The 53,264-nt window shown below is 45.1% G+C and overlaps 1 protein-coding gene across 1 annotated transcript; it reads right to left on the bottom strand.

The window, feature by feature from the left end:
* Window positions 1–10,820: 10,820 nt before the first annotated feature.
* Window positions 10,821–40,300, bottom strand: Cd101 (CD101 molecule). The gene is made up of 9 exons (XM_036191369.1): window positions 40,242–40,300; window positions 39,734–40,191; window positions 38,132–38,548; window positions 35,527–35,913; window positions 31,515–31,892; window positions 30,400–30,804; window positions 25,653–26,063; window positions 21,032–21,427; window positions 10,821–11,695 (listed from the first exon to the last, which is right to left on the bottom strand). The coding sequence occupies exons 1-9, from the start codon at window positions 40,298–40,300 to the stop codon at window positions 11,478–11,480; spliced, it is 3,129 nt and encodes a 1,042-aa protein (XP_036047262.1). The 3' UTR covers window positions 10,821–11,477.
* Window positions 40,301–53,264: the final 12,964 nt, after the last annotated feature.

Below are 53,264 nucleotides of genomic sequence, written 5' to 3' on the forward strand. Positions count from 1 at the left end.
ATAATTCACTAGAAGCATTCTCTCCTCAGTACAGTAGCAGCAATAGTAGAAATCAGGTAAATGTATATGTGTCAATTTATTTCTGGTCTCCAGTTCTGCTCTATTGTGTTCTTTCTTTACATGGACATATTTCAGATGGTCTTAATTACTGTATTCTACAGAATTTTGCTGGAATCTGATAATGTAGTTGCTTCAACTTTTTATTTTTAATACGGTCTTCTTGACCCCAAATAATTTGTACTTTTATTTAGTATGAGAATGTTCGTGTTGCTACCTAAAAATAGCCTGGAATTTGAGTCAGGGTTCCATTAAGTGTGACATTAAGGAAGTTTGGGGCTTGACAAGCATCTGTTATGGAAGGGGGCTTCTCTGTGCGTTGCAGGGTGTTCAGAGAATGCCTGTTCTCTTATTCACCAGCACTTTCCCAAGCTGTGACTCCAAAAATGTCCCCATGTACTGCCAGGCAAATTTGCCCCCTTTCTGCATTGCTAACAGCTCCTTTACATCAGGAGATCAACTCAAAGATAACTGACATGTTAATGATGCTGAGCCTTTTGAGCTATGAAAATAGACTCTCTATAATAGGTCTTTTTCAGACCAGTAATGTCTTACTTATAGTTTCAAATCTAGACTTCGTCTACATATTTTCTTAAATTTATTCCAAGGCATTCGATATTTTATTCTATTATAAATATAATTTCTAAATCATTTGGCATCAAACTACAGTTCATTTTTTTTTATATTGCTCTAGTACCTGCTTTGAGTGTTCTGAAATGTAATCAAGTCACCTTGAAAATAAAGACAGTTTACTTTCTCTTTCAGTTGTTTTGTTTTTATTTCTTTGTCCTGTTGTCTTGTTGTGAAGTAAGCCCACCGGAGACCGCCGTATGGACACTCTTAGAGAGGAAAGGAAAGTCTATACTGCCAGCCGGCAGCTGCATGGGGAGCTTGCCCAAATCATGCAGCCCCAAGCTTTATAGCTCTTTGTCTTTTATGCTCAAAAACTGCATCCTGGTGAGCACACTTCCGGTAGCACAAAGCAGAACTTCAGAACCAAAAAACAAGGTCAGTTATTACACTGAGGGACTTTCCTGGGACGATGGTCTAGGTCTTCGATCTGATTTTGCCAGGTGTTGGGGCCTATGTGATGGGTTTAAGGTCAGAATGGTGCCTCTAATGTGGCATCAGTAGTTAGTGCTAAGACCTGGGGACCTGTTACAGTATTGCATCTTGAGAACTTTCAGTCTGGTATTCAAGAGGCATACATAGTGCTAGCTGGAATCCCATCACATTCCTAACAGGCAAGAAACACTCAGTGTTCCCTAACTGATTTTGACACCCTTTGTTAATTTGAGAAAGCTCCCCTCTATTGTCTGTTTCCTGAGAAATGTGTGGGACATGAGCCCTAGAAACCACTAAATCTTTCCTTGCACCTACTGGGATGATGAAGAATTTTCTCTATATTCTGTTAACACAGTGATTTACATAAATTGGATTTTGCATGGTAAAGCCAGTTTTGCATTTCTTAATAAAAGAGGCACAGTGGTAAATTGTGATTAGATCATGGTTGACTGTAATTTGATGTATCATTGACATCTATAGAGCATAGTCAAAGTTGTTTTTAATGCTTTGTTTTGTTTTATTTATGAGACAAGGTCTTATCATGATCTCCTTATAGTCCAAGCTGGCCTCGAACCTGCAATCTTCCTGCCTCCACCTCCTGAGCCTGGAACTAGAGGCATGTACTGCCATGCTTGCCTTTTTTTCTTTCTTTCTTTGAAACAGGGTCTCCCTATGTATCTGAGACTGACCTCGAACTCATGGTCCTCCTGCCTCTGTTTCCTAAGAGCTGAAATTACAAGCATGTACCTTGACACCTGGCCTAAGCAATGATTTCCTAAGTAGCATATAAAATACAGCATTTGTGTCAGTTTTTTGTTTTCAAAGCTACTGCACAAGAAAAGAGATGCTCTTTAGGAATATGACACCAGATTAACAGGACAACAGGAAAAGAGTCAACTTTAGTGTTTTTTCTTATACTTTCCAGCATGTGTGATTGTGTGTGTGTGTTCCTGTGCATGTGTGTGGTCATTTACAGGTGGAGGTCGGAGGTCACGTTCAGATGTCTTTCATCAGGAGCTGTCCACCTTGAATTTTGACACAGGATCTCTCACTGATTCAGCTAGTCTGGATAGCCAGTGAGTGCCAGGGATCTACCTGTTTCTGCATCCTCAGTTCTGGGATTACAGGCACATGCTACCAAACCAAGTCTTTTTTCTCTTTTTTATGTGGGTTCTGAGGCTGCTGCTCATGTCCTCAAGCTTATCCAGAGAAACCTTTACCATCTCAGCTATCTCTCAGCCTCCCCACCACACTTTCTAATGTGCTAAAATTGGTATACACTTTACTGTTCTTCCCATGTCAGTGCAGGCTTCAGGGGTATTAAGTCCAAGCACATGGTTCAGTCACCACCATCCAGCTCCACTAAGTCTTTCATCTTCCCAAATCAAGGCCCTCTAAGCAATTAAACAAGTATCCTGTACTGTCCCATCACCTAGTCCTGGGAAACACTATTCTGCTAATGAATCCTATATATTTATCCATTTATGATCAGGATGCTTCGCTTACAAGGTCTCCAAGGTTCATCCACATTATAGCATATGTCATAATGTTCCTCTCTTTAAAAGAATGACTAATATTCTATGATATGTAATATGTAATATTAATATGTAATTAATATGTAATTATATGTAATATCCTGCTAATTTATTCATATATCCATGGACATTAGATTGCCTCAGACTTTTGGCTATCGTGAATGCTGCTGCTATGAACATGGGTGTACAAAATCTCATGTCCTTGCTTTCAAAGATTTGGGTATACACTCAGAAGCAAAGTTACTGGATTGTAGGGTAATTGCATTTCTACTTTTGCAGTAAGATAATGTAAATAAGGTAGGGAAAAGAAATGAAAGGAATTGCCTATTCCTTGTTCATAGCAGCTACACTGTTTCACATTCTCAACAATGGCACTCAAGCTTTCTATCCTGTGTGTTATACAAAAATTCATTTGTGATCTGTGATAGACCTACTTTTGAATGATAAAATAGCAAAATAGCTGGGCAGGTAGCCTTGTGATCAGTGAATGTAGTCATGATCTTGAGATGCTGTTTTGATGGTGGAATTTTGGTATCTGTTGATAGCCTCAGGATGTGATGCAAGATTGCAAAGGATTGAATCCATCCTCTAAAACCTTTTAATTCTTTGCACAATTATCTCATATATTACCTTGGTTCTGAGTGCCTTTAAATAGAAATGCATATTCTGAATACCTCTGTCTGCATTACTCCCTAAGGACTCTCCTCAGACAAATTGTTTTTCTTTTAATTTACCTGCTTAAATCTAAGTTGATGATCCTTGGTCTATAGTATTATTGTACCAAGAGCTATTAGTGGTATGTGTTTCAATTAGGGACTCATTGCATACACACATACGTGTGTTATCAAAAGACATGCCTTGCTAGTTTCATAGTGCATATCTGTTCTATGTGCCCAGGACTTTCAATGATTAGTTTCTGTTTGTTTGTGAAATTTCATGAGGTATGAACTGTTCTTGACCTCATCCTGCAGCTGAGGAACTCCTGATCCTCCTGCCTCCATCTCCTATGTGCTGGGACTACAGTGTGAGCCCCAATGTCCTGTGTTCACAGTGATCAGTGTTGTAACTAATAACCAAAGTGTTGAAAGTCCCTCACATTGAAGAATGGCTTATTCTGTTTAGGGTAAAAGGGAAGGTCATCAGCTGCAGACTCACACCAGTGATAAGGGGCAGGTTCTGTGTTATTGGGTCTCTCCATGTAGTGCTATGCATGATATCAGGCCACATAGAAATGCTTCAGGGCAGCAGTCCCATGTGGGAAGATGACCCAAGAGAAGAGCAGGGGCACTTGCAATCTCAGTTTCCAAAGAGTTTGCAGGGGAAGTAGGGAGCTCTCTGAGATTCTGTCTTGTATCACACACAACTCTATCTGAATATCATCCAGTTTAGAACATGCAAACTATGGTAGTCTGAAAGAAAATGGTTCCCCAAAGGGAGTGGTATTATTAGGAGGTGTGTCTTTCTTAGAGTAGGTGTGGTCTTGTTGGAGGAAGTGTGTCACTGTGGAGGCAGGCTTTGAGGTGTCATACTTGCTCAAGATACTGCCTAGTGTCCCAGACCACTTCCTGTTACCTGCAAGATGTAGGATTCTTGGCTACTTCTCCAGCAACATGTCTGCCTGTGTGCTACCATGTTGCACCATGATGATAATGGATTAAACCTCTGAAAATGTAAGCCACCCCAATTAAGTATTTTCCTTTATAAGAGTTGCCATGGCCATGGTGTCTCTTCACAGCAATAGAACCCTAGCTAAGACACAAACAAAAGAATAAAGAGTACAGCTTTCCCCTAAGACTTTGTGTGGGCCTCAGAAATATTGAGGTCAGTTCAAGGAATGAGTCAGGATCACAGAAAAGGAAAAGGTTTTCACAGTAAAAGACACACAACTAGAAACACAGTTGGGACTTGGTGAGTAATTTGTTATAGATGGAACACAGAGTACCAAGGAGGGACCAGAGTGTGATGAGTTATCCAAGGATCCTATTATTATATGTGCAGAGCAGAGTGGGAACCCTCCACCCTCTGCCTCCCAGAAAGGACAGCCTCGGACTTACACACACTAGTGACAGCAGCATGTGAACTTCAGAATCACAGGCTTTATCTAATGTGGTCTTTTGTCTGAGCAAATAGTTTCAACAAAACATCTTCATTTGGTAGGTGGTCCAGAAGAGACCTTGGTTTCATAGGTGATGTGGTAGAAACTTTGCATTTCTAACAGGCAAATTAAATGTAAAAGTGAGTATAAAAAAGATAAATGAAGACAGGCATAACGGCACATACCTGTAATCCCAGCATTCAGAAGGCCAAGGCAAGAGGATTATAATGATGGGCTAACCTGACCTACATAGAAAGATCCTATCTCAAATAAAAAGATGAACAAAAAGCCAGTTGAGATAGCAAATGTAACTATCTGCTATTAGGAGAAAATTAACTTAACATATACATATTAAACTAAGAAAAATCCCAAGATATGCCATTGTATTTAATAAATAATTATTAGCTACTTTGTGACCTTTACTTAAAATTTATTTTCTTTTCCTCCTCTTCTTTTTTTCATATTTCTTTATTTATAGCCTCTGAGTCAGTCTTGCTCTATGGCCTGAATTTGCCTGAAACTTGAAATTTTCTGATAACTTTGTTCTACACTCAAAGCATTCACAAAATTGGTGCCATCTCTATGATTCATGGTAGGAAAACAAAGGTTGCTCTCCAGCCAGCTGCCCTGTTTCATTTTGGTACCACTGCCTTCCCAGTCCAACTTGAGCCGAAGTCTTCACTTGTCCTTTTCACATCCGGAACATTCACCCTCTCCTTCCCTGCTGGGCAGTGCTCACTGGCTGGCCAATGGCCACCATTAAACCCAAGCATCTACGCACATTCAAGACCCCCTTTTCCCAGCCGTCTCAGTGGTTGTGGCACTTAAGGCAACCCAGAGCTACTCTATGCATTGCGTTTCTCTTGGGAGTCTTCTCTGCCTAGACTGTTGACCTCAACTCAACTTTTCTTCTAAAGATATGCTATTACTTTTAATGTTCCGTCAAATAGCAGCTCCCTTATGGCATTTCTCTCCTTTCTAAGTGGTCATAGCACTTTAGTTCATAATAGGACTGCCATGGAAGGGAATACAGACACCTTGGAGCCTCTCTGATGATGGTATGCGTCCCCTCAAGCAGGCTTGCACGACCTCCCTGTGGGAAGCAAAGGGAAGGAGGTGGTGAATAGGTCAAGTATGCAGTACCCAAGGCCGTAGGACAAGAAGTGAAGGGATGAACAGGATAGTCCCAAACTGGCCAGTGTTTAGATGTTACAAAGGAAATATTGGGAAAAAGGTAACAGAGCTGTTTTCACAAGAGAGTAACTAGAGAGCATAAAGTCACAGAAACTTTGAATCTGTCCCCTTAGAGCTGAATGTGATGCAGACAGGTAGATGGTCACCGCTGAGTGCAGCGCTCTCTGCCCATCTCTCACGCTTCATCCAGCATCCCAAGCTCCAGTGCCCATGGTACCCAACAAAACAGGGAATTAGAGGGGAGAGACTTCGCTTGTGAGCGCCTGGGAATCCTCAACATCCTGCAGAATCCTCAGATATATTTGAAGGACATTATTGATAGCTACGACCCCATTGCAAGCAAGCTGTGACAAAAGCCTGTAAAATCTGAATTACTGCTATTGATTTTATTTCATATGAGCACAGGTATGGCCTGAAAAAAAATCGAGATATGGTGACATTCGTTTATGATTTGAAGGGGTTTAAAACGTATTTATAAGTTGGCTGCTGAGAGGTGAGCAAGCTGCTTCCTTAACTCAACTATTACGGACAGGAGCTGCTCCTACCGCTGTGAACCTAGCCGTGGAGGAGAAAATAAACAGCAAGCCCTTGTGTCTATATAAGGCTTCGAACCAGTGATGTGGGTATTATCATCATCAAAATTTCCCTCGTAGCAATAAATTAGTACACGGTGTTTGTGGTAAGAGAGTCTAGTTCTCAATCTGTGGGTCACAGCCCCTTGGGGGTGTGGAACAATCCTTTCACAGGGGTCTCACATATCAGATATCCTGAACGTCAGATATTTACATTACAATTCTTAACGGTAGCAAAATTACAGTTATGAAATAGCAATGAAAATAACTTTATGGTTGAGGGGTCACCACAACATGAGGAACTGCATTAAAAGGTTGCAGCATTACAAAGGTTGAGAACCACTGGTGTAGGATATCTCAGTAAACCTAAATTTTGGTCTCGCTCTTCTGTACAGTGCTAGTTGATCCTGGATCAATCTTAACCTCTCTGAGCATCAGTTCCTTGCCCGTAGAAAGGAGACAATCTCACCGTAGGATGCCAAGAAACTGTGATGCTGCAGAGATTCTGAACAGTCATGAGGATTTAGCATGGCTTGCATCTTTCCCCACTGCATTCATCTTCAGCAATAAATCAGTTAGTGTTACACATGTCTCAAAAGACCAAGGCTAACGAGAGGAGCAGCCAGACCTGATTCATCTCGGTGTCAGCCTGTCTCACTTAGAGAAGGTTCGAGGAACAGTGGCGACGCGTTCTGCAGGGTGGCGAGCTTCCCCCCCCCACACCCCCCCCCACACCCCCACACCCCCGTCACTGCCAGCCTGCTCGGGAGGACCCTGGGTGCAGAACGGCTTGGAGCTGACTCCAGTCCTGACAGCCTAAGACTGTTTATTAAGTCAACCAAATACACAACAAAGGAAGATAAAATAGGTCAAATCCAGTGTTTCCGGCGCATAATACAAGGCTACAAGGGGCAGAACACTAACCCGAAGAGACAGAGACTGGAAAGGGTCAGAGAGAAATCATCTGAGGCTTTGTAGGTCACATGGTGTTCTAACTTCCTTTCTGTTGCTTCGATAAAGCATTCTGACCAAAAGTAACCTGGGGAGGAAGGGTTTGTTTGCCTTCTACACCCAGGTCTCAATCCATCATTGAGGGAAGCCAGGGCAGGAGCTTGAAGCAGAAACCATGGAGGAACACTGCTTACCAGCTCAGTGTCTAATTCACTTAGGGAGCTTCCTTATATAGCCCAGGCCCACCTGCCTAGGGATGGCACTCCCCACAGTGGACTGGGCCCTCCTACATCACCTAATAATCAAGAAAATCCCCCCTAAACGTGCTTACAGGCCAATCTGATCCAGGCAGTTCCTCGATTGAGGTTGATTCTTCCCAGGTGACTCTTAAGTTGGGTAAAGTTGATGATAAAAATTACCCAGCACACATGGTGTCCTTAACTACCTCCCCTTGTGGTCATTTCCTCACAGAGGCAGCCATGCCGAGAATGTAAGGGAATGAGCATGACTGTGTTCCAGTAAATCGTATTTACAGCTCAGGCGTAAGGCTGCATCAGGCCCCTGGGCTGTGGTCTGCCAGTCCCTGAGACAAAGGCTTGTCTCGCTGCCGAAGAGGATTCATAACAAAGCTGAAAATACGGCCAGGTCGGGACACAGAACAGGAAAGTCGCAATCACTGAGCACAAGAGAAGTCCTCCACCAGGTTCAAGCACTAAAGCAAACAAGAGCACACTTGGCGGGAAGTGTCCTGAGAAACATGTATTAGGCTCCATCAAAGCTAATTATATTCGAGACGCTCCTGAGTCGGGTTGGGGGAATGGCTTGGTGGGTAAAGCGTTGGCTGCACAGGCATGAGGACCCGAGTTCAGATCCCAGCCCGCACGTAAAAGCCCAGTATGGGAGCTTGCGTCTGTAAACCCAGCTCTGGGTTGGCATGAGTGGTGAGATGGGGCACAAAACCAGAGAGCATCCTGGTGGTTCACTGGCCAGCCAGTCTCGCCCAAAAGAGCTGTGAGAGATCCTTCCTCAGAAAAATAAGGCAGAGTAGAGATTGAGGAAAACACCCCAGTGTGTCTTCCTCTGGCCTCTACACATACTCATAGGTGCATATATATATGCACACACACACACACACAAAGGTTTGGGGTTTTAATTGCCTGAAAACTGATTGTTGGGCCAATAGTGTGATGTAGCTCCTAAGGTAATCTGATGTGCTGTTCATTCCACTGGGTCAGGCAATGCTGCTATGGGGGTGGACATATTTGAGTTACCACCCTTTCCACAGTGACTGACAAGCAGGAAGTGTTTCAGGGACATGCTGCACCCTGGCTGGAAAAGTTTTGTAGCCCTGTCTCTAAGAAGGTCTGTTCTGACTGTGGAACCTGCATGGGACCAGACTAGGCCTTCTGCATAGGAGAGACAGTTGTGTAGCTTGGTCTGTTTGAGGGGCCCCTGGCAGTGGGATCAGGATCTATCCTTGGTGCACAAGCTGGCTTTTTGGAGCCCATTACCTGTGGTGGGACACCTTGCTCAGCCTTGATGCATCAGGGGAAGGGCTTGGTCCTTCCTCAACTGAATGTACCAGTCTTTGCTCACTTCCCATGGGAGGCCTTACCCTTTTGGAGGAGGGGTGGGGCTGGGGGGGAGCAGGAGGGGGGATGAAAGGGAGATCTGTGGTTGGTATGTAAAATGAGTTTAAAAATGTTTAATTAAAAAAGAAGAAGAAAAAGGTCTGGCCTGTGTTCAGCAGAAAGGAAGTAATATCTGGGCTTGGAGTTGAAAGGTTAGGGTTGGGGGGCAAAGTTGGGAGAGTACTACAGATGGGAAGTACCACAGAGCATCCCATGATTCTCTGCCAGGGTTTAATTCAAATACAGGTTTCTTTCAGACTTGATGGTACATGCCTTTACAAAGGGACAGATTTCTGTAAGTACTAGACTAGCCTGGTTTACATTGTGAATTCCAGGTCAGTCAAGGCTTCATAGTAAAATCCTGTCTTTAAAAAAAAAAAAAAAAAAAAAAAAAGCCTTGGGGGCTGGGGAGATGGCTCAGCAGTTAAGAGCACTAGCAGTTCTTCTAGAGGATCCAGGTTCGATTCCCAGCACCCACATAGATGGAAGCTCACAACCATCTCTTAACTCCAGTTCCAAGGGAGTACCCTTTTCTGCCTTTAGTGGGCCGGCATGAATATGGCACACAGACCTACATGTAGGTAAATTACTCATACACATAATAAAATAATTTTTAAAGGCCTCTAAAAATGGGGGAGCCAGCATATTTCTGAAGAACTCTTCAATTTCAGTTTTCTTTTCATCCTTACCTGGGAGAGAAGACGTTAATATGTTAGCTGTTTAAGAAAACATTTGGAATACTTCAAATGAGGCTTTAGAGGAAGTTGGACTAAAGAACCAGCAGGTCTATGGTGGGAATTTTCTCCCAGCCACAGATAATCTGCTTGCAAAGGAGCAAAGGAACTAATTATCTTTGGAGAGGACTGTGTGCCTGATAAAATAATTAAAAATAAATGGCTCTCCTTAGAAATGCAAATTACCAAGTACTGAGGAAACTCTGGTGGTCACATAGACAATAAATAGATGTGTTATCTGAGGTCCTTTACTTGATTGATTTTCAATTCTGGCTACAACCAGGCTGAACAGGGGACACAGTTCTTGAAAGCTTTAAACCATGACACCTCACCCTTGGGATTTTCTAAGGTGACATTAGGGACCTGCTGCTTCCCTTGAGCCCCTACTCCACTAACATGAGATAGGGGCATTACTTCAGACCCCTCTCCAAAGCTCTACTGAGATCCTTTCCTTCTACTCTGTGTTATCAAAGAAAGTAGGCATTAGCCAAACACCGTGCTGGTGGCTGGGTGAGGTGAGGGGGAGATAGGAGACCTCTGGGGCCGAATAGAACACTGTTGCATGGTGTATGGGGGAGTTGTTCTTTAATGATAACTTACTAACTCTTAAAACAAATATGCCAATATGTGCTTCACCCCCCCCCACCACCACCACCCCGAGACAGGGTTTCTCTGTGTAGCTCTGGCTGTCCTGGAACTCACTATGTAGACCAGGCTGGCCTCAAACTCAGAGATCCACCTATTTCTACCTCCTGAGTGCTGGGATTAAAGGCGTGCGCCACCACCACCACCTCCACCACCACCACCGCCTCCACCACCACCACCACCTGGTGCCAATTCCTCTTTCTAATCCCAGTATTCGGAGGCCGGCCTTGGTAGGAAGAAGACCGGTGCAAGTTGGAGGGCAGCCCAGACTATACAGTGCACAGCTATACAGTGAGTTCAAGTTCAAGGCTAGCCTAGGTTGTATCCCAGGACCCTTTCTCAACAAAATAAAAATAGAAAAAAAAAAACCACCTCCAAATCATAACGCACAAAGCCAAAGAAACATGTCAAAAAGGCCACAGCATGCTACCCTTTTGTCAAAGAATCAATATTGATCAGATATCTACTCTTACACTTTTGGCAGACATTTGTAAAGGGATTGGGGGAAATGGGGCCCTGCCTAGAAAGGAGTAGTTTACTAACTGGGGAGTCAGATTCTGGGCACCTGAGTCCATGCTCTCAATTCCTCTTGCTTTGCTGATGTCAGATTTCTCCTGTGTCTCTTATCTAGAGGAAATGATTTCTCTTGTGACTGGGCCAAGTTGATGTTTCCCAGGGAATAGGTGATGTTGGAGAGGGATGAGAGAGGAACAAAGGCTCATCGGCTGATGCTCCTTGCTTTCCAGACGAGGGCTGGACCTGGAGGAGGTGAGGTCTATGTAAGCTGGGGCAATATCGCTATCTACTTCTGGAGGACTCAAAGAGTAAGAGGGATGATCCACAAAGAAACACTCAACAGGACCTGGTGAACAACATATGCCCACGGCACGTCCCTTCTGGTCTCTACTTGGCCAAGGTCTGAAGCAGAGTTCATTCACCCCATCAGTCCAGTCCAATCCCATCACACTCCCTCCATCAGCATAGGCATGCCTTAGGATTCAGTAGCCTTCATCTTCGTGCCTAACTGGTCCAGTCTTCATGTCTACCCAGAGAGCCTTTTCTTTCTGGGCACTGAGACTCAGCTGTGACAACTTCCTGGCCTTCCAGTATAAGCAGAAGAGGGAAATGAGCAGCAGCAGCAGCATGATGAGGGGACAAGCGATGAGCAAGTGGAGTAAGGGTTCGGAGGAGCAGATCCTGGACGAGAACGTGGATTCTGCAACAAAAGAGAAACACAGAAGAGACTCAGTGTCCAAATTATCTGGGCTGATTAGTCACTCACCCTTGCTTATACGTTATCAGAGGCAAGTCCATGTAGATAAGATGTAGATAGCAGGGTAGATTAGCACAGGATCTTCACCCAGTGAGAGTGCAAGGCAGAGCACCGGGAGAAGAGGCCTAGGACATTCTCAACACACATCTCTCCCTGCCCATCCGTTGCAGCTATAGAACTGCCAATGACCTACTTAGAACCACCAGCCAAAAAGAAAAGCAAAACAAAAAAGAAAACCTTTCCTTTAATCTCCTTCCCTCAGAAAAGACATGTATAATTCAGCCCTCGTTCTCAGCTGTGGAGCTGGCCCTGAATTTTTAACTGAGCTATTCCCACTGCTGCATCTGAGACTCACAATACACTGCACCACCCTCAGCATCAGCTGAACCTATGGAGGAACGTGCTTCTCCCCCTGACCCATGTCACTCACACGGGTCACCCAGCCCCTGGCTCCTCACCCCCCCCCCAAAAAAAAAGCTCAACGGTCACTCCTATGCCTCTGGTATAGCCCCTGTCTGGATCTCACTTCTTCCAGACTTTCCACATGGTCCAGTTCTCACTCCCTGGTCATGAAGTCCTTTGTTTAGGCCCTTTTCCTTACCTTGATCGAGAATATCTGATAGTGTCCTGGGATCCATGCATTACCCACAGTGCCTAGTCATATGCTCAAGAGCTTCTGCTGATCTGAGCTATGCCAAACTGACTGCTGCCGAAGGCACACTACAGAGGCATGCCAAAGCATGTGATCCTCAGGCATCTGCAGTCTGCTGCAAGGTACCATCATCAGACAAACATGTCGGGCAATGGGGCTCCTGGCCACTTCCCAAGGAAGCAGAGCAGAGTGGACTCACAATGCCTGGGAAATGGCACCCTGAGCTAATGACCAAAGGCCCAGGTTACAGGCATTCAGCAGCAAGCCACATGTGTAAAGTGCTACTGATCACTTGCTGTGGTCTTCCAACTACATTTATGATATATTTGAAAACGGGCCTGTTCTGAACTATCCGATGCTGACAAGCAGGCATGCTTTGCTTGGGAAATCATGATGACATGAGCCCTCTCTTCTTCAAAGGTTAAGCTATAGAATTTATGAGATTATAGATCCTCGGAGATAAAAACAGGTTTAATAGGTCATTCTGATCAACCTCTTGCTGCAGAAAAAGAAGTCCCTTTGGGACCTCACTGATGCACTTTACACACCAAAGACTGCCTGTTTGACGGAAATCACAAGAGAACCCAGACATCTGCTCCAGGCTGGCACTGTGAGCTCCTTGAGAGTCCGGCCTGTGTCTTTGTATCTTGTGAAGTACTTCTCCTAGGTGGCCTCACGGGATCCTGATAAAGGAATCAATTGCTGAGTGTATTCCCCACGCAAGAACCAGGGTGGCCACCACTGTGCAATGCAGAGTGACGGTCCATGGTGAACATTAGGCTCTCCGTTCTAAATGGGGTTGGCACGAAGCTGCAGAAGTTGATGGCCTGGATTTTTCCCTGTTCTCATTTGTAGTCTTCATCTTTGCATCTGATTTTTCTTCTTGAAATGGAAGAGAGATTTCAATTTTTTTCTTTGCTTTCATTTTATTTGTTTGTTTGTCTTGTTCTGAGACAGAGTCTCACTATATCTCGAGAACTCCTGATCCTCTTGCTCCAGCTTCCCAAAGGCTGGGATTATGGGAGTGTGTCACCATGCCTGGTTTAACTTCTAACTTTCTATCCTCTGTGTGCATTCTTTCCCCAAATGACCCAGCCAAACCATAGTTAGTCTCCCAGGGCTCATCGGATGACACTTGCAAGCATGGTCAAAGGAGGCAGAGACAGCAATGCTGTGTTAGCACAGACCAGATTGCTGAGCCATACCTACCTACAGAAACTTCTTTTTTATAGCAACAGCCACGGTAAGAAAATGGCAAGCCCCCTACAGAGAGCCCATCTATGAGACTGTAAACAGTCTCTTCAGGTGTCCAGACTCCTGGAGAATGACAGACAGCCATGATTTTCACTTCCCCAAGGAAGCTTATAAACCCCAGGGTTGGACTCCCTGGGGTATCAAGAGGGTGCCAATGTTGACACATCCCTCCACCCATATAATGGGTACACTTCAACTAGATGGGCCCTTCCTTCTCACTTTCCCCACATCCTCAGAGCTCCACATCTCTTCTCTGGAGTTCCTCTCCTCCCACCCTACCCACTCTGCAGCAGGTGAATCAGAGAGAGCCTGGCTGCAAGCTCAGGATGGGAAACCTTCCCTTTCCTGAGAGCACTAGGACGAGACCTCCTACACTGCCTGTGAACTTGAACTCTCATCAGGGCCCCTACCATGCTGCTGTCTGTCCATGGCATTAATAACCCAAAAGGACAATCTGCCTTAGTGTCTCTCTTGACCCCAGACCCAAGAACTTTCGCTGACAGAGGGTGGAGCCAGGCAGGCCAGGTTAAAACACTGGCCTTGAGCATCTGTGCAGAGGAGTGAATGAGTACCAGCTGTATCTCAGAGAGAGCTTGATTCCAATCTTTAACCCACTCTTATGAAGAATGGGTAAGTTTTTCATCTCCTCCAATCCTTTGTTTCCTTATCGGCTAAACAGGGAAAGTAATAATAATTTGCTGCCTTTCAATGAGATAACATGTAATAGAACATCTACCATGAAACCAAGACCATTTGTTGAGTGGGCAAGCAACAGACATTAGCTAGAATATTCCTGGGGACGCTGAGAAATGCCTAGACAACCTTCTGCCAAGCCTGCTGACTCCTCATAGAGACCTCAGCTCTGTGGTTTGTGTCTGGAATGTCCTCTAACGGGCTGGGTAGTGAAGGTTTGGCCTCGGCTTGGTGCTCCTCGAAAGTGATGGGATCTGTAAGAGGTGGGGCCTAGTGGGAAGCCATGGGTCACTGGGAGCACAGCCTTAAAGGGAACAGTGGAATTCTGATTTCTTCTTCTCCTACCATTGTTTTCCTCCTTGTTTCCAGGATGCTGAGAGGGGAGAAGCGTCTTGAAGGGTCACACCCTCTTACCCACCTTGCTGCTGGCCCAAAGCCATGAGCCAACCAACTGTGGCCTGAAAACTCCAAAACTATGAGACAAAATAGGACTCTCCTCCCTAGAGGTTATCTCAGGTCTTCTGTCCCAGAGATGGGAAGCTGAACATAATACAACAGGCTTCTCGCCTTCTTTCATGGGCTCAATCTTACCCTTCACTGGAAGGTTGAATGATTCCTTCAGGGACGCCGGGTGAGTGAGCTATCCCATCCATCTCAGGCATCTGAAGACTTGGTTCCCAGTTATGGGTGCTGTTTGGGGATGTTGAGGAAGTGTGGGCCTTGCTGGAGGAAGTATGTCACTGTGGCGGACTTCAGGAGTCTGAAGATCCACACTGCTTCTGGTTCGCTCTCCCTGCTTTGTGCTTGCAGATCAAGAGGAGCCAGCCCCGTGTCTGCTCTTGCGGCCATACCTGCTCCCTGCTGCCATCATGGCCACTGCTCCTCTGGAATCGTAAGCCCAAACAAACTCTTTCTTCTGTAAGTTACCTTGGTCATCGTGTTTCCTCACCGTGATAGAAAAGTAAGTGATACATTGGCTTTCTTTCTAGTCAGGGGTGGTAGGGAATCGGGAGGTGAGTCCATGGCAGTTCTGACAGCTACTGGAAAGACTGTATGGTGATGGTGAGATGGGGTGGGCACGCAGGGAGTAGGAAGAAATCTGGCACTGGGCTCTTCTGCCTCTGAGACTCTAGCCTTTAGTATGAAGGAAGTCTTCATGGGGAGGAGGTTTCTCCATTTAGAGCAATCTGGCACCACAGGGCAGCACAGTGCCCTCTGCACCGCTCTGAGTTGGCCAACAGCAAGCACCTGTCAGCTCCCGTGCCTCTACGTTGCCTCTCAGGGGAAGGCACTGTTTGCTCTGGAACCGGCAGTCACCATTTCCCACCATCTGCCTCTCACCCATATCTGATTGAGAATGGGTGACACTCAAAACCATTACAGTTTGGCACTTTGAGTCAATCCAAGTAAGTGCCCCATACTCAAAGTACAAGGCCTGCAGAAGAGAGCCAAAAACAGAATGAGCACACTTCATCTTGAGCAGCCATTTATAACTTGCTTCCTTCTGCCCACAGCCATGCACACCATGAATAGCTTTTCTTCTGGACACTATCTCGTAAGTGCTGACTTATGAGAGAGAGGATAAAGGTTCTTTGAACCTTCCCGCCTCTATCCAGAATGTGGGCCATGGGAGTCATTTAAGAGAGCTGGCCCCCAAGTGGGGGTTGGATCTCTGCAGCAAGTAGCTCCCACAACAAGTGGCCCCTGACAGCTTCCTGTTTTAACCTCATGGGAGGGGTGCTTGCTCACTCTTTCATCAAGTGTGAGCCGAGTGCCTTGTTGAGTGTACACTAGAAAGTAAACAAACAGCCTCTCTGGAAACTTCAGTGTGGTAGGAATGCATGTCTCCTTTAAGAATCCACTCTCTAAAACAAAAATACTCATCTAAATAAAAGCTAGTGAATAGTAATGAATATTATGCTGCCACAAATAATCCATCCACTCCCTGCCCCAACGCCTTATGGACTGTCTGGCCCATCACTGCATCACAGACAATTTTTCAGATTATGACATTTAGGGACTAGGTATGTGGCTCTGCTGGCAGTGTGCTTGCCTGGCATGCACAAAGCCCTGGGTCCATTCCCCAGTGCCATATAAATCTGGTGTAATGGACAGATATGAAACCCTAGCACTGAGGAGGTAGAGGCAGGGGGGTCAGAACTATAAGGTTATCCTTAGCTATATAGCATGTGTGAGGACAGCCTTGGCTCTATGAAACCTTATCTCAAAAAGCAAACAAACAAAAGAATAATGCATTTGTATTTAGGAACTGAAGGGGAGGTAAAAAAGACTTATTCCTGTATATAGCCCCTACCCTGCTAAGTCACTGTAAAGAGGCAATGGGGGGTGGTGGTGCAAGGTCCAGGATATGCCTGAAAGGCCTCCACTCAAGCCATGTGATCCATGGCTCCTTTCTGTAGTCCTAAAACTAACCCAATCTGGTGTGGTCAAATAAAGGAAGTAGAGAAGTGAAGAGCAGCAGTGAATTGTATTTGATTTGGTTTCCACCAACATGCAGAGTTGGCAGTCAGCAGGACTACAGTTATGGGCTGATAAATATCTGAGCCTCTCTTGGGTCAGTCCAGAGCTGAGAGGAGATATATGATGTCGGTGTATTCTCAGAGTCCATGGCCACTAGTGGCATTGTGTGTGGTACAGGTAGCTGCAGCGTGATGACTGAGGGGAAGTCAGAGAAACATGAAGGTTCAGTGGATGTGGACCAGGGAAGGATGACATGAGGTATACTGTCTTAAGGGTTGCCTCCAGAGCCAGATGCTGGGCTGCCAAACCAACTCCATCTTCCTTCTCAATGCTCCTTCCCCTCTGTACTGTAAACATGCTCCGGATCCTACTAACTTGAACTCCAAACAGAGCACATAACTAAAATTCATTGTTTGACGCTTCCTGCCATATCTTACGGTCTTTTCTCTTGTCCTTTACAGCTCTGAGGAAGAAACCTGTGTCTGGCATGTCTGCTTCCTCACTCTTCAGCTACCTCAGCCTGAGGTTCTTACTGCTTTTCTGTCTCTACCATGTTAAGTGTAGTGGAGATGTTCCCATTTGGGGTTTGTGTGTGTGTGTGTGTGTGTGTGTGTGTGTGTGTGTGTGTGTGTGTGTGTCCTCCTCTCTCATTCTCTGCTTTGTCCCTTCGAGGCAGGGTCTCTCTTGTACCCATAGCTCATGTTTCTTTCTTGCCTAGACTGGCAGCCAGCAAATGCCAGAGAGCCTCCTGTCTGCCTCCAACAGTTTCAGGGTCACAAGTGCATATGAGATCATGCCTGGCTTGTTGTGTAGGTACTAGGACCTGAATTCAAGTTCTCATAGCACTGAGGCATCTCTTCAGCCCTCCAGTCTTATCTTAAACAGCCTTTTTGTATTGTTCAGTCTCTTGGGTTTCCCTTGCCTCCTGATGTGCTATTCTGATTTTCCACCACAGATGTATGGACACCTCAAGTGTCTTCCTTGAGCATCCTTACTGGCCACACATTGATAGCATCTAGTATGCAAGTCGGGTGCAGTTCACATTTAGAATTCCCACTGTCTCCCAAATAGACACCTCTTGCAAACTCTCTTTGGGTTGAGTTCCAGCTCAGCTTGTCCAGATTGGACCCATCTCCCTGCTCAGCCTTGGTTTGGTTGCTTGGTAAATGGCCTCATGATCCACTTAAGCCCCAATACAAATTTGCCTTTGCTGCTCACTCACTGGCCACAGATGTCCAGCTACTCGACCTCCTGTTACCTATCGCTTGTTCTTCCCCTTTCTCATGAGCGCTGCCTGAGCTCGGACCTCCATCTTGCCTCACCTTGGCTACAATTTACTGTAGCTCTTCCTGCTCTGTCTGCTTCCCACCACTCCGGCTTCACCGCTGCCCCCATGGGAACTTTCCAAGGGTGTCCCTGCTGCACTTGAACTTATTCAGTAGCACTTTGTGACTGTCACGATGAAGTGCCCCCCTCACTTCATACACTAAGCACATCTGAGCTCTGTGCCCTCATGGGCCCTGAGTTTCAGCCCTTCCTAACCACCAAGGTTCCCTGGCTCTGACGTGAAGTTTTATGTCTTTTTGCTATATTGTATACCTTTCCATTTTCCTAAAATGGTTTTCTCTCTTCTCATGCATCCATGTTCTAGAGAACCTTCCCATCTCTACTTGACCCCTCACTCTGGCTCAGTTGCTCCCTCAGCATTCTGGGACTATCCTCCTCTGATGACACTTATCACAGTGGATTCAACTTTCCCCATTCTGTGGTAATGGTCACTGCCGTTAACGGTTTTGTGTGCTCAGATCTCATATGATTTTTTTGTCTTTTGAGACAGGGCTTCTTTGTGTAACAGCCCTAACTATCATAGAACTTGCTCTGTAGACCAGGCTGGCCTTGAACTCACAGAGATCTGCCTGCTTCTGCCTGGGATTAAAGGCATGTGCCAAAACCGCCTGGCTCAGTGTCTAGGTTTTTAAGAACATATTTGTATTGTGATTTTCATTTTATGAGCAAGCCAAACATCACCCACATCGATAGTCTGGCAGTATGACTAGTAAGTGGTTAGGACTGCGGTCTGAGTTAAGGGCTATCTGACTCCAACCTCTAAGGACTTCTTATTACCCCAGATTGTCTCCTTGCGCCCTAGCCAGGAGCAGAAAGGCAGAGCAGGCCAGTTTCTCTGTCACAGGATTTCCTTGGGAACACGATGTCTGCCAAAATGAAAACACTGTTGGTCATGGCACAGGCCTGTGAGCTTTTTCAGAGGAGACAAAAATGACTCTGTTTTTTAGTATCTCCTTCCAGAGTTCATCTTTTACATGATCAATGAGATGTTCTACATGATCTCACATAAATATGCTGTGCAGCCTCTCACCTGTCTCAGAGGAGATATGCTTGCTAGTCATGGAATCAGTCCTTTTTATGGTTGTTATCTATTTATTCTACTGTAAAAACTGCTGATTCTATGGGACCTGTGAATTCCAGGGGAAATCATTTTTGGGGTATGCCCAGATATGTGGGATATCCTATAATTGTTGGAATGAAAAACTGCTAAAAAACTGTTCTGCCTGGACATTTTGAAGAAAAAAAGAACTGCTAAAGAATGGACATGGGGGGAGATGATGAAGCCCAGAATAATAGATGGAGGAGAGAATGGTGGAGCCCTCAAGAATGGACAGGGGGGAGGATGGTGGAACCTAGGTAACAAGTTAGATGGAGCCTCACTGCAATGCAGTGAGGCTCTCTTTGCCTGTGAGAATTGCCATATGTACCTCTTCTCTTCTAGGGATTGTTGCTAAAGCTAGCTGGTCTCCTAGGAATGTCCACTTTATAATAGATCCCATTTATCTTTTCTGTTGTGGAGTACCAAGACTCTGCTTTAATTTCTCTAGTGATCCTTTTCCAATAAGAGTTCAGCCTGTAGTTCACCTTTCACCTGTTTTGAGTCTCCTGGAAAGAGGTAGCTAAGATAATGAACTGGCAGATACTGTAGGCAGCTGGAAGACAGCACTGTTGTTATTAACACATGTCTAATAGATACATGTCTACTGGATAGCCAGCACTTGTCTGATACTACACTAGGCTGAGATACTGGCTGAGGATGACTTTCCTACACAGAGAACTGTCGCCTTTCGGTCAAAAGCCTTTGAGTGCCTCTTTTCTTTGTTGGAAACTATAAGGTATCTCTAAATGGCATCCTTCCTTCTTTGATGTATTCCAAGACACAATAATACAATGGAAAAGGGACACCAAATGAGCATTGCTAACATTGGATCTTAAATGACCGTCCCATCCCCTAAAAGGCCCATGTGGGAAAGGCTTGCTCCTCAGTGTGGTTCTGTTAGGAGGTGGTAGTGCCTTTAGGAGAAGGTTCTGGTGGGAGACCTTCATGTCATCAAAGGCACGCCATTGAAAGGACATGACACCAGCCCTTCCTCTTTCTCTCTCTCACCTCCTAGCTAGAGGTGAGTGGGTTTGCTCAGTCACACACTCCTGCCATGATGTGTGGCCACAGACTCAGAGTTCCAAGGCCAAATTATCAGGAACCAGAGTCTCTAAAGCTATGAGCCACAGTGATCATTCTCTGCAAGTTGAGTGTGTTTGACAGGTAACATTATCAAAGACCTGACAGTCTGGTGAGGAGAGAAGGAGAGAGACAGACAGATGGAGAGAGAGAGAGAGAAGAGACAGACCAAGATCCCAGCACCGATTCTCTGAGGAAAAATGTTTTTGGTTCTGTTAATTGTTCTTCCCTTGATCAAAGGAGTGGTTGGATGTAATTGACTCTGGTTCAGTTGGGTCAAAATGTAGGGATAGCATTACAACCACCATCTGATCCTGCCTCATTTTCTTTCCCACCACAAAACAGCATCCCGAAATCAGATGTAAGGATGCTGGCTGCTCATGTTTTCTGGCTATCTGAGGCACACATTATGCTGCTGGCATTTTGCTTGGGAAGGGAAGGTCAGGACAGTTCAGATGTGCCCATTAGTCAAGCGTCTGTGCCCAAACCTCATGTAACCTTGTGGGTTGAAATGGGTTACTATGGAGAAAGGCAGAGACGTCCTCTTCTTTGAGAAATCTGAAAAACTGTCATCAGTCTGGAAAAAGGGGGAAACAAAGCTAGGCGGAAGCACAGAGGGAAACCGGATATGCCAGTGACCCCATGAGCCAGTGGCTGGTGGACCTCAAGTTACCTGAGGGCAGCACCTTGAGCATCATCCGCTGTGACTCATTTGAGGCTTGGTTGATCCACTTGGCTGGCTGGCCATGTTGCTGCCACTCTGCCACCCTGCACCAATACATGCCAGCATCCTCCATCTCTACCCGACGCAGCTTCAGGACGAAGTCGGTGGGAGAAGAACGGTAGCAGTACAGGAGCCTCCTGCGTCCCTCCGGGCCATACTCTAGCACGCCATCATACTGCAGGTGCACCAGCATCTGACTCTCAGCGTTTGCTCTGCTCCAGTACCATGTCACAGAGTACAGGGAGGCTATGCTGCCGGAGTCATCCAGGCTGCAGCTGATGCCCACCTCTCCATGCTCAGTAGCGTTCCCCAACCACCTCACTTTTGAGACGTGGACCTGACTTCCTAGAAGGCAACGTGGTGGATGGTTAGGGAAGAGCAGACTTTCGGCATGGTCACCTTTGAGCCTGATCATTTCCACCAGGAGATCTTGGCTGGTATTCTCCAGACATCAGAACCTTCATTGTTGATGTTTACCTTTGATCCTTCCCCATTTTTTCACATTTGCCAGAACATTCTCTGCCACAAACCAAGCTAACCACTTCCCCCCTTTAGCCTGACCTCTTGCCTGATAGACCCTACTAAAAGACAGCTCCAGCTGTCTTTGAACTTCCTCTTTGATTTCCCACAGGTGCCGTTCACAACTCTCAGTACTCTCTCGAGTTATGAATTACACCAGTACCTTTTGATGAAATCACCTTCCCCACCACACCCAGATAGTCTCTCTTGTTCAGACACCCTGAGACCCAGAACACTGACACAAGTGACAGAATACCACCCAGGGGAACACCTCAGTTATTAGATTGGTATGCCTTAAACAGCTTTGGGCCTTCCTTCTCAGCCCTTCTCCCACTAGCCAGCAGGTGAGGACTTGGGATGACATACCCAATATAACAAAGAGCAACTGGAAGTCGAGGTGGGAAATTGCAGCGTGCATGACATTTTCAACTCTGCTACAAATTCATCTATTAAATTGTTTTGTTGTTTCTAAACTTCTTTTTTTCCTGATCCTAGACTATGTTTAGTCTAACTAGTATTAGTTTGTCCTTCATGTGGAATCAAGCAAAGTATTAATTTATATAAAATTCTCTGCATTCTTGCCTCAAGTTACTCCCTATTTGATTGCAAACTGGTTTCTAGTCCATCATAGTACTTGACCACAGTCCAGTTCCAAGCTCAAGGGGCCCCATCAGTGACTTTGTTTTCTCCTTGGCTTTTGTCACTGAGGTTCATTTTCTTCTTGAAATTCTTTCTTCTTTTGACCTGAGAGAAAATCCTCTGCTACAGTGATGACCAGGCTGCCTCCATATCTCCTTGCAGCTTATTTCTTAATTCATTCCCTAGCCCAGGTATACAGTGTCAACCCACAGTCACATGGAGCTCACAGAGAGGATTTGCTTGGTACCCTCAGTACTTTGAGAGAATTTGGTCAACTACAAACATTCTCTGGTTGAGAAGTGCCATTGTGTTGTCTTAGTCAGATTTCCATCACTGTGACAAAAACACCTGAGCAAAACAAGTTGAGGAAGCAAAGATGTATTATATGGCTGGTGGTTTCAGGCTCCATGATCCACTAATTCCTATATTTTTCATGCCTATAAAACTAGCACCATGTGGATGGTTGATAAGATTCATAACCAGCTTGACCTATGACTAGGAGTCCTTAGACTATGGCTTCAGTGGTCTCATAGTGTCGATGCCATGGATATCACAGAACCAACTTCCTGTGGAGCCCAGTGTGAGAGGATACTCCAGCCATGCTGCTCTCATCTCAAGGGAAAGTCATTAAAAACAAACAAAACAAAAACAACAAAAACCCCACAGTAGCTCAGAGTAGTCTGGAACTCACTATGTAAGAAAGGATGTCTTTGAAGTTGTCATCCTGCCTTAGTCTTCCTAGTTTGAATGCCACCACACCCGGCTTTCAAAGGAAAATGTCCGAAATGAATTTGAGTCCTTGAGTCTTTGGTTGGTGTGTCTGGCCAATCCCTGAGATGCCTCCAAGGGACTTTTCCGTTTGTGCTAGTGAGCAGTATGTGGCACTAATTTCTAACAGCCACACTTTCCTTGAGCCCCAACTTGAGCCTCTTTATTGGGCAGATGCCAAGATTTTCACATTTTTCTGCTCTGTTTTTGCTCCCAATTGTACTGTAAACTTGGTGAAAAGCAGCTAGCAGTAACCATGCCACAGCCAGCATTGTCTTGGAATTGTTTCAGTTCCTTTGAGTTCAACCTCACTCAAGTCTTAGAGAACGAACAGAATATTTGCCAGAACTCAACATGAATGGCCTTTAGTCCACTTCCCAATAGAGTCTTCATTTCTATGGAAAGTTTCATGAGCACAGTCTCTCTGTCCACATTCCTACCAGCATTTTCTTTCACCAGAATTCACCATTAAACTCTTCGCAAAGTATTCTGGAGATGCTCTAGCCTGCTTCTTGAACCCCTTCCAAACTCCTCCTACAAACCAGTTTCAAATCTTAAAAACCACTTCATCAGGTTGGATCGCAGCCTTTGACCCCACCTCTCTGGCATCCATCTCCCATATTAGTTTTGTTGTTGTTGCTGTTATTGATGATGTTGTTGTAACAAATATCTAAAAGAAAGAGTTTAGAGGAAGAAAGGTCTGGTCTGTTGACGGCCTCAGAGATTTCAGTCCAAAGTCAGCTGGATCCTTCTCTTTGGGCCTGAGGTAAGGCAGAATATCAAAGTGTTGGACTGTGTGGCAAAAGTTCCTCTCAAGATGGCAAGGTTGTAGAGAGAGAGCATGCCTGCACCTGTGGACTTCCTTCTCCTTCCCTTTTATTCTGTCTGGGACCCCAAGCCTATTTGCTGAGACCCCACATATTTAGGCAGGTCTCCTCTTAATTAATCCTCTCTGGCAATATTCTCATAAATACACCAAAAGTATTCTTATAAACACACCCAAAACACACCATACTAACCTCCTAGGTGTCTTCCAATCCAATCTACTTAACAGTGAAGACTGTGAGAATTTCATGATACACTAAAAGATCTAATACTGAAGCCAGATTTCTACCTGAGAAACACTGGCTTGAGCCAAGAGATGTTGCCTCCTTGAAATGTGCAGGCACATGCAGTCAAGTGTCCAGCTAGGGCAAGTGGAGGGTAGGGCTATCAATCACACAGATGCAGAATGTAAGGAGACATAAACACAATGGCAGTGGGGGGCTCTGGAACGTCCATGTAGAAGTGAACAGTGGGATCTAAGAGCCTAAGGCTCAGGCCATCCAAACCCAAAGATGTAACATAATCATCTTGTCAGTGACAGTTAAAGCCAGGGCAGTGGCGTGGAAGCTCTGAGAACAGCAGAGTGACAAGCAGAAGAGCAAGAGCCCAGGATCACTCCCAGAGGAACACTCAAGCTTAGCAGAGAAAGGGGAGGGGCCTGGAGAGGAAGTGAGGTGGGGCAGAGAGAGAGGGGGGAGGGGAGACAGAGACAGAGAGAGACAGAGAGACAGAGAGAGAGACAGAGAGAGAGACAGAGAGAGAGAGAGACAGAGGGAAGAGAGGGAGATCTTCCTAAGCTATGTTTTACCTCTGCTTCTCTCACAGACTGTGAGCTCCCCAAGGGCAAGAGATGTGTCTTATTCATCTCTGCAGTCCCATTTTCTAGCATATGTCCACTTATCATCCTAGTTTTTTTTTTTTTTTTTTAGTGTCATCTTGAAAATAGTACTTTAAGCATCACATTAGATCGAGTTATTTACATCACACTGTTGGCTCTTGTCCAGTTTCTTAGCTGTGACACCCTCCTGACTTTAATCTGCCGTTAGAGGTGACCCGGCCAGTACTCAGAGATCTAGTGAAACTTGCCGGCATTCAGATAGCAGCACTGGTAGACTAGCTCAAATGGATGGAAGTTCCATCACATTTTTAAAGATCTCCAGAGGTGGAGAAGACGCCCCCAGTAAGCCATTCCAACAGTTAACTACTTCTATTTGCCTTATGTTTAGGCAGCCAAATGTTGAAAAGCAATTTCTCCACACATCCCCATAGAGTTGTACAGTTTCTGTTCACAGTGGGAGAAATATGCTTTGTATTACTCTTTCTCTGCCAAATTACAGCAGAGCCCCACTGGGGTGACACAGCTTGTTATTATAGAGATCTGGAGATATGATTCCCTGGACAGCTGTGCAGACCAGGCTGCCAAGCTGCCAAACAACCCAGGCAAAGGGATCTTGTTCCCATTTGAGCTCAAAACCTCATACTAATTCACCTTAAGCAATCTCCCCTCCTCTGGTGGGCTACCAGGTCCCGTGGGCATCTGTAGGTGGCTATTATTCCTATGGTCCAGATTTTTGTTGTTGTTGTTTGTTTGTTTGTTTGAGACAGGGTTTCTCTGTAACAGCCCTGGCTGTCCTGGAACTTGTTCTGTAGACCAGGCTGGCCTCCAGCTCACAGAGATCTGTCTGCCTCTGCCACCATGTGCCGCCACCACCCGGGCAGATAATATTTTTAATCTCTTCCTAGTCACACCCTAAAGGCTGTTGGGGAAAAGCTGGCCATCCTATGGAAAAATATATGACAATACTCTTCTAAGGTTTACCTGTGGGCCTGAGTTTCAATTCTGTGAGTCCTGAAGTCTTTCTCTCAAGCTTTTGCCAAGTGCCATTCATAGACCAGAACCATTCCTCCACGGCACAGTAGTAGTGGCCCTGGTCACTATCTTCCACACTCAGAATGTTCAGCAGAAACAAGTCTTGGGACACTTTCTTAGAATGAAATTTTTGCTTGCTCTGAAGGGTTTGAAATTCATCCCCATATTTTACGACATTGGTTTGGTCCATTTCTAGGATCTTCAGATAGGATGCATTTGTAGGAGTAGGAGAAAAGTACCAACTGACAGATAACGGAGGGTTCCCAGCAGATCGGGACAAGATGGCACATTCTATGTGCGTGCTGGAGCTGATGAAGAGCTCTTGGACTTGACTGCTGGAGTTCACTCTCAGTTTGCTCTCTGAATGAAAAGAATGAAAAGAGTTACTTTGCTGGGGAAAACAAACAGAATTTTAAGCTAGCACGTCAACTAGGGCAAATAGCCACTCCAGCTATCATGTGGGTGAATTCCCTCTCAGCAGCTGCCCTAACTGTTCATTCAGCTTTGGCACACAATTCATGATCTGATGAAGCTGTCCTTTCCATCTCTGAGCTCTGTTCATCTCTCAGGCTGCATGTGGCTAAGAATAGCTCTGACTGGGACCCAACACAAGACTGTAAACTTACTTAAAATACTACGGAATTTTATTTCATTCTTCGAACTTCAGTTGTGCATGAACTTTGGAGACGACAGTGTTGTGTTACAATGTCAAGTGTCTAGACGTGCCTGTGAGAATTCTGTGTGACTGCAAGTTGATGTTTCTCTCTTCATAACATCCATCTGCTCATCCTCGTTCTGTCCTTACTGTGTGGGAAGGGGGAGAGTCATGGGGAGAAAGGCCAGCTCTGCCCCACACGACAATACTGTTGTATTTGAGCAGAAGAATCTCTTCTGTAGCATGTTTGCACCGCTTTGAGAGACAGTGGCGCTGTCTCTGGGTGTTTACTATATGAACTGCTTCTGGATCTGCAATTTGTCAAAGTCTAATTGGAGCTCTGCAAACGTGAGTACAAGAGGAAGTTGTGCGTGGGCTGTTAACATAGTGTCCCTCTGCAGCCACTGCATTGTGAGGATTTCATAGGGACATGGACTCAGCCATCTTTCGACTCCAGTGCCTTTTCCTCTGTCACAAGATGCACAATAAATCTTACAAGTCTCATCCTCCTTCTTGCTGATTACTCTACTGTTGTTGGTGTTGCCGGAAGGTCCCTTGATTCCCCTCCCACAAACATTTATTAATCACATATTATATCACATACCAGACTATTTTAGGTATTTTGTGAATACCTCCTCTCAGTGAATCACAGTTTAGAGGTGCAGTTCTCAACCTGCAGGTTGTAACCCCCTTGGGGGTTGACGGACCCTTTCACAGGCGTCGTATATCATATTGGAGCTCCTGCATATCAGATATTTATGAGTCATAACAGTAGCAAAATTATAGTTATGAAGTAGCAACAAAAATAATGTTATGGTTGGGGGGTCACCACAACATGAGGAACTGTATTAAAGGGTCACAGCATTAGGAAGGCTGAGAGCCACTGATTTAGAGGAAGATATAACACAGGGACAAAGACTTCCAGATTATATAATAGATCACCCACGTAGGACAGAGATATGCAGAAATGCAACAAATTTCGGGATCTCCCAGCAGGCTTACCTAACCCAAGGACAGGTGTGGGGAGAGACTTCCTGGAGGAGGCAACACTGAGCTAAGTCTTGAAGATTAATAGTAGTCATTTGGATGAATAGAGAGCAAAGGAATTCTACATAAAAGGAACAACTTGAATAATGGTCTTGAACACAAGAGTAAATGTGGATTATGGAATTGCAGGCAGTTCAGTGTGGTTGGATCAGGTTTAAAATGGAAAGTGGGAGGCTTTGGAGAAACAAATACATAGGATTACTGAAGACCTTTCACATCTTGCTATGGGAGTATGGACATGAAGAGGACACAGTTTCTAGTCTGTTCTGGGATGTGCTAAGGACATCATGAACAATATAGAAAGACTATCTTTGGACAATGATGATGACTTACACTCTGACACTGAGTACAGGCATGTCTTGGAAGCACTTAGATATGAATCCTAAGACCAGAAGAAAAACCATCCTGAATAACGAACATGGAAGTTGTCAATAGGTGGATCCTATCCATGGACAGAAAAGTAGTTTCTAGAAAAGCATGGAGAGTCAGAGGGCACACCAAGCTTGAATCTAAAAGAGCAGTTGTTTTTAAAGAAAACAACTGGACTCTGTGGAACAAATCTTTGTGGTGATACTTTATTTGTGCTGAAATGTGATATTTTATTTGTATGTTAATAAATAAAGTTGCCTGGAGATCAGAGGTCAAATAGCTATAAACAGAAGTCAGGTGGTGGTAGTCCACGTCCTTAATCCGATCACATGGCAGGCAGAGTTTCTGCATGGTCAAGGACACAGCCAAGCGTGGTAACACAAGCCTTTAATCCCAGTACCAACCATAGAGACCTGGAGGTCTGTATAGACAGGCAGTGATGAGGAAGTCATGTGCTGGGCTTAGAGCCAATGAGAAAGCAGAACAGGAAAGCAATAAAAACACAAGTCAGACATTAGAAAGTCTCTCTCGGAGGACGCTACTGCTGGTGGTAAGCTAAGGCTAGTTGTGGCTATTGCTCTGATCTCTTCGGATAGTACTTCTGTATTTGGCTCTATGTTTCTTATTTAATAAAACTATTTAAAAATTCGTCTACAAATCTTGCCTATTGTAGAAGAGAATGAGAAGTTCAAGGTCATTCTTAGCTACATAAGAAGGCTGATGCTAACCTGAGTTTAGAAAAAAAAGAAAAAAAGAAAAAAAAAAAGCCAAGCATAGTTGCACACACCTGTAACCCTAGCACTTAGTAGGTTGAGGCAGGAGGATTGAGAATTTCAGGTCAGCCTGCACTACAGAGTGAGACACTGTCAAAAAAACAAAAACAAAAACAAAATTAAAATAGTGACTCAATGGAGGAGGAGAATACAAGAGAATCAGAAGAAATCAGTAGTATTAGGAAGAAAGCTTCATGCCATGGGGCCAAAGAGCAGGGGAGCGGGGGGGATGGAAAAGGAAAGAAAAAAAAAGAAAGATTTGTGGAAGCAATTTCAAACATCAAGGAAAGGACAAGTAAATTAAGGCATGAATTCATGAGCAAGGTCATTACTATCATTACTATTAACATATTACTATTAACATATTTCTCAGCAACACAGAGTAGGTGGTGCACAGAGTAGGTGGTGCACAGAGTAGGTGGTGCACAGAGTAGGTGGTGCACGGAGTAGGTGGTGCACAGAGTAGGTGGTGCACAGAGTAGGTGGTGCACAGAGTAGGTGGTAGTCACCATGCTTGAGTATCTGCTCTGCATGCCAGGCACTGCACTAGGTGCACTACAGACACACCCGAGTTCAAGTGCACACCAGCAGCTTACAGAAGCCGTGACTGAGGCAGAGGTAGAGTAACACATCCAAACCCAGGGCTCGTTGCCATCCAGGGAAAATGCAAGTCAGAAGAGAGAAAGCTCAAAGTGTGGCAGAACTTTAGCCAGTCTGGGTTTTACTTTCAGCCTCTGTGATCTATTATCGAGTTAAGATTGAATTTGACAGAAACCACAAATTCTCTTGTAGATGTAACAGTCTTATTAAATAAGAAACACAGAACCAAATGCAGAGTTAAAAGCCCAAGAGGTCAGAGCAGTAGCTAAGAGCTGATACTAAAAACCCTTTCTTACCCTTGACTGCTGCTGCTGTCCTTCCCCTCAGACAGAGGCCTACTTCCCATGTGTCTGTCTTTTTATTGACTTTCTGTTCTGTCTTATTGGTTGTAAACCCAACCACATGATCTCCTCATCACTGCCTGGCTATGCAGACCTCCAGGTCTTCTATGGTTGGTATTGAGATTAAAGGCGTGTGTCTCCATGCTGGCTCTATCCTTGAACACACAGAGATCTGCTTGTCATATGATCAGGATTAAAGGTGTGCGCCACTACCACCTGACTTCTGCTATGGCTTGCTATTAGCTCTGACTGCCAGGCAACTTTATTTATTAACATACATATAAAATCACCTTTCAGCACAAATAAAACATCATCATATTCTCTCTTGTAGGTTAACATGTTAAAAGAGGTAGCTAAGTATATCCTAATGGCATTTACATGATCACCACCACTTCCAAACATGAAAAAGATGTTGGGGCACCAGCAGTGACTGACCTAAAAGACTACCTCCTCTGGAGGAAGGCCCTTGAGGATCTGCTGTGACAGACAGTATCTTTTAGCTGTTGGGAATAGGAACTCACGGCAGATGGGGAAAGGGCACAGAGTAGCGGTTGTTAGCCGGTGGGGAAGTATTTCATTGTCTTAACAACCAATGTGGCCGTCCCATGTGCACTAGCTTCACATCAATGCCATCACATCATGCTTGCTTTACCACCACAAACACAATGGCTGGGTAGTTTTGTGTTTATTTCTGTAGTTTACACAAAGTGGGAGGGGTTTTGTTGTTGTTACTGTTTGAGACAGAGGTTCAAATTGTAGTCTAGGCTGACCTCAAATTCTCAATCCTCCTCTCTCAGCCTCCTGAGCACTGGGATTATAAGTGAGTACCATCATTCCTGACCAAAAAGAAAAAAAAAAGATTCTCTTCTTTTTCTTTTTTAAAGCAGGGATCAATTTTGAATATCCCTTACCTGGAAAGGTGACAGTAATCCTCAATGGGTTAGAGGTGGCAGATACCCTGGCTGGACCACTTGTGTGCAGGGAATTTCTGTCATAACCTTCCACTTTGCACTGATACACCCCTGTCTCCTCCAGAGCAGCATCATGGATTTGGAGTTGGGAACGAAATGAAGACTGTGAAACCTTCGTCTTCCTGTGGAACTGGGAGAGGACATCCCCCCATTCAACTGTGCCATTGTGGGTGATTCGAATTAGCTGATGAAAGGCTCCAGAGCCAGCTGGCTGGAATTGCCAAGTCACTGAGAAAGGCATCTTGAGATCCGAGTAATCGGCCCTCACTATGCAGGACAGGTTGAAGGTATGGGTTAACGTCACTTGTGGCTGCCGGCTCATCAGATTTACTTGTAAACTTGATTCTGTGGGGGGGGTGAAAGTGAGACATGCTTCCTGTTTACCAAGTCCAAGCACAGGACTTCCAAGTTTTCTCAATGCCACCCTTCACACAGGGCCACACATTTGTGCTCCTGGAATATCATGAATTTGGGGGTAGAGGTTGGTCCACAGTACAGTCTGTCCCGAATTCCAACCTCAGCCCTCCAAGTTTCCCCCATTGCCTGTGACTGTTCTCAGCAGCCACAACAAACAGGCAGTGTTTCCACAGTGTGCCACTTAGACAGCTGCAGTGAGCAAGGAGGACACTCACAGCCAGGGTCTGGCCTCCTTCCTCTCCCCACTCAGCAAGTAGAACACTCAGAGCCAGTGTTTGGCCTCCTCCCCACCCCCAGGGTTCAGTGTCTCTCTCTTGCCTGTGCTAGAAAAGACTTCACGGTGGACACCCAGGCTGCTGCTGGAATGCAACAGGCTTGCCTCTACTCATCTGTAAGTCAACTCCTGTTCACAGGGGTTTGTTTTCAACTTGGAACAATTTACAAGTTGCAGTCTAGAATGATCTTTATAAAGATGAATAAACTCTGAGAGGTCAGTCAACAGGCCTGATATGCAGACCCTGCTCTTCTCCATCTCAGGTTACATATACCATAGGCACGGTTTCCGGATGTTGCTACTCAAACTGCAGTATACAATGGAGTGACTGACACATTCAGAAAAGGATTTCCCAGATACTCACCCAGAGATTTGACAGTGACTGAAATCCTCTGGGTCCACTGCAAATCTTTGGCCTGGTTCTGGGGCCTCTCCGACACTCTGCATTCATAGGTACCACTGTCCATGACCATGGCAGAGCCAATCTCCAGCCGAAAGGTAGCCCAGTCCACTTTCTCCAACCTTCTGTTGCTATGGTACCTGGGGCTCGGAGAAGAGACTCCCCACTGCACAGTACCATCTTGCCCCATGCCAGCCACAAATACGGCTGTGGTCTGGTCCTGTGGGATGAGCCACCAGCTCACAGACAGAGGACCTGCATCCCCACCTGCCTTACAGAGAAGGGTGAGCGCCTCTCCTTCCCACAGGGCCTGCTTCTCAGCAGACACAGCCACACTTCTTGCTGCGGATAACAGATTATGGAAGAAAAGTGCATCAATTAAACAAAAACATTTCTAAAATACAGTGAAAGCAAATTATAAGGACTTGACTTATTTGTGACAAATCAGAGCTGGTTGATTCCTCCTGCACCACACCCAGAACAAAGATCTGCCAAACATTTACATTATAAATGGATGGATGGATGGATGGATGGATGGATGGATGGATGGATAAATGTATGTATATATATATATGTATGTATGTATGGATGGATGGATGGATGAATAGATAAATGTATACTTCTATGTATATATGTATGTGTATGTGTGGATGTATGTATATATGGATGGATGAATTTCTATGTGAATGGATGGTTGGATAGGTAATAAATAGATGGGTGAATGGATAGGTGTGCATGTGTGTATGTATGTATGTATATGTATATATATATGTGTGTGTGTGTGTGTGTGTGTGTGTGTGTGTGTGTGTATGTGTATGTGTGTGTATAATAAAATTTCCCTAAGGTAATTATCATAAAGTGGAAACAAGACAGGTGACCAGAAGAGCTTATGGACACATACAGGATTCATAATATACACTTATATTTCTTATCGTTTTATTCAGTCAGCCCATACTGAAGAATATCCAATTGAGCAAATATCTGATAGTATTTTGTTTGACTCATTAAGGTGAGTATATGACCCAGAAAGTAATGAAGCCGTGATGATTTAAATATTAGGGTACTTGTTTTGTTCTTTAGAATACAGGCCATCAGTGTTTTCAATATGCTGTCCATCTTCCTGCTTCCCTCATCCCAGTCAGACCTAAACCGCTTAGTGTGTGTTTTGAACAGGAAAAGAAACTTATTGATTAGATCTCTGTTTGCAATTCCACCATAAAAAAAAAACAACTAATTGGGGGAAATGTGTATTTATATACACATACATCATATATATAGATGCATATCTATCTTTTATCATTGGTAAAGATAGTCTTCTTACGTTTAAATTACTGTGCCTGCTAACTATAAATGTAAGGCTGGCACCCAGATGGGAAATTCAAGATGTGGAGAAACGCAAGCATTCACTCAGCAAATGCTTATTGTGCAAGGTCCTGTCCTGGCTGCTCTGTGGGCCGTGCAGACACATCAGGAGCTCCCAGCTCTCAGGCAGCCCAGCACTAAGGGCCAACAACAACCGTCACCACCCAGAGGCAGAATTACTCTGGGCAGCACACTTGACCTCTCTGAGCCTTTGTGTTTCTTTCTAGGAAAAATGAGGGTAATAATAGCAGTCACATTTTGCTTTGCTGAGAAGGCCGAACAAAGGCCACACAAAGGGCTTAGGCCTTGGGCTACAGAAAGTACTGGAAAGGGGTTAGCTATTGCCATTAGTGCTTAGTAAGAGGCACTGGCAACAGCGGAGCTAGCTCAAAGCAAAAGAGAAAAATAAAACAGAACCAGCATTGGCATCTAACGGGGATCTAAATGAAGCTGCAAATTGTTCTTCCCCACAAAGGAGAGCGATCCCTTCCCCTGCTTCAGGCATGCACCCACCAGCTACAAGGCAGGATGAAGACAAATCTTCATAAGCAGGTTGAGCAAATTATCAAATGTGCCTCTGCATTTTGGGCATCAGAGGCACCATCATGCTATCTGCCTTTTGTTTTTATATAAAAATGACTCATAACTGAAGGTTGCAAATAGAAGGGCAATGATTAGTCATAATCTCACCACTGTAACATAACCATCATGATTAGTTTCAACGAATGTAACTTCAAAAATTCATCGTGGCCATTAGCCTCAAAGTAAGCAGTAAGAAGCACAGCAGGGCATAGGGACGGTGAGTGTCCCCTTCTGCTTAAAATATTCATGGAACAATAAAAACTGCTCATATTTCAAACAGCAGCTTGACTTTCAAAACAGAGTGTTAGACAAGGTCCTCAATAAATATGCTAATAAGTTTTCCAATTGCTCCATGTTAGGCCCAGTTTGGACTCCAGCCTATGGAAAAAAAAAATTCTCTTTAGCATTGAAAGGTAACCCTCTCCCCTAGGACCAGGAGCCGAATGCCATAAAGTACCCTTTTGAGCTCCGGAATTCAAATTCTCACACACCGAGTTGAAGGATGCTTGTAGACATTTTCCCTGGGGAGTTGAGAGATTTAGTGAGCTCTGTGCAAATATGTAAACCACCCAGATTGGTTTCCCTGAATCCTAGAAACTTCGACCAAATGTTTAGTGTGGAAACTAACACCAAGACGCTTCCGTCCAGAGCGCCTAGCCGCTGGGGAGAGGGGAGCGGGCTGCAGAGGGGGCATTTAGCTATCTTTGGAGATACCCCTAATGAGCAAGAACAGTGCTCTTTTCAGCTTGGTTTATTTTTAATTAAAATTTCTTCCCCTACTTTTTGCTTTTGGGCAAATTTACTTTCTAGACTTTATCGCTCAGCCCAGAGGATTCTAATATTGGTTCTGGGTGCTATGTAAAGGCCAGAGTATTGAAATAGAGTTAAAGTCACTCAGTCTTCACAAAGTAAGGATGAACTCAGTGGCTGTCCCGAGTCTATTTTGTGTTGCAGGAACAAAATATCTAAGGTCGGGTAATGTATTCTGATGCCTTAAGAATCCAAATATTGGGGCTGGGGATTTAGCTCAGTGGTAGAACACTTGCCTAGCAAGCACAAGGCCCTGGGTTCGGTCCTCAGCTCCAGCCAAAAAAAAAAAAAAAAAAAATCCAAATATTGTGGTACTGGCATGGTGGGGACCCTCTAGGTACGGCAGAACATCACGGAGGAGAGAGGAAAGCAGGAGGACAAGCATCCAAAGTGGCCGCAGTTACACAGTCCTGTCCCCCAGGGTGGCATTAATACATTCGTGAGGGCAGAGTTCCCACAATCTAATTTCGTCCACATCACCCCACTGAGGACCAAACTCGGAGCCTTTGGAGGACAATTAGAAGCCACAGCAGTGGTTCTCGATGTTCCGCTCAGAGAGATGCTCAGGACCAGCTGAGCAGACAGCTCACCACATCCCAGCAAGCACAGAGGATGGAGTCTGTCCGCTCTCATTTGTCTCCTCATTTCTCACTGTGAGTCAGAATTATGACCCACTGCAAGTTAACATAACCAGATTAGCAGAAAGCAATTGAAAAAATGGCCGCCCAGCCTCAACTCAAGGTCAGCTTACTTGGCCATGTGTTCCCCCAGGAAAAGGGACTCTACTCCCCCCGCCCCACTCCTATACACACATACCAGTACACACATATGCCGCATAGTCATGCACTTATAATGCTCATTGACGTACATGTGTATGAACACATAAAGTCAGAGGACTTCATTTATACAGAAAACCTAGCATACAAAAATTGTAACTAAAATAGACTCAAACAATGTAAGATGGCAAGAAGGGACTCAAGGGCCTTTTTATAGACAAGAGAACTGAAATTGAGTAATGAAGAGAGGTGCCCATGGCCGATGGCTCAGGAATTGGACTCCCAATGTCTTGGCTAGTCTTGATACTTCCCCCCCTCCTTTACTTCACCTCCAGTGGGGTCTGACAGACTCCAGGCTATATAGAAAGACCCTCACTGTGTTCTCGTACTGCCCAGGGTGGGGTGTCTGAAGAGAGCACCATCTGTGCTTGTCCCGTGTCACGTACCTGCTGGCTCCATCAGCTGCACCCAGCTGACTGGTGACTGTTTTCTCTGAAGTACCTGCCAGGAGCCGGTCTGAGTCCTCACCACCTCTGCTACTTCACAGCTGTAGGCGCCTACATCCTCCGGACTCACGGAGAACATCTTGAGAGAGAAAGTCTGGGTGCTTAATTTTGAAACCTGCAGCTGTCCTTGGCTTGCTCTGTCTCTGTAGTCTGTCTTCAGGTCCAGGACCCCATCAGCATCGATCTGGGCAATTTCCTTCCCATTGAGGAGCCAAGTACCCTGAAGCTTCTGGTCACCACCTCTGCCCACAACCAGGCAAATCAGTTCCAAGGGGTTTCCTTCAGCAGGCGAGCTCCTGACTGTGACGTTCACTTCAAAATCTTTTGCTGGGCAACAAAAGCAAGGCAGATGTTTAGGAAGTCCACTGTCCTTGTCCCTTTGGGCACAAGAGGGATGAAATCTGTGATAACAATACCATGGTTGCATTTTATGTAGCCTTTCAGTTCTGTGGAGTGAGTTCCCTACTCCAATATAGCCCCACAGTGAAAGAAAATTACAAAGGCCCCCAACTATTCCAAATCACCCAGAAAGGACAGTCCATGGTTTTCTTGAAGCAGTCAAGTAAAAAGTATGCACAGATGTGTCAAGTATCTACTTAGGCATGCCTCCTTAATTAAAAAGGAAATATTTCATGCTGTGTTGAATTGCTGTAAATTATGACTTCTGGTTTTCTCTTTTATTTTTGTGCTGGGGATTAAACCTGGGCCTCACTGTGTGCTGGGCATTCACTGCTAGCTCTGAACCATAACCTCTGCCTTTATTTATTACTTTGTTCATTTGTCTAAGAAACAGCTAGTAGAATTTTTCTAACTTCTGAGCACATTTGGTACTGCCTTGTAGGACCCAATGAGCGCATATCAGATACCTGAGGGCCACAGGATGATTTGTAGTGGAGCAGAGTAACATATAAGGTCAGTTACTTTCCTACCCCTGGAGTATTCCTTTCCACAGTGTCTTGTGGAATAGAAGATTTGTTTAACTATGTAAAGATTTGTTGCATTAGTTTGTGTTGCAGAATAATTGTTTAACTATGTAAAGATGTGTTACATTTGTTTCTTCTTGCCTGCCTAAAGCATCTGATTAGTCTAATAAAAAGGTGAACAGCCAATAGCTAGGCAGTACAGGGACAGTGGGCAGAGAGAATAAGGAGAAGGAAGAGGAGGGATCTAGGCTAGGGAGAGAATGAGGAAGAAAGAGAGGGAGATGCTCGGGGCCAGCCACTCAGGCCGCCGCCAGCCAGTCAGGCCGCCGCCAGCCAGCCAGCCACAGAGGAAGCAGGAAAGTAGGACATATAGAATGAAAGAAGGGGAACAAGCCCCGAGGCGAAACATAGATGAAGAGAAATAGGTTACCATAAGTTATAAGAGCTGGTGGGGCAAGCCTAAACTCAGGCTGAGCAGTCATAACTAGTAATAAATCTCCATGTCATGATTTGGGGGCTGTCGGTCCAAGAAAGCCTGCTACATTTGGTACCCCATATTAGGGGCCAAAATGCTACTTTACCTTCCTCACGGTGCCTGTGCTTTGAACTACTAGCCGCCTGGCTGCTCAGGCCATAGTTTGGGGGGAATTCTGTTCCCACAGTCACAGGCTCTGTTCCTGCGACTAAAGGTAGCTTTAACTAAGTCTCTGTGGTTCTAATAAAAGTCAAAGGTCAAAGGCTAGAGTGAGAACCTGAGAACTCAGAGAGTTAGAGTAGCAACTTGCTAGTGTTCTCTCTTTGCTGCTGCCCCCAGAAGTCCCTCTCCTTTCACCCCCAGGTTAATTTTATTTAATTAAAGCAAATGCAACACATCTTTACACAGTTAAACAAATGCAGCATAAACAAATGTAACACATCTTTGCCTAGGTAAACAAATATTCCACAACAACCATGGATACGCACAGTTTTAACTGCTCCTCCTATTGGACCAGTGCACCTAAGGAGACCCAAACTGACCAGGCCTTTCTGTCTACTTTCGATGAAAATGTCAATGGATCATGTAAGGTGACAATTTTAAGCCTGGTGGAAAAACATCCTATCACCAACAGGGACGAGGCTTCATGTTGGAAATTAGAGCAGCTTTTAGGCCCAGCTGCCTTTGGTAGGTAGGCTTCAGAGAGAGGCAGATGAGACTTTGGAAGTAGGTTTCTCCATTCCCCAGTAGGGGTTGGAATGTACTCAGTGTGTCTGTAACTGGAGTTCCTTGTTTTTAAAATGGGGGGCTGACTACCTTATGGGGTGACTGCTTGAACTACAATTTAAAAATATAAATAACATGCTTACAAAGTGCCTGGCAAACATGGTTATAAAATCGTTTCCATGGCTGGCTTATAGCATCAATCCAGCTCTTGAATTCATATTTCTTGTCCCATATAAAATCTCCCATGAGCAGAGCTAAAATGAAACATTTTGGAACATTTATCCTTCCCAAATGAGAAAAACAAAATTAACTTAAACTTTTTATCTACTTTTTAGGAAAAGTCAACAAACGGTTAAAAAAGAAAATAAGCTCTCCCTACTTACTCACAGCGAATTCACAGGTTTCCTGAGAAGATAATTACCTGCTGGCTGGATCCTCAGAGCTGTTTGATCTGTCTGCTTTCTTGTGATCAAAGTCCATGTTTCATCTGGATCCTGAATCCATTCCGTGGCTTCGCAGAACACCTGGCCTTGATCTGAGGCCTGGAGCTTGCCCACAGACAACTTGAAGGAGGTGGCTCCAAGCTTGTCCAGCCGCACATCACCCGCCCGAAACCTATCTGCATAGGAGGGCCCCGGGGCCAATAGGAAATCCCTGGAGAGAGAAATGATCTCAATGGCTTGGCTGCCTCCTCCATCCTGCATCAGGTACCAGGTGAGAGAGAGGTGGGTATGTTGAGCCGTTGCTTTCGTGGCCTCACAGGTGAGTTCTAAAGGCTCACCTTCCTTCTTCCTGAGCGTCTGGGAGGGCATGGTGGCAGACAGGGTGTCGGGAATCACTGGAAACAAAGCGACAGGGATCATCTGACTGGTTCATATTTGTGTCCTTAGACCTTCTCAAGGGAAGATGGCGTCTAAATCTCATCCACAAAGCGCATCCTTTGAGCTTGCTTTCCCAGCCAGATGCCTTCCTAACGTGGGCCTTCCCTATTGCCAAGGGAGCATGGGAACTTTGCAAAGCAACTGGCTTTGCTTCCTCAGCCTAGGCTGGAGCCAGGTTAGCTACTCAGTCGCCAGTGGGAGGAGCACTGGTGCTTCTAGACCGAGATCCTGGCCTTCAGCCACCCGTGGTGTCTCACCAGATGCACACGAGTGGATTGCTTTGTTTCCCTCCCCAGACTCTAACCTGCTTTCTCTATTACAGAGATTCGAAATAATGTAATTTGTTATTCAGACCCCAAATGCACTATTTCCCAAAGTTTTCATAACTGTCCTCGGACCCCACCATTCCCTTCTTTCTCAAATGCAAGTCATACAGTCCAAGCTCATCCAGCACTGAGGCTGAGTCACCAAATACTCTAGACACTGCTCGAAGAACCGAGCGTTCCCAGGAGCTCAGAAGGTGGTGGGAGATGTGCATATAAATAGCCAGTTCCGCCATAACTGGGTGAATGCTGGTAATCACAGTGTGAACAGGGCATTAAGAAGAACCAAGTTGGGGAGATGCCCTGAGGCAGTCTAAAGGGTTTTGCAAAGAAGGTAATGTTGAATCTGCATCCTGAAGCTCGTGTGGGAGTTTGCTAAATTGCAAAAGAAAGCTAGATAGTCCAGACATATGACAGTTGCAAGAATCTGAACGGTCCCTGTAGGGAAACGGGCTAGGAAATGGTGGCTGGAAAACAATCATTCTGCAGTTAATGACATCACCTATGATATTAGTGCCCTCTCTCCCTTATCAAGTTGCAAGATGATACGAGGTGCGGGGACATGCCAAGGTCCATCTAATGCTATGCTACTACCAGTTTGTGAGTAGAGGTCTTGGGAAGGCCCCACCCTGGCTCAATCTGTGTGGGATAGGTCTCTGGGAAAACCTGAGACATCTACTTGTATCACATCTCCGAAATACTCGGAGTGGTAGGTAGGCTCTTCATCCAGAGCAAACAGACTAATGGAAAGCCTTTCCCTTGGCAGAGCATTGTGATGGTAGAGACAGGCTTGCCAGGGACTGGCTAGCAAGAGCTCACCAGTTAGATTTGTCTTCGCGCTGTAACTTCCAAAGTACTTCTCATCCGTGTTGGGTGTGAAGCACTCATATTCGCCAGCATCCCTCATCCGGAGCTTTGAGATGTGCAGCAGGACTGAGCTGCCCTGCAGCCTCTCCACGTAGATCTCCTTGCTTTTCACCCTCTGGGCATACACTGCATAAGAGAAGCTGGCATCCTTGGTACTGATGATCTGAACTTCCCTGGTCGGGGCTGTTGGCAGGTAAATAGACCACTGGAAATCCTGCGTAGGAGGCCCCTGATGACCACTTACGTTGCAGCTGATGCTGACAGGGTAACCTTCGGCTCTGTACAGAGGTCCTTTCTGAATTGTTACTTCCCTCTGGCCGATGCTGAGCTTAGCTTGCAAGGAGGAAGAAGAAAGGGGAATAAAAATAGATGAGTGCTCTAATTCCCGGGGTACCACATCATGTAGTTCTCTATATTAGCATCCTGGTAAATGAGACTGTAGGTTATTAGCTATAATCACCTCCGATCTTCGCCGCCTTCCTCGGGCTGCCTGGCAGAGGAATGGCCCAGCAAGGCCATCGTTCCTCTATTACTTAAGCTTGCAGAGTTCTAGTCTCCTTTTGAAAACGTGTAGTTTCAACCACGAGTCAGGGCCACATCCACAAAGCCACAGTTTGTTTAAAGAGACTTGCTTGGAAGGCAATACAATATCTGATAATTTACCTTTTGCGGTATTTTATGGCAACACAGCATTAACTTCCTCAAACCTCAAATTCCAAGACACAGGCTTCCTCATGGAGGGGCTTTCAAGACAGGCAAAGTCCTCAGCTCTGCTCTCGATGCCTCAGTCTCTCTTGCTGGTTGGCTGGAGAGATCTGTAGCTCTCAGCCATGTCTGATGCAAGACTAGACAAATGAGGACCGGAAGTGGCAGCAGCACTTCCTGTCGTCTGCAAAGGGTTTTCTTCTCTACTTGCTTTTGCTTTGCTTTGCTTTCTGACTTCTTAGAAAGGCCCTTTCCCGTTTCTAGGACACTCTGAAAGGGATGCTTTATAAAGCCCTGCAGGTTCTTTACTCCGAGTTGCATTCTTTTCTTACTCATGGTTTTCAGTAAGATGTTTTTTGTTTGGCCAGAGCTGAGGACCAAACCCAGGGCCTTGTGCGTGCTAGCTCTACCACTGAGCTGAATCTCTAACCCCGAGTAAGATGTTTTTCAATTGAAACCTTAGACTAGTAGGTCTAGAGGAGAAAACATGACCAAAAGGTCATGTTTCTATAGAGAAATGTTTTAAATTCAGCATTCCCCCCCAGAAACTGCTATGTGTTTATGTATTAATACTGAAAGGGATCTTGTTTGGTGTTTCTGAAAGAGCAGAGACCAGTGATAATGATTCCAAAGGGGTAGACAGGGTCTTCTATGAGGGTCCAGGAACCCTTGAAGGGCAAGACAGGGTTGAATAACATCAAAGGGTCCCTGGAGAGCTCTGGACAGCACAGAGATGTTGACAGAATAGAACCCTTCAGTGTAGGCTCCCGAGAAGCAGAGCAGGGACAAAGAGTTTAGAAGACTCCTGTGGGGAGAGAGAGAGAAGACAGTACAGAGTCTGTGAGAAGAAGTGGAAACTATCTGAAGGCCCAGAAAGAGGGAGGCTTCCTCCCCCAACAGGGGTAAGTGATGACTTGATATAATCAACTGCAAACTTAAAAGCTGCATCTGAATACACTCAACTAAAACTGGCCAAGAAACTAATCAATACCCAACCACACACATTTCCAGTAATAATTTAAAAATATATTCGAGTATTCATAAATCTCAATGTTATATATTTATATCACACTTTTTGTGTGCCGAATATCTATAAATAGGAATTAGACCACATAGAAAAAAATTAAATTATTACTTACCAAAAAACAACTACAGAGGAAATTTCAAACATTTTCAGCAAGGCAGCCTTAGTAAGACGGGGCACTGTGCACCAGGCTACATATGAAGAAATAGTTACAGCTGCACTATTCACTGTTACCCCAAACAAGGGGTAACCCACATGTCCATCATCAGTAGAACAGACACTCTGTGGTGATGTACCATAAGATGGAATAATACAAAGAAATTTAAAATAAAAATTATAACTTTTTGCAATAACATGTAGAATTACATCTAATCAGACACAGAATACCTATGAATCTGTTTGACTATGTATAGAAAATTTATCCTTTTTAAGTTAAAAATAGGGGCTGGAGAGACGGCTCAGCAGTTAACAGCACTGACTTCTCTTCCAGAGGACCTGGGTTCAATTCTCAGCACCCACATGGTGGCTTACAACCATCTGTAACTCCAGTTCCAGGGGACCTGACACCCTCACACAGGTATACATGCAGGTAAAACACCAAAGCACATAAAATTAAATTTTTTAAAATAGGCAACCACATTGTATTGTTTAGTTGATGCCTAAGGGTTAAAATCATAAGTCAGGAAGTGGTTATTCTGAGAGTCAGGAGTGAGTTGAGGGGAAAGATGATGTCTTGATGATGTACAGGCAGGACAGGTTGGCACTTCTAGGGACCTAATGATGTTTCTTGAACCTTGTAGTGATTACACAGGTTTTATTTTCTGCTTATTTGTCAAACTTCACATTTATGTTTTATTAACCTTTTCTAACATACTACATTTCACCATGAGAATATTTTTTCAGAACTGAGGAGATGCCCATTGTGTATGCATAAGGACCTGCATTTGAGCCCCAGTATCCAGGCAAAAGCTAGACACAGTGGTAATGTACCTATTATCCAAATGCTGGGGAGGCAGAGACAGGAGAATTCCAGGGACTTGTAGGCAAGCTCATCTCTCTGAATGAGTGAGTCCCAGGTAGAGTGACAGATCCTGTTTCTAAACTTAGGGTAGACAGCCAGCTGTGACCAATTTGGCAAGATATTGTAAGGACGCAATACTGGCCCTCATATCTTGGTAGCAACCAACACCTCTCTAATCGGACTTAAGGCCCATTGAACAGGAGAGAAATCTTGCTAAGTATTGGAAACCCGGACAACTGCCCAGGGCTAGTGAGGTCATGGATCGTAGAGAAAAACTTGCTACTGCCATTTTGCCAAGCCAGAATAATTCCCAATTACGTTCTAAATATTTTATCTCTATACCACAGATACGTGTAACAACTCTCATTACTCATCAAATAAACTTTTCTTTGCAACAAAAGGAGAACATTACAGAAACCCATAACTAGTCAAAATGCAAAGAACAAGTGGTCATGGGGTGGCCATTTCCAACAACACAGCTCCTGTATCTAAGGCACAGGTAACATCAATAAAGGGGCGTGGTGGGCAGAAGATGGTTAGTGCAGGAGGACCAGGAAATCTGCTGTGAGAACGTGTCTTCTGGAAATGACAGGGAGGCTTCGCCCACACCTCAGCAATACAAGTGTCTAAACAAGACCTGACAAGACAACACCAGTAGATGTGCTCTCATGGAGGAAGAAATCTCACCTGGCCCCAGCCATAGACAAAGAACTACAGGTAACTAAGGACTGTTGAGAGCAGGAGAAATATTCATCCCCCAGGATGAGACAGACCCCTAAGTGTTTCTCCAACACCAAGTGGTCAGCCACGAAATCATACACATACAAATAATACGAAATGAACTGAGCAAGTTGCATTTATATATTTATGCATTTATATGTATTACAAATACATATATACATACATGTAGTAATGACCAAGGAAAAGATGCCATGAACTTGAGAAGAGGTAGGGGGATATAGGAGAGGTTGGAAAGAGGAAAGAAAGGGGAAAATGATGTAATTATATTTTAATTTCCCAAAAATTGAAAAAAGAAAAAGTGGAAGGAGGTTGAGAATGGCACCTGACATTAGCTTCCACATGCACACACATGCACACATACATACACATATACATGCACATACATGGGTATACACACATATACATACACATAGACACATACACACATGTACATATACACATGTACATATACACATACAATGCACATATACACATACATACGTGTACACACATGCACATAGACATACATATGTACAAATTAACATTTTGTTTTGTTTTGTTTTTCAAGACAGGGTTTCTCTGTGTTGCCCTGGCTGTCCTGGATCTTGCTCTGTAGACTAGGCTGGCCTCGAACTCACAGAGATCTGCCTGCCTCTGCCTCCCAAGTGCTGGGATTAAAGGCGTGTGCCACTGCCACCACCCAGCTAAATAAACATTTTTTTTAAAGTATAGTTTTGAGGTACCATTAATATTTTTCTGCCAGGGCATGTTATATTATTAATTTTACTGTGGGCAGCTGGGTAATGCTTCTTCAACGTTTTCCATTACTTCTTGGTGAAATAAGCGCACATTAGAAAGTTTCTGTTGTGGAAACCAGCACTTCATTTCCCCTGCTCTATTTGCCAATTCAATAAATATTTATTCAGAGTCTTTCTGATCCTTGAGAGACTGACATGCAAAGATGAGTTTGGAGTCATCTCCGACCTTGAACCTCAATCAGCTAGCCAATTAGGAAAGCAATCACCTCTATAGCAAAGATACAAGTAGACTCCTGGAGAAATTTAAGGAGAGCAGATATGTCGTGACTTGGGAGGTGGAGGAGGATACAAGTGAGGCTTGTGGAAGGGATGCTGCTCTGTTTTCCTTCTGTTTCTATGACAAACACCCTAACCAAAGTCAGCTTGGGGAGGAGAGGATGTAATTCCACTTATAACCCACAGTCTGTCCTTGAGGGAAGCCAGTGTGGGAGCTCAAGGTAGGAACTGAAACTGAGGCTGGAGAAATTCAGCTTACTGGCCTTGTCCCAGGCTCGTGTTCAGAGCCCAGGTCTGCCTGCCTAGGGATGGGATTGCCTACAGTGGGCTGGGCCTCTTACACCTGTTAGCAACCAGGAAAATGTCTCCTTGGAGATGCCTACAGGGCAGTCTGATGAAGACATCTTCCCAGTTGTGACCCTCTCCTCCCAGGTACGTCCAGGTTGGTGTTGAGTGACAGAAAGGAGCTAGCACAAATGTCATCAGGAGTGGACTCTGGAGGACGGGGAGGATTGCATGCCAAGTGGAGGCCGAGCCTTTGAGGTGATGAGACTTTATGACACGATGGCATGGGTAGAACTGAAAAGATCTGCTCAGACACAGGAAGTGGTCAGCTTCGGGGGAAAGACATGCAAGAAGACTGATGGGTGGTGCGAGACTGGCTGGGAGCAGGAAGAGCTTGACTATCGTGGTTAACAGTTGGTAGTTAATTAGGCCATCGGGAATCCACCGAGAGTGTCAGAAGGATCTGAGGGAAGGATCTGAGGGTTATGTGGAGAATGGTGGAAGTCGGAAATTGACATCAGGTAACTTCTAGCTCAGGACAGAGGGGATGAACATGCAGGGGTGGGAAGAAAGGGGCTGTAACTTAAGACCTATTGTGGAGATGACATCTGTAGAGGTTAGGGCTATGGATGCTTCAGTGTTGGAGGGATGAATATAGGGACAGGAGGTTGAGGAAATCAGATACCCATGTTTGATAAGATGCCTGGGAGAATAATGGCACTCAGCAGGAACACAAAAAGTGAGAATTACTACTGTGTATCCAAGGATGGGCCAGACGATAATGCATTTAATTTTGGAGGCAAGGAATCTGAATGCTCTGGGATAAACAGGAAAGATATCAAAAGACATTTGGGAAAATATTTAAATATGTGTATTTTACTTTAAAGACTCTTGTAGACTTTGAAAACTTTTGTAATTTAACCCTTTCAAAATTCTGTTATTCCATGTGTTTAGTAATGTCAGAATTGACAGTGTTTCGGCCGGACTTGAACCTGCTTGTGCCCAGTTGATCTACGGCTAAGCCCACTGTTTCTCACTGCCCTGGCTAGTCCCTAAACCTGAGCCATAGATGCAGACTAGATCCACTACATGTAAGTATTCAGAAGTTTCAGGGACTCTGAAGAGGATGGCCAAGGAGAATCTCTGTTTAGAAAATAGGTGGAGACATACAGAAGGGGATTGGGAAGTCAGGAGGGTGGGAAGGCAGCCATCAGACAGTGGCTTGGAAACCAATGTAGAATGTGCCAGGAGGAAAGGGCTTGGTCAGCACTGCTGTGGGCTGCTGGCGGGCAGAGGCCAGGAGAGTCCTTTGAGTCAGATGACTAGATTGCTGTGCAGAGCTTTGTAAGACATTCCAGGAAAGCAGAAGCAGCAGTGGTTTTAGGCTAAGAAGTAACTGCGGGACATATGAACCACTTCATGACATTGTAGGGGACAGACGAGGACGGCATCTAGAAAGGGTAACTGAGGGACCAGTAGTGAGCGGTGGGGTGGGTAAGGGCACCTATGCAGAGGCATTGGTGAAGGAGACGAGACAGATGGAGCCAGAGAGGGCAAGAGGAACAAGAGGCTGGACCACAAGAAGGAAAGTCACTGTACAAAAAGCTTAATCATCCGTCTACTCAAAGAGAAAGCAACGGCCAGTCCCCTTCAGTACCTACCATCCTCTCCAGGAGGAAGAGAAAGGCCCTGACATAGCACTTAGAGACACGACAGTTAGGCACTTCAGGGTGCGGTCCCTGAGAACTGGCCTCTGGAAGTCATTTATTTCCATCTCGGATATACTGGCTAGGGATATGGCTCCATGGTAGAGTGCTTGCTTAGTGTGCACTAGGCCCTGAGTTTAACCCCAGAACTGTAAAATTAAATGGATAAATAATCTGGGGAACCTCAACACTTTTCTCCATTTCTCAAAAGGTCTACGTCTTTGTTCACAGCTATAACAAAAATCTAAATGGTGCAGAGCCTTAGGAACAGCCGCAGAGAGCAGGCATTCCAAGATTACAGATGGCACCAGTAGGTTTGATATCAGTGGGAGCCTGATTCTTGTGGATGTCCCTTCTTCCTGTGTCCTCACACATGGACGGGACTAGCTGGGTCTCGCCAATCTCTTGGAAGGCCACTAACCCATTCAGCCAACCCCCTTTCAAAGGCCCTATCTCCCAATTCCACCACGCTGGGGTTAAAGTTCCAACAGGTGAACACTGAGAGGACCCAAACATTCAGACCACACAACAGCCCTGTCCAGGGCCGCAGAGTGGGACCCTGTCTCAAAAACAAACAAAAGGATCGGAAGTAGTTCCACCTCATAGCAGACCTACTTAGGGACCAGCCAACACACCAAACAACTGCTCTTTCCTTACACATTGAATGCTCTATGCTATATGGGAGGGGCTAGAGCATCATCTACCCAGAAAAAAAAGAAAAAAAACGTGGTAAGTCTTTCTGTTTTTCCATGAACACAGTCTCACAGTCTCAGTGACACAAAGGCAGCTCCTCTCCATAGGCCTCTCGTGTTAATGGCCCCTTTAATTGTCTGGCAGCTGGTCAGGGTCGGAGGTGATGAGTGGAGCGGGCAAGTCCAGCTGCTAAGTCCACGGGAGCATTTTCCCATTGCATTAGCTTCCAAGAGTCACACTCGAATTCATGACTTAGTCTTTTGGTTTCATAGAAAATAAATAAGTAAATAAGGAGTCTGGTAAGATGGCTCCTCAGGTAAAGGTGCTTATGAAGTAAGCCTGACAACCTATGTTCAATCGCCAGAACCCATGAAAAGCTAGACGAGAACTGAGTCCACAGAGCTGTCCCCTGACTCCACGTGTGTCCACATACAACACACAAGTAATAATTAATTTTTTGAAATAATAAACTGAGGTGTTGAGTGTGTCTTAGTGGTAGAGTACATGGCAAGCAGGTGCTGGGTCCTGGAGACTTAGTCCCCTCACTATAAAACAACACAACAAAGTTAGGACAAAGACTAGAGTTGCCAAACAAGGTGAATGATGACTTTACCATCATTAATTTCCTTCATAGGCTTTCAAGCTGCTTCCCGACTTATGCATGTCTCCTCTAAAAACTGATACCAAAAGAAAGCACATGAATTATGAACCAATGGCTGTGGAGCCCCCAGCTGGATCAGGCCCTCTGGATAAGTGAGACAATTGAATAGCTTGATCTGTTTGGGAGGCACCCAGGCTGTGGGACCAGGACCTGTCCTTAATGTATGAGCTGGCTGATTGGAACCTTGGGCTTACCCAAGGACACATGCTCAGTCTGGAAGGAGGGAACTGGACCTGCCTGTACTGAATCCACCAGGTTTAAATGAATCCCCAGGGGTATCTTGGTCCTGGAGGACATGGGAATGGGGGGGAGGGGCTGGGGGGAGGGGGTGGTGGGCGGGAGGGGGGAGGACAGGGGAACCCATGGCTGATGTATAAAATTAAAACACATAATAATAATAATAATAATAAAAGAGAGGAAAAAAAACTGATTCCATGCAAAATGAGAACTTAATAGGAGTTGAAGTCTAGAGGGAACAAATGCAGAACCTGGGTCAGGCAACCGTGGGAGTGGGTAGGGGAAAGAGCCCAGCTTCTCCTTTTTTAAATTTGTGCTGTTAATAATGGTCCTTCCTCCAGACCTTTCAGCCTGTTTATCAAAAACAGACAACTAAAAACTAAAAACAAATCCTAGAAACCAGAACAAGGATGTTCAACTTTCTGCCTCGCTGTCCAATGCAAACCCACTGCACCCCCACACAAGGCAAACGCACAGTCACCAAACACAAACAATGCATACTCCCTTAGAAGACAGAACAGGGTCAGAGATGCAGCAGTCCATGTGGGACCCCACCAAGGCACCTGTCCATCAATCCTGCCCTGCCAGGGTGCTAGCAGGTGCCTGGCAAATGGTCCAGAAACATCCATCCCTCTGCAGGCTTCCTGTCTCATTGGGCCACTGGTCTGATATTCACCCATATGCTCTTGGAGATGCGCGCCTGGTTCAACTTGACCAGTGTTTGCTGGTCCAGCCGTCATGCTCAACACTGGGCTCCTCCCTCCCTCTCTTTCTCTCTCTTTCCCCCTCCCTTCCTCCCTTCCTTCCTTCCTTCCTTCCTTCCTTCCTTCCTTCCTCCCTCCCTCCCTCCCTTCCTTCCTTCCTTCCTTTCGTACACTGACTACAGTCTGGCCCAGTTCTTCCCATCCCAGCTGTCCAGGTCTCTGTACAAACTCCACTCTGTTTCTGGGAAGCAAAAAGTTCTAAACTTGAACCCACAGATAGGATTAAGGAGTTCTCTAACCAGGGTGAAAAAAAGACCTGACATATTTTATTTTCATTAATCTCCAATGAAAATGTCCTATGGCCTTCAGTGATGGATGTAGACAAGAAATCACATATATCTGTATATTATATGACAATTTTTGTGGCCATATTAAAATATTCTCTTCATACCCACCACTTCTCTGAAGTTGGTGGTTAATAGATATTCCTCCAGATCTTGTACAGTACATAAATAATAAAGGAAATAAATGTTATAATTTATTTTTTTTAAATGTTGTTGAGATAGGGCTCACTGTATAACACGGGCTGGCCTCCTGGGCTCCCAAGTGCCATTATTACAGATGCCCCCACTGGCTATTGAAAATATTTTGATAGCCCTATTTCAATATGGTCAGTTTATTCTCTAGTCCCATGCATTTTATAATATGCATTTATAGGTTATTCTGAGATGGTCTTTGTATATGGCACACAGTATCCCAGGTATGTACCCTACCTAGTAAGGGAATGTTCTATTCCCTGCTCAGTTCATCTGCTTCTTCCCTTTACCTCCAAATTTTTCCTTCCTCTACCCTGTTCAAGCATGTTTAAAGGCCTCATAGGGCCTTTAGCAGAGCCAATTAATCTTCTTAATCCTTCTCTGTCCCTCTCTTTAGCTCTCAGTGAAGCCCAGAACCTTCTTTTAGCTTGGCCTAAACTTCAGAGTGCTCTCATCCCCTTCTCTTCTACCCAATCCCACCCACAAGGCACTCTTCTAGTTACACCCTAATATCAGGCAAACCTCGAGCTCTCTTCGTGTGGCAGCAAAACCTCTTCCTCTCTCATAAGAAGGTGACGTAAAGTCAGGGACATGCGAAGCTCAAAGATAGATAAACTTAAAAAAAAAAAGATATTAGGTATCCAGGATACAACAAAGTGTTCCACTGCCCCAGATCACAAGGCCATCTAAGGAAGCCTAAACCTGTCCCCAATAAGTAAACGCTGATCACAAAGTCAGAAGTCTATAACTCAGCTGTTCCTGTGAAGACCAAATTGTCCTGCTTCCCCACCCAGCAGCCTCTGGATGACAAGCTCCTGTGATGGTAGAAACACCAAAGTTATTAAAACTTACCCAGAGAGAGAAAGAGAGATGCCACACACAGGATGCCTGCCATCTGGACCGGCACAGCCTTTCAGGGCGGCATCACTGAAGTTGCTGCAAAGCCGAGTGACAAAATTCTGTGCTGTCACGGCAAAGGTAAAGAGGAAGCTATGGTGTGGTTTTCAGCCCACTGAGAGACGGAGATGGCTTGCAGAAAGCAAAGGTGGTTACACTCAAAGTCACTCAGATTTGGGTGTGAAATGACTTGTTAGATTCATGGTATAGCAAACACACACAGACAAAAAGAAGCTGGGAAGAAGGAGATGGGAAGGAATTCCAGAAAACTGAATGAATAAAGAGCACTGAGAAATGATTCTGCTCCCCTCTTGAGTGTGGTGGTATTGTGTTCCCCAAAATATTGTGCACCCTAATAAACTTATCTGGGGTCAGAGACAGAACAGCCACAATATTAAACATGAGGATAGGCAGTGGTGGCACACGCCTTTAATCCCAGCACTCGGGAGGCAGAGCCTGGTGGATCTCTGTGAGTTCAAGGCCACATTGGAAACAGCCAGGCAGGGTGACTCACGCCTTTAATCCCAGAAACAGAGCCTTTAATCCTAGGGAGTGATGGCAGAAAACAGAAAGATATATAAGGCATAAAAATCAGGAACCGAGCTAGTTAAGCATTTTGGCAGGTTAAGCTTTTAGGCTTTGGAGCAGCAGTTCAGCTGAGACCCATTCGGATCAGGACACAGAGGTTTCCAGTCTGAGGAAATAGGATCAGTTGAGGAACTGTCGAGGTGGGGAAGCTGTGGCTTGTTCTGCTTCTCTGATCTTCCAACATTCACCCTAATAACTGGCTTCAGGTTTGATTTTATTAACAAGACTCTTTTAAGATTCCAGTTACACTTGAGGAAGTAGGAGAGGGCCCCTGAAAAACACGAACTCAGGGTCACAAGAGGTGTGAAGATGGACACTCCAGAGTTGGGCTGCCTGGGGCTTGGGGCAGATCCCACTGTTAGCAGCTGTGCGATCTTCTAAAAGCTAACCTTTTCTAGCTCTCATCTCTAAAACGGGGCTGCTCATAACACACACCCCACAAGAGAGACAGAAAGCTCCTTGGTTTAAAGCACTTAGAACAGTATTTGGTCCACAGTAAGTTGGATGACTATCAGCTCCCATCATCACCATCAGAAGACCTCTCAGTGAATATTTATCTTCCCAGGGTGGGTCTGGAGACCAAGGATAGCAGAAGTTATTAGTCTTGGTCTCTAGGACCTGCTAAAGCACATACTTAGGTAGATTAGTAGCAAATTAGTCTGTTTCAGGGCACAGTAACAGATATATTCTTCACTGTTCTATCCATCCACCATCTATCCACCTATCCAGATCTCCACCACTCACCTATCCATCTATCCATTCATCCACCAACCCATCCATCTGCCAATCATCCATCCATCTACCATCCACTCACCATCGGCTCACTCATCATCCATTCATCTATCTACCATCTACCCACTGTTCATCTATCATCCATTCATCTATCCACAGGTCCATCCATCCATCCAGTCTTTTTTTTTTCTTCCCATGTTCTGGTGTTCTGGTAGAACTCAAACATATAAAGATATTCACAACCTTCCCTTTATTCTCAGGAAATGCCCTTTTAAAAATATGTGTGTGTGTGTGTGTGTGTGTGTGTGTGTGTGTGTGTGTGGTTTCTCTGTGTAACAAGTCCTGACTGTCCTGGAACTCCTCACTCTGTACATCAGGCTGCCTCCACCTCTCAAGTGCCAGGATTCAAGGCACACACCATCGTGCCCAGCCAGAAAATGCTTAATCAGATGGCCACCAATGCAATGTGGCCACAAACAATGGGACACATAAAGGCAGAGAAGGAAGTTGGTGGGCAGGAGGGAAGGTCATGGTAGATGGGACTGGGCTACAGAGACAAGTTGAGTTAAAAGAGCTGGGACAGAGTTGGGAAACTCCAGCATATTAGGGAGGTGTTGACTGTCCCTTCCTGTGGATGATGATGCTTGGAGCTGGTGTGGAGAGAGAGAGTCTGTAGATTGGCTAGGACAGATCTTAGTGGGTTGTGAAAGCCAGCCAGACTCTAATCTTGAGCAGAAGAACTAGCAGGAGGGTTTTTAGCATGAATACAGCATGGTTTTTCTTCAAAAACAAAATTTTGTGTTAGTGTTAACTGGTTGGAAGGTGAGGGAGGTAGAGAGGCCTATAAACAAGATGTCAGTCATAGATGTTTGTAGTTGTTTGTCTACCAATGGTGAGTTCCTGAATTGGGGCATTTAAAATAAAGGCAGGATGGAGAGATGGAAAATCAGATACTTACTGAGTCCCGCTACATGACAAGGTACCAAATGCTGGAGAGCCTTATGTTAAAGTACAGCCTCTCGTCTGCACTGGAGACAATGAGGTTGACGGAGATGAGCAGGAGAGAACATGACAGACTGTCACACTGAGGAAAGCAGAGGAGGTCCCTTGGGAGATGGTTACAGCTGCAGGAGGCAGGGCATGTCCAGTTCGGAAGAGTGAGTGCTTAAAGGGGCCTTCAGGACAAAGGCATTTTAAGGTAAAATTTATTTTCTCAGTGGAATGATCACAGATCAGGGGAACATCTACAAACATGGGAATGGAGATACTTAATTCATCCATCCACTCTTTATTTATCTATCTACATACCTAATCACTGAATCATCCTGCCCTCTGCTTAAATCCACAAGCTGTGGTCTCTTAAAAATTAGCTCTCTGGAGCAGTGTGGCCATGCCTTTAATCCCAGCACTCAGGAGGCAGAGCAGGAAGATCTCTGTGAGTTCGAGGCAAGCCTGGGCTACAAAGTGAGTTCCAAGACAGGCTCCAAAGATACACAGAGAAACCCTGTCTCAAAAAACAAAACTAAACAAAAATTAGCTCTCTGAAGTCAGTTAACCTGCAAGGGCTTTTGTGAAAGATTCTGGACTTCCCTCTTCAAAATTCTGCATAAGACCTGGAGGGTAAAGGAAGGGCAAGGAAGCTCCGCCCCTCAGGAACCTGGAATCCAGTTCAGTAAACATCTGCAGATGAACAACAGAAGTCGCAGGAGGAAGCACGTTCCCTGTGTCCAGAGCATGGCCAGGCAAGAAAAACACTAGGAATGAATGGGCAGGGATGGCCACCAAGATCATTTAGGAAACACGTGCTTTGAAGTAGGTCCTTGCAAGTCAAGAAGGATTCTAGTAGGTAAGAGGGGATAGGATGGGAGATCCCAGTAAGAAGTAAAATCCCAAAGGCAGAGGCAGAGGCATGCTATCTATCTGTAGAAGAGCACTAGCTG

This window comes from Onychomys torridus, chromosome 6 (genome assembly GCF_903995425.1).
Source record: "Onychomys torridus chromosome 6, mOncTor1.1, whole genome shotgun sequence".
NCBI lineage: Eukaryota > Metazoa > Chordata > Mammalia > Rodentia > Cricetidae > Onychomys > Onychomys torridus.

Coding starts and splice junctions, on each gene's coding strand:
- Cd101 (XM_036191369.1), bottom strand. CDS start 40,300: ATGGCCTTGCTGGGCCATTCCTCTGCCAGGCAGCCCGAGGAAGGCGGC. Junction 40,192..40,241: donor GAAGGCGGCGAAGATCGGAG/GTGATTATAGCT, acceptor ATGCTAATATAG/AGAACTACATGATGTGGTAC. Junction 26,064..30,399: donor GATTACTGTCACCTTTCCAG/GTAAGGGATATT, acceptor CTTTTCATTCAG/AGAGCAAACTGAGAGTGAAC.